Raw genomic sequence first — 72,089 nt, forward strand, 5'->3', positions numbered from 1 at the left:
ATGTTTAGGTATGGGCCTTGAATTCCTGTTCTTTCCAAGACTTTAAGCATGAAAGGATGCTGAATTTTGTCAAATGCTTTTTCAGCATTCAATAAAATGACCATGTGGTTTTTTTCTTTGAGTTTGTTTATGTAGTGGATTGCATTGATGGATTTCCGTATATTGAACCAACCCTGCACTACTGGAATAAAGCCTACTTGATCATGGTGGATGATCGTTTTTTTTGTTTTTTTTGTTTTTTTTTATTTATTGTGTGTGTGTGTGTGTGTGAGAGAGAGAGAGAGAGAGAGAGAGAGAGAGAGAGAGAGAGAGAGAGAGATACAGTTCATGTGTTGAGGTCAGGGGACAACTAGTAGGAATCAATTCTCTCTTTCCACCATGTAGGTTCCTAGGTTTGAACTCAAAGCCTGACAGATTTGTCTACAAGTACCTTTACCCACTGAGCCATCTCAGCAACCCCTGGGACTGTTTCCTCAGTTTTATTTTATCTTTAGAGTTGCTGTGAACCCAGAACTTTGTGTATACTAGGAAAGTGCTCTGCCACTGAGCTATCACCTCTCTGGCTCTCTCAGGTTTGTTTTCAGAGCACTCGTTACCAGTGCATAAACACACACATGGTTTTGGAACGTTGATCTTGTGTTCGGAAACAGTTTATTTTCTCAGTTCTTTTTTTTTTTTATTCGATATAATTTATTTACATTTCAAATGATTTCCCCTTTTCTAGCCCCCCCCCACTCCCCGAAAGTCCCGTAAGCCCCCTTCTCTTCCCCTGTCCTCCCTCCCACCCCTTCCCAGTTCCCCGTTCTGGTTTTGCCAAATACTGTTTCACTGAGTCTTTCCAGAACCAGGGACCACTCCTGCTTTCTTCTTGTATCTCATTTGATGTGTGGATTATGTTTTGGGTATTCCAGTTTTCTAGGTTAATAACCACTTATTAGTGAGTGCATACCATGATTCACCTTTTGAGTCTGGGTTACCTCACTTAGTATGATGTTCTCTAGCTCTATCCATTTGCCTAAGAATTTCATGAATTCATTGTTTCTAATGGCTGAATAGTACTCCATTGTGTAGATATACCACATTTTTTGTATCCACTCTTCTGTTGAGGGATACCTGGGTTCTTTCCAGCATCTGGCAATTATAAATAGGGCTGCTATGAACATAGTAGAGCATGTATCCTTATTACATGGTGGGGAATCCTCTGGGTATATGCCCAGGAGTGGTATAGCAGGATCTTCTGGAAGTGAGGTGCCCAGTTTTCGGAGGAACCGCCAGACTGCTTTCCAGAGTGGTTGTACCAATTTGCAACCCCACCAGCAGTGGAGGAGTGTTCCTCTTTCTCCGCACCCTCTCCAACACCTGCTGTCTCCTGAATTTTTAATCTTAGCCATTCTGACTGGTGTAAGATGAAATCTTAGGGTTGTTCTTGAATTCGTTTGGCAAGAATTTTATTGAGTATTTTGGCATCGCTTTTCATAAGGGAAATTGATCTGAAGTTCTCTTTCTTTGTTGGATCTTTGTGTGGTTTTGGTATCAGCATAATTGTGGCTTCATAGAAGGAATTGGGTAGTGTTCCTTCTGTTTCTATTTTGTGGAATAGTTTGAAGAGTATTGGTGTTAGGTCTTCTTTGAAGGTCTGATCCAGATTTTCAAAGAGCTAATACTAGTACTCCTCAAACTATTCCACAAAATAGAAAAATAAGGAACACTGCTTAATACAGTCTCTGAGGCCACAGTCACCCTCACACATTAACCACACAAAGACACAACAAGGAAAAAGAACTTCAGACTAATACCATTTATGATCATGGATGCTAAAATACTCAATAAAATTCTAGCAAATCGAATCCAAGAACACATCAAACACATCATTCACCACGATGAAGTATGCTTCATCCCAGGGATGGATATAAAAATCCACCAACAAAATTCACTATATAAACAAACTCAAAGGAAAAAGTCACATGATCATTTTATTAGATGTAAAAAAGCCTACAAGAATATCCAACACCCCTTCATATTAAAGTCTTGGAGAGATCAGTAATTCAAGGATTTGAATAAACACATAAACACCATAAAAGTAATATAGAGCAAGCCAGTAACTAACATCAAATTAAATGGGGAGAAACTTGAAACAATCCCACTAAAATCAGCAGCAAGACAAGGCTGCCCACTCTCTTCCTATCTTTTCAATGTAGTACTTGAAGTTCTAGCTAGAATAAGACAACAAAAGAAATCAAGGGGATACAAATTTGGAAAGCAAGAAGTCAAAATATTACTAATCACAGATGATATGGTAGTATACATAAGTGACCCCAAAAATTCTATAAGAGAACTCCTAGAGCTGATACATCACTTCATAAAAGTGGCTGGATATAAAATTAACTCAAATAAATCAGTAGCCCTCCTTTGTATAAATGATAAGCAGGCTGAGTAAGAAATTAGGGAAGCAACACCCTTCACATGAGCCACAAATTTGTGACTCTAACCACTAACTCTAAGAAAGTAAAACACCTATATGACAAGACTTCAAGTCACTGAAGCAAGACATTGAGGAAGACATCAGAAAATGTAAAGAATCCCCATGCTCATAGACAGGTAGGATTAACATAGTGAACATGGTCATCTTATGAAAAGCAATCTACACATTCAAAGCAATCGCCATCAAAATTTCACACAATATTTTACAGACCTTAAAAGATAAATTCTCAATTTCATACTGAAAAACAGAAAGCCCAGGATAGTTAAAACAATTCTGAACAATAAAAGAAGTTCTGGAGGACTAACCATCCCTGACCTCAGAGGACAGAGTACTCTGAACTACAGAGTAAGAGTGATAAAAATTACCTGGTATTAGTACAGAAACAGACATGTTGATTGATTGAACTGAAGACCCAGAAATAAACCCACACACTATGAGTACTTGATTTTTAACAAAGAAGCCAAAATCATACAATGGAAAAGAGAAAGCATCTTCAACAACTAGTGATGGTCTAACTGGGTGTCTGTAAATAGAAGTATGCCAATAGATCCATATTTATCTCCTTGCACAAAACTCAAGTCCAAGCGGATCAAGGACCTCAACATAAACCCAGATAGACTAAATCTCATAGAAGAGAAAGTGGAAAATAGTCTTAAATGCATTGGTACTGGAGACAATTTTCTGAATAGAATACCAATGGCTCAGGCCGCCTAAGATCAATAATTGATAAATCGGACCTCACAAAATTTAAAAAAACTCCTGTAACACAAAGGATACTGTCAACAGATGAAAATAGCAGCCTAGAGATGGGGAAAAATCTCCACTAGCTCTACATCCAACAGAAGGCTAATATCCAAAAAACATAAAGAACTCAAGAAGTTGTATTCCAAAAACCCCACAAATAATCCAATTTTAAAACGGGGTACAGTATTAAGCAGAGAATTCTCAACAGAGGAATCTTGAATGGCTGAGAAGCACTTAAAGAACTCCTGGGCATATACTCAGAGGATTTCCCAGCATGTAATAAGGACACATACTCCACTATGTTCATAGCAGCCATATTTATAATAGCAAGAAGCTGGAAAGAACCCAGATGTCCCTCAACAGAGGAATGGATACAGAAAATGTGGTTTATTTACACTATGGAATACTACTCAGCTATTAAAAAACAATGAATTCATGAAATTCTTAGGCAAATGGGTGGAACTGGAAAATATCATCCTAAGTGAGGTAACCAAATCACAAAAGAACACACATGGTATGCACTCACTGATAAGTGGATATGAGCCCAGACACTCAGAATACCCAGGAAACAATTCACATATCAAATGATGCCCAAGAAGAAGGAAGGAGAAGTCCCTGGTCCTGGAAAGGCTCAATGCAGCAGTGTAGGAGAATACCAGGATAGGAAAGTGGGAAGGGGTTGATGGGGGCACAGGGGGAGGGAAGATGGCTTATGGGACTTTCTGGGAGAGGGGATCCAGGAAAGGGGAAATCATTTGAAATGTAAATAAAGACTATATCTTAATAATAATAAAAAGAAATATTCAATATCCTTAGTCATCAGGGATATGCAAATCAAAATGACCCTGAGTTTGCACCTTTCACTAATCAGAATGACTAAGATCAAAACCTCAAGAGACTGCACATGCTATTGAGGAAAGGGGGACACTGCTCCACTGTTGGTGGGATTGCAAACTTGTACAACCACTCTGGAAATCAATCTTGTGGTTTTTCAGAAAACTGGATATCGTTTTATTTGAAGACCCAGTTGTACTGCTCCTGGCCATATACACAAAAGATGTTCCACACTATCACAATATGACACATGCTTCTCTAATTTCACAACAGCCTTATTTGTAATAGTTAGAAACTGGGAATAGTCCAAATGTTCAACTGACAAATGTCTACAGAAAGTGTGGTTCATTTACATGATTAAATAATGTTATTAAAAACAAGGGCATCATGAGTTTGCAGGCAAATGGATGGAACTGCGTTAGATAATCCAGACCCAAAAGGACATGCATGTTATGTACTCACTGATAAGTGGATGCTAGAATACCCATGATACGTCCCACAGACCCAGAGAAGTTAGACAAGAAGGAAGATCCAAGCAAGGATGGTTGAATCTCACTCAGAAGGGGGAATAAAATAGTCATAGGAGGCAGAGAGAAGGAAGGAACTAGGTGTGAGAGGGGAGAGGGGGTGGGGGTGGGCAGGATCAGGTTTGGGGAGAGATAGGAGAGAGGGCCAAAGGGCCAGGAGAACAAATGGTAATATGCAGCTGCTGGGTGCATATTTCTAGGAATTTCTAGGGAGTGCTAGAGATCTGGGATGGGGGAGTCTCCCAGAAGTCAATGCATTTGTCATGCAAGTCTGGACAAACTGGACACCTGGGTTCAGCAGCCCTTCCTGAAACTGCTCTGGAAGCAAGTCTCCTAAAGAAACAGCATCGGGGCAGCCTAAAGAAGTATCAGGATTCCCGGCATCCCCACGATAGATCCTGTTAGGATTGTTTCCTAGGCTGTCGTTTTCTGTAAACATATAAGCTCCTACAAGTAATATATAGTTCTGTACAAACAATGTATGGAATGTGCAAGGTGCACCACTCAGTTAATGAGGTTTTTTGTTCTTTGTTTGAGCAGGTGAGAGGCATCTGTCTTTATTAAGCTAGTTTGGATCGCAGCCAAATTGTAATATAAAATTTTATCTATGTCATTCAAGAGAACAGCACAATAAGTCATAAAGACTTTTTGGCCAATAAGATTTATTGAGTATATATAGATATTCATGTCTCAGCTGGTCTCAGATGAGGGATCAGCATATACATCACCTGTCTTGTTCATCTTGCCAATCTCTTGCTGTCTGTAGTCAAGATCTTCTGGGAATCTTCCATGGTCAAATCTTATTTCTAATGATTTGGATGGGAAATATTGCTTTTCTTTCTCTGTTGAAAATGTAAAATTTCATCAATGTAACATATCTCTATTTTTCTATTCTAAATTAGAAGTTCTGTAGGTTGATCTAATTTAGCAGTCCTTTCAAAAAGCTTTTTAATAGCTGTGTTACTTGTCTTATAGACTTTTAAATATTTAAAGTCAACAAAGCATCCTTAATCTGCCCCTGGGATATTCCTCATCCCTTATGTTCTGTGAGCATCTTTTTTAAATTTCCACTAGATTTATTCATAACTGTTCGTCCTGTAAGATTATAAGACATATCTGTAACATTTTATATGTCACAATGTCAAAAGGACTGTTGTATTTTAATGGATATATGTATGACGAAGCACCATCAGCCAAAATCTGCCCAGGCATCTCTAAGACAGTCATCACTTCTAATAAATGTGAAATCTCAGAATCATCTTTTTCAGAATTCAAGGCAGAAGCCCATTGGAATTCTGAATATGCATAAGTAAGCATGATCTGGAACTACCTAATTTGGTATTATTGAAGGTTCCACATTAAATTCTCTTGAAGGTTTCCTATTTTGATTCAAAGAATCCTCTAATCTCTGTTCTATGGCCTCTAATATAGCATCTAATTTTTTTGTCTCCCTTTTTAAAAGTTTGTCTTATTTTCACCTCTTTTTAAATGGATATATAAAACTGTAATATTATTGAAAAATAATTATTTTATATTGATAAATATAACAAAATTATACATAATCCAGAGATCTTGCAACATAATGTCTTTTTTATTTTTAACACCCAAAATGTTTATTTTTAACCCTCCTTCCTTCAGAGACTTTACACTTCTGGTTTTTTTTATTCGATATATTTTTTATTTACATTTCAAATGATTTCCCCTTTTCTAGACCTCCACTCCCCGAGAGTCCCATCAGCCCCCTTCCCTCCCCCTGTTTTCCCACCCAACCCTTCCCACTTCACTGTTCTGGTTTTGCCCTATACTGCTTCACTGAGTCTTTCCAGAACAAGGGGCCACTCCTCCATTCTTCTTGTACCTCATTTGATGACTTAAACTTCTATTAATATATATGATATATTAAGATATTATATATATATATATATATATATATATATATAATGAAATGTTATACCCAGTTTAGAAGTTTGGGACATTGAAGTCCTATTGCACCTTTGGAAAGGGTTTCCTTATGTCTTCAGGCTCCTCAGACCAGCAACATGTGTTTCTTGGATGCAGCATCAGGATGGATCCTGTTTCTGCGTCTATTCTTGTTGGTCTGTGCCGTTTTTATTGAGAAATTGATGTTGAGAGATAACAATGAGCCATGTTTGATGATTCTATGCATTTTGTTGAGGTGGTGGTAGTGATGGTGGTGACAGCAGTGATGGTGGCGACGGTGGTAGTGATGGTGGTGGTGTGTGCATGTGTGTGTGTCCATGTCTGTATCTGTTTCACTTTCTTTTATTTGCTTGTCTGGGATTATTCCTTTGTTCTTTGGGGTGTTGTTAATCTCTTTAAATTGGAATTTTCCTTCTAGCTCCTCTGTAGCCCTGGATTTGTAGATAGATATTGTTTTAATTTTGCTATGGCATGTCTTCTGTTCTCCATGTACAGTAACTGAAGATTTTGATGAGCATAGTAGTCAGGCCTTATATCTGTGGTCTCTTAGAATCTACAACACATCTGTCCAGGCCCTTCTGGCTTTTAGAATCTCCATTGAGAAGTCAGGTACAGGTGTTATTCTAACAGGTCTAACTTTATTTGTTACTTAGTATTTTTCTTTTTCAGCTTTCAATATTCTTTCTTTGTTGTACATTTATTAAGTGCCAAGGGGACTTTCTTTTCTGCTCTAGTCTATTTGATGTTCTTTCTGCTTCTTGTACATTGATTGGCATCTTCTTTAGGTTAGGGAAATTTTTAACTGTGGATTTGTTGAAAATATTATCTGTTTCTTTGACCTAGGTTTCTTCTCCATCCTCTTTTCCTATTATTCTTGGATTTGGTCTTTTTGTTGCATCCTATATTTCCTGAATGTGTTCTTCTATCCTGTCATCCATGCTTGAGATTCTCTTCTCCATCTCTATGTTCCTTTGGTGAGTCTTTCCTCTGAGGTCCCTGTTTGTGTTCCTAAATTTTTTATTTCCCAATTTTTCTTGGTTTGTGTTTTCTTTGTTGATTCCATTTCTATTTTCATGTCTTGGACTGTCTTATTCATTTCTTTGTGTTTTCATAGAATTCTTTAAGGAATTTATTAATTTATTTGTGAGGAGCTCTATCTTATTCACAAATACTATTTTACGGTCTTCATATTGTCCTTCAGCTGTGTTGTAACACTCAGGGCATACTTTGGTAGGGTTGCTAGGTCCTAGTAGAGTCCTGGACTTTATTGATTGTGTTTTCACTCTTGTATCTAGGCATCTAGATGCAATATTTGGGTTTAAGAAAACTATAATACTAGGTACTGATATCTGGTCTTGCCTTTGTTGGGTGAGTGTTTTATTCCTTGGTTTCTATTGTGCTCTATAGTTCATACAAGCATATGTGGCTACGTGTTGTCTAGTAGGAAATTCTTCTGCAATCCTGATAGGTTGGCCACTGTGGTTCTGGGTAAAATGTGTTCCTAGGTATTAAGAGTTGGCACTCAGAAAGGGGGGTGGGCTAGAAGGGAGGTCCTAACGGAGACCACAGGAGGAGGAAAGCAAGATGTTCCTCCAGGATTTGCTTAGTTCCCAGAGCATGAGGAGAGACAACAACAGGTAGTCTACAGGTAGCTACAGAGCAAGAGATGAGACTGGAGGATTGTATATGAAGGAGAGGAGGGAGAGTGAAGGTCTGATATTCACCTACCTGTTTCAATGGCCTATTTGCTTCTTGGTCACGTGCGATTGCCAGGTTCCCAGAGAAAACCTGTTGGAGATTTAGGCTGAGGTAAAGCAATTGGAGAGGGGTTGGACGGGAATACCTATGTGATCCACTAGAGGTGAGGATGGGGGAAGGGAGGCTGTAGCAGGTGCTCTTCTACAGCACTGGAGATAAGACTAGGGTATTGGACCTGGAGGAACGGAAGGAAAGGCTACAGTTAGCCTGCCTACCTGCTTCTCTGGCTGGAGTGGCCTCTTGTGTCTTCTAGAAATTCTTAAAAAATAATAAAAAGAGAAGAAATCTTGGCCTCTCTGCTGCTTCTACTCCACCCTGTGCCCACGGCAGACATCACTAGTTGATCATAACTCAGCTGGAGGACTCTTACCATGAAACAGCAGTTTTGACAATGGACTTCAGTTGAAAACTACATTATGTTCCTTGTCCTAGTTAGTTATGTAGTTTGCTGTTTGTTGTCAAGTTGATATAAGCTAGAGCCATCTGGGAAGAGAGAGTGTCAATTGAGAAAAAGCCTACATCAGATTGTGCTGGAACCAAGTCTGTGTGACATTTTTTAAATCAATTACTGATATGGGAGGGCCCAACCCTTTGTGGGTGGTGCTACAAATAGGCAGGTGGTCCTAGATTGTATACAATAGCACAAAAGAAGGGACATCAGTGGAGGAAATGCCTATGTCAGATTGGCCTATAGGCAAGTCTAAAGAGCATTTTCTTGATTAAGGATTAATATGAGAGGCCCCAGCCCACTGAAGGCAGTGTCATTCCTGGGCAGATGGACCTGGGTAATATAAGATGGCTGAGCAAATCATAGGGAGAAAGCCAGTCAGCAGCACACCTCTATATCAGTTCCCTTCAGAGTCCTGGCTTGAGTTCCTATCCTGATTTCCTTCAGTCGTAGAGTGTGATGTTGACATATGACCCAGATAAACCCTTTCCTTTCCAGTACTTTCTATCATGGTGTTTATCACTACAACAGAGACCTAACTAACACACATGAGAGTTATCCTCTCATTTCACAAGTGAGAAAAGTTTAGCCTTTTGAGATTAAATATATGACCCAAAGTTATAGGAACTAAATAATAATAATAATTCTGAACCTCTCTATTAGTTATTTCAACACCATGTTACTCTAAACTTTAATAAATCATGATTTAAAAGGCTTATTATTGTGTTCTAAAACAATAGCAAAGAAAAATGTGTGGAATGAAATATAGGTCAAGCTGACACATAGAAAATTTAATTTCCCTTGCACATCACCAGGAATAGTTCCTTAAATGCATTTCCTATTTAGTTCTGGCAGACATGGTGCTTGAATGCAAGTCTTTTTTAAAATTTTAATACATATATTTACTTTGTCTTAGCTAGTGTTTCTACTGCTGTGAAAAGACACCATGACCAAGGCAACTCTTATAAAGGACAATACTTAATTGGGACTGGCTTACAGGTTCAGAGGTTCAGTCAGTTTTCACCAAGGCAGAAGTGTGACATGGGGCTGGAGGAGCTGAGAATTCTACATCTTGCTCCAGAGGCAGACAGGAGAAGATTGGCTCCCATTTGGTTAGGAGGAAGGTCTAAAATCCCACCCCCACAGTAACATGCTTCTATATTACTTCCAGTGTTACCACACTTTCCAATAGTGCCACTCCCTGGGCCAAGCATATTCAAACCACCACAGAGGGTTTTTTTTCCATTAATTTATCTATTATTCACTTTACATTCTGATTTTGCCCCTTCATCCTCCTGGTGCCTCAACCTAGAATCTCTTCACCCATGCCCCCTCCCCTTCTCTTCTTTGAGGTTAGAAACACCCCTGGGTATCTCCTGACCCTAGCACATCAAATCTCTTCAGGCCTAGGTGTGTGCTCTCTCACTAAAGCTAGGCAAGGCCACCCAGCTAGAAAAACAGATTCCACAGACAAGCAGCAGCATTCGGGATATTCCTCTCTCTCCGTTGAAGACTGAGATGCACATGTGCTACATATGTGCAGAAGGGCCTAGGTCCAGCCTGTGTATGTTCTTTGGTTGGTGGTTTAGTCTCTGGGAGAACCCAAGGGTCTAGGTTAGTTGATTATGTTGGTCTTCCTGTGGAGTTCCTATAATCTGTCTAATGTTTGGCTGTGGGTCTCTGTACCTGTTTCAGTTAGCTACTGGGTGTAGCCTCACAGATGCTAGGCTCCTGTCTGCAAGCAAAATAGAGTCAGAGATTGGTGCTTGCACCTGGGGTATCAAATTGGGCCAGTTATTGGTTGGCCATTCCCTGAGTCTCTGCTCCATTTTGTCCCTGCATTTCTTTTATACAAGACAAATTTTGGGTCAATAGTTTTATGCATAGGTTGTTGTCCTCATCCCTCCCCAGGGGGTCCTGCCTGGCTACAGTTGGTGACCACTTCAAGCTCTATATCTCCACTGCTAGGAATCTCAGCTAAAGTCATAGACTCCTGAGAACCTCCCCCATTGCAGGTCTCTGGCGTGTCTTAGAGATGCCTCCCAACCCTCATCCCACCAACCACCTATTTCCATTACTCGCCTGACCCACTGGTCCTTTCTCTTGTCTACATTTGATCCTGATCCCCCCAATCCCTTCCCCACCCTCTCTCCTACCCAGTTCCCTCTCTCCATCTATCTAATGACTATTTTATTCCCCCTTCTAAGTGAAATTCAACATCTTCACCTGGGCCTTCCTTCTTGTTTAGCTTCTTTGGAACCCAAGCTTACAAGAAGAAAAACAATGAGGTGACTTTGGGCCCGTACTTGGATGTTTTCATGAACTGGAGAATCCCAAACCAGCTGTTATTTATTACCAACTCAGGCAGTGGCACCAAGTCCTTTCAGCTTTCATAAGTCTCCCTGAGAAAGGGCTGCTGCACATCCCCTTGCCTTCATAACCCCTAAATAAATAGTACCAGAACTTTATACAAGACTCAGCAGTAAGTCTCTAATGGAAGTCAATACCTGTGCCTGTATTAATATGAGTTACTACTGGTATCTAAAAAGTAATTAAAATTTACTAGTATCACTATCTATGATGGCTTATCTATCTGTCCCCAGAATCTAAAAAATAGAAAAAGCTCTTATTGCATGAAAGTATTTGTAGGAAGCTAATTATAGGAACCAAGAGACAGGAGAGATTACAAATTTTACTTAAAGCCAATGGATTCTATGACACTGGAGCTAAGAGATTCTCTAAGAGACAATTGAAGAATTCTGATGGCCAATTAAAAAAAGAAGAGGCTGAGGGACCAGTTAAAGGAAATGATAAAGCCCAGACTAGTTACTCACCAGCAAGGAGAACATAGGAGAAGTAAATTCAGAAGCTATTGCTGATGCAGATTTAATGGGCTCTAACAGTAATAGGAGACTGCATAGTTCAATGAGGCTACAAGAGACAGAGGCTTCAATAGCACAATTAGTTGTCCCAAGGAGGTGTAAGGCGCTGTGGAATAGTGTATGGATGCTCCCATTATATCAATGCACCACAGCCTGGTTTCTCAAAACTTTATCATCATTACTGTTCCCAGGAAGAACTAGAGATTACTGGTTAGAGCAAGCTCTAGTCACACTGAAGAGGGTCACTGCGTCTGTTTTCCATCTTAATAATGGTTATGCATACTGACTGGAGGACAAGTCCACAGTCCTCAAAAGTAAATGCCAACAACATAAGGCTCCATTTGCCTGTCAGCTCCTTGTTTGCCTGGAAACGTCAGCTAGGATTTAGAGAAATTTTGCAGTGACAAGACCACAATCAAGTGTCAGAGACAGACAGACAGACAGACATACACACACAGACACACACACACAGACACACACACACACACAGAGAGAGAGAGAGAGAGAGAGAGAATGAATCACTGGAGCTGGAGCTGTGGATCCAACAGTTAACATCGCTTTCTATTCTTCTAGAAGACCCAGGGGTTTGGTTCCCAATACCCACATGGAGGGAAGGAAGGAGGGAGGGACAGAGGGAGGGAGAGAGGGAGGGAGGGAGGGAGGGAGCAAGTGAGAGAGAAGAATTAGCAATAGGTGACAGCTAATGCAGAGACTCATGACAGGCCAAAATGCTGAGAATAAGACAGTTGAGTGTTCAACTGGAAATGTGACGTCTACGCCATCCTCTCCACATCCCAGGAAACATCACAGAAGAAAGACTAGGAAGACAGTAAGTAAGGCTTGGGTGATGGGAAGGAGTGCTGGGAAATGCTGTCTTCTGAACTTGACATGAACACGGCATTCATGACCTCATAGCAGCTGTGGTCACCTGCACAAGATTGAGCCATCAACATTTTATCATGATTGTTGTATCCCCTCTTGAGCAGCTATTCACAGTTATTGGTCACTAAGGAGAAAGGGAGTCATTTTCTTCAGTGTTATACCACAGGCTAATTGTCCATGCTCTTATAAATAGTCCCTTCCCAAGCTCATGTAAGCAACATTAATTGAAGGAAGTGGGGTCACACAAAAAGAGACATAAAAATGGAAGAACACAGTGAGCAGGGAAAGGAATTCAGCAGAAGGGCAGGGAGGATGGGGGACAATGGGGCTAAAATCACCCCCAAAACATCATGTATGCATATGAAATTGTAAAAAAAATTACCATCATTGCTCACTGGGGAGTCTTCATATCCCTGTCATAATTACCAGATTGCAGTTCCATATGCAAAGAGCTTAGGAAAGCCTGGAGACATGGCTCTACAGTAGAATGCTTGCCCATAACAGTGGAGAAAAAAAATCCATTTTGAAACACTATGCAGTAGTCTGTACGTTTTAATATGATCTGCCTTCAGGAGAGCCTTATTAATCAGAACCCAACCTTCCTAGGTTTAATAGAAGCCTGAATGGACTTTAATGGACTTTCCAACTCATCAGCTCAACCCATCTGTCTCTCCATGGAGGAAAGGGAAACCTGGGAAGCAAAATTCAGAAGCACAGACTCACTCAAAGACTAAGACCTAGTAATAGGACTAAGTCTTAGCATAGTGTTCCACCATCAGAGAAGCATTACAAGAATAGTAAAATGCAAACACTAATCAATACTGCAAGTATCTCTTCTCTAGTGGAGCTCTGGGAGCCAATTTATTCTTTTTGTTTCTTTACATAAGACCACTCGACAAATTGCAACAAACAGCAACTAGTAACTAGCAGCAGCAGGAGGAGGAGAAGCCCTCTCATGGGCCTGCTTGGTGATCTAGCATTTATTTATCCTTTCTAGAATCCCCAGAATTCCAAGCATCATACATTTGTAGAGACTATCTGCAGGTGGAAATCACACCTGTGCTAAAGCACAAGGAAAATCACAGTCAGCTGCTGTGGACAATCTAAAGCAGCCCCATATCCCACACCCGGGTCCAAACAAAAGCATTCCTATAACATTTCTGTACTTTATGAAACCACATTCTCAGTACACCCTTCTTGTCACTTGTCACCTTAGGTGTCTCATTCCTTAAACCTCTTTTTTATTCTAAATCCTTTCCCTGTTCCCCATGGCCTGTGAAACACAAGATTCGGTTGTGCTTTAATATGCTGTACCAAGAAACCCAACTTGGTGAGTGATTTTCATAATCACTCACCAAGACACTGTGAGGGAATAGAGGGTTGGCCCTATACTTCAGTCAAAGAGTCTATAAATTTATTTTTGTAAACAATAAAAGTCTTGAATACTTGAGAGTAATCATACCATTCTTTTAGAAAATAAAGTCTACATCCAGGGCACACACACACACACACACACACACACAGAGAGAGAGAGAAAGAGAGAGAGAGAGAGAGAGAGAGAGAGAGAGAGAGACATTTTATGTTTATTGGTGTTTTACCTGCATATGTGCCTCTATGAGGGTGTCAGAAGCCCTAGAACTGGAGTTAAAAACAGGAGCAAGCTGCCACGTGGGTGCTGAGAATTGAACCCGGGTCCTCTGAAAAAGTGGCCAATGCTCTTAACTGATGAACCATCTCTCCAGTTCCCTACAGACAGCTTTGTAAAAAATAAAAATAAAATAATATTCCTTTCTTCTCTACAGAGCTTGTGTCAAAGGATTTAGTAAAATGTATATTTTTGATCTCTCCTACCACATGCAGGCACAAGGTACCTAGAACTCAAAATTGGCAGAGCAGGAGAATGAATAAGGGGATCTCTAAGATGTTCCTTTCTTCATCTGTGGGGAAGCCAGGGCTCAAAAGGAAAAACTGAATAGTCCCAACTAGCTCTGAAAATGTGTGACACGGCAAGACCCAGAACATGGAGCTGCGATGGACAGCTCGGGGATCTGGACCATGATTTGCTTGTTTGAGTATGAGACAAAATAGCATAGGCAGATTCATCAGCAGAGATTGTTGTCAATAGGTGGATGTGTATTGGTTATGATACTTGTACTTCAAGTCATGAAAACACAAACCATGAACACATTTACCAGATCACATAGTTGGGAGTCCTGCTGTGGAAAGTGTTTTGTTTTTGTTTTTGTTTTTTGTCTTTGTTTTTTTTTTTTACAGCCTTGTGCACGCAGATATAGCTTCCATGATGACATTAAAAGCCCTGTTGCTACACATGGAATGCAGTCACTGATAAGTGGATATTAGCTCAGAAACTCTGAATACCCAAGACACAATTCACATATCAAATGGCTCCCAAGAAGAAGGAAGGAGAGGTCCTAGATCCTGAAAAGGCTTGTTCCAGCATTGTAGGGGATTACCAGGACAGAGAAGTAGGAGGGGAATAGGAGAATGGGCGGAGGGAAGAGGGCTTAGGGAACTTATGAGGAGAGGGGAACCGGGAAAGGGAAAATCATTTGGAATGTAAACATAAAATATAGAAAATAAAAAATTATTTTTAAAAAAAGCCCTGTTCCTTCAGGCTCTTCTCTGTGTTTTTGATCTTAAAGTAGGTTACAAATGCCCTCAGTAAGCACCAACTCAACAGAACTGAGGCTGTCTTTTCCTATGCTTTTTTATTACAGGAACACTTGCTGGAGTTTTGAATGGCTTCTCTTTACCTCTCTCCTAAACACAACTAAGTCAGCCATCCTTCTTGAACAGCCACTATCAGAAATTTATTTTTTTATTCGATATAATTTATTTACATTTCAAATGATTTCCCCTTTTCTAGCCCCCCCCACTCCCCGAAAGTCCCGTAAGCCCCCTTCTCTTCCCCTGTCCTCCCTCCCACCCCTTCCCAGTTCCCCGTTCTGGTTTTGCCAAATACTGTTTCACTGAGTCTTTCCAGAACCAGGGACCACTCCTGCTTTCTTCTTGTATCTCATTTGATGTGTGGATTATGTTTTGGGTATTCCAGTTTTCTAGGTTAATAACCACTTATTAGTGAGTGCATACCATGATTCACCTTTTGAGTCTGGGTTACCTCACTTAGTATGATGTTCTCTAGCTCCATCCATTTGCCTAAGAATTTCATGAATTCATTGTTTCTAATGGCTGAATAGTACTCCATTGTGTAGATATACCACATTTTTTGCATCCACTCTTCTGTTGAGGGATATCTGGGTTCTTTCCAGCATCTGGCAATTATAAATAGGGCTGCTATGAACATAGTAGAGCATGTATCCTTATTACATGGTGGGGAATCCTCTGGGTATATGCCCAGGAGTGGTATAGCAGGATCTTCTGGAAGTGAGGTGCCCAGTTTTCGGAGGAACCACCAGACTGATTTCCAGAGTGGTTGTACCAATTTGCAACCCCACCAGCAGTACAACTAAGTCAGCCATCCTTCTTGAACAGCCACTATCAGAAATTTAAAAAAAAAAAAAATAGCAATTCCTCAAAGAACCTCAGGCTATACTTAAACCGAGGCTTACTGGTGTTTTATATAAAAATGCCAGATGTACTCCTGCACCACAAAGGCTTAATTCATTTAAGAAAGAGGAAGAGAGAAGGGTATTGATATAGGTGCTAGACAAATATGCAAGCGTGTCCACGCCAGGATTCTAGGTTGAGACATAAAAAGATGCAGGGACAGATGCTTCTACATGACCCAAAGACATGGATTATGAACAGCATGCGCCACTCCCCTGTGGAAGCAAACATTCACACACAGGCCTTTGCCACAAGTAAGCTCAACACAGTCATTTCAGAAACCATACCAGGTGTGGAGTTTTTGACATTCTGGCATTTTATATATAGGATTTATGTCAAGTCAATTCTTGGGCACATTTCAGTTTCCTTTCCCATGATTTCAGCTCTATAATCAGTTATGAAGCACTTCTTCCTTCTTCTCTCAGCCCAGGAATGACCACAAAGCGATCCTTCCCACCGCCATTTGTGTGCCTGCACCCTGCTCCTGCCCTCGGAGCCCTGCTGCTCCTGCCCTCGGAGGCCTGCTGCTCCTGCCCTCGGAGGCCTGCTGCTCCTGCCCTCGGAGGCCTGCACCGTGCTGGTTCTCCACCCTTTGAGGGTCCCTCCAGCCCGTGTGCCTTCTTCACTCATTCCGTCTCATTTTTTTGTTGCTAATTTCAAACAACCTGTTCCAGCGTGTTCACTCTTCTGTTGAAGCTCTCCGTCCACATTTTTACTTCTCTCATTGTTTTCTTCAGCACCAGAATTTCTTCTCAGTTCTATATTATGGTGAATTATATACATATTCATAGTTTATTCACGTGTGAAGGGTGGGACACGGGATGGGTAGGCTTGTGTGCACTGGTGGAGAGGGAGACATGCATATTTCACGAGTATATTGCATGGTCAATAGTGAACTTTGGGTGTCTTTGTCTTCCTCAGTTGCGCTCCACCATACATTTTGAGGCAGGGTTACTGGACAGGCTGGTGGGCCAGCGAGCGCCACAGGTCCTCAACACTGAGATTACAAGCATGTGCCAACATGAACTGCTTTCAAATTTTTTTATCCGAGAGCTGATAATCAACCACAGACGCCTCACACTTGCTCAGCAAACACCTAAGCAACTGACCTACCTGCTGGCTCTGTTTCTCTCAGAATGAACACTTCCTGTTCATGTATTGGTTTCCTGCCATGGTTCCCTGGTCCACCTGTGTTTTCTCGTATCTCACTGAGCTCTCTTGAGATGGCTGTTTCCATTTATCTTTCAGGAAGTTCCTAGATCACTTCCTTATTGGAGTGGGAACTATAGGTAGTGACCATGCGCTACCTAATTTGGTGGTTTTGATCATTAAACAAGTCATGCATGTATCAGCTCCTCAGGATTTATGTGTCAGGCTACTGGATAATAATATCAACAGCAGATTCACACCTGAAAGCTGAGAACCGGGTAGTAACTTGGTCCTTGGGGCTGATGTTTAGTCAGAGTACCCACAATGACTGTCTGGATGAGCAACAACTGTCTTGGAACAAGGCAGAGTGCCTCAGAAGTCCTAGTCTGGCACTGGAAACCTGGACGGTTCCTGCAGAGCAGCTGGCCCCTGGTCCACCATGAAATCTTGCACATACTGGTTCTGTGCTGTTTTAAAAACAAAATCCAAAATGGTTGATTTTACCAAATGAAGACTCAGGAACCAGGTGCTGTGGTGAAATCCTACTAGCTCAGAGAGGCAGAGAAAGCACCCAGCTGACCTTCCTACTCCGCCGACGTCCCAGAAGAAAAAAAAAGGTTTTCCTCCATACTGTCTTAAAACTCTTCCAATTGAATGAGCATCCTTTCTACTTCCTGTATATCTCTCTGTACATCCTCCTGACTTCCTCTCTCTCTCTCTCTCTGTCTCTGTCTCTCTCTGTCTCTCTCTCTCTCTCTCTCTCTCTCTCTCTCTCTCTCTCTCACACACACACACACACACACACACACACACACATGGTTTGTTTCCTATATTCACTTGAGTCAATTGATTGCTTTCTTGCTTGACCTCTTGACCTATCATTGTCTTTATTCAATCTTGTTTACAACAAACTGAAAGCTCTGGATTAATGATGTGTGCCAGGATTGAGCCACACCCCAACTAGAAACAGGTTTTTCCAGTACATAATCTCACAGTGTTATCAAATACCCTGCAACACTCTTGGATTAAAGGTGTGTGCTAGGGCTGAGGCACACCACAACTAGAGACAGGCTTTTCCAGTATACAATCTCGGGGTTCACAGTGTGATCAAATAACCTGTAACATTTCTTCCTTTTGATGTAAATAAAAGACTTTTTTCTCTAACACCAATAAACTATATACTTTCTGGTAAAAATTACATTCACAATATCCAGTTCTTTTGTATTTAGCAACCTTGGAGAAAGCACTCTAGTGTCTATCCTATCTTGGTATCCAAAGTTCAGTATCTATAACTATCTACCCTTCAACCACATCAGAAACCTGAGAAGGATAAATATCACCTGAGTAAATAGGAAATGCAGAGCAAGAAATTTCTAAAACTATAGAAATGACAGAGACTTCAGACTGCCTGGTCAGTCACCCAAGGTTGCAGGCCTGCAAAGCTGGAGGATCCACCTCTTCAGCCTAGGGGCCCAGAATATCCGACTGACTTTTCTGTGTAGCAGTAATTGTGAAGGGCTTGAATAGCAGTTGACTTTCTTTGTGTCCTGCTTGGACACACTGTCAGCAGTTGAGGGAAGGGCGGAGCAGGGGTGGGGGCTTGCCCTGTGGATACCATTGCCAATTTGAAGCAAACTCCAAATGGAGGTTCTTCAATGTCCATCATCTTCCTTAAAGTAGTATGAAGGTACTGCCAGGAGCTGACGTGTCTCACTATCAAAAGCCTTTTATTATTAAAACATCTTTAGAGGGCATATTGTGTAGATCTCTGAGGTTTTGAAGACTATCTATCTATCTATCACATACCTGAAAAGGCAAATGTTGCTTGTTTTTAGATTTTACTATCTGTTCAGACTTGGAAAAATGTTTCTGTAATAAACTAGACTAGTATCTAAACCAGGAGTTTGATTATCTATTAACTGGCATCTCTTAACTATCCTAAGCAGTTTGTAGTAGCTTTCAAAAGTACTAAAACTTAACACTGAATTTTTTAAATTACATGCTAAATACCTCACAAGGATTTGAAACATATATACAGTATGTTATAACAAAATATAATCTTAATTTTGTATCAATATACAAAAAATTCTATATCAGTGTAACCAAGCATGACACCAATTCTGTATCATTATACAAATATCAATACTACTGTAAGATTTTAGGCTAGTAGTAGTTCTATAGTTTAAGAGTAGACTCAGTAATCTACCCTTTCTTCCTATTGTTCCTATATTCCCTTTTTTGTCTAAACAAAAAGGAAAGATTTTTAACTCTAACACAGTAAAACTATTTACAATAATGAAACTATTTCTGCCAAGCTTTCTACAGTGTTCAACTTGGTTGTATCTGGCACTCTTAAGATTAAGTCGTTCTCATATGAACTCAGAAATTTGAATGTTCTGAGCAGTTTGTATTCCAAAGTTGACCTTTGGGTGCTATTTTTCAGCTTGACAGCAGTTCTGGCTAGGTAGAACACAGCAGCCAACCCAAAGGGGTCCAGTGTTTGCCCAGAAAATGGCAGCAGATGAGGCATGGTACAGTTTTGCTCAGGGATGGTGTTACCTCAGTCCAGGTGGATTCATCATTGCAGGGCCCCACTGTCTTCTTGGAAACCTAATAGGCTACTGTTAGGAATGGTAGAGAGCCTAATTATTTCAAGTGCCATTTCAGTAGATCTCATAAATATTTGAGGAGCACAATAACCTGAAAACATGTGCAGGAAGGTAGATGAGGCTTATTTTTAGAATTATTTAATAGTCTGTATTACTACTAGTATCATGAAGGAACGTTTATACATACCTTATAATCTTACACACTTTGAGATAATATTTATACCTTAAAAAAGTCTCAGAAGTCAAATAAAAACCAAAAGATTATGAGATTAGTTCCATTGGCAACAGGGAAAAAGCCAAGCTAGAACAAGCCTAGGAACCTGATCTCCACCAGCTCTCCTTACCAGGGCCACTTCCGGAATATGCTGTCCACTATCAGGGTGGGTCTTCCCAGGACAACAAAGGTAATCAGGTTTCCTGTTTGGGCAAGTTACCTACTCAAGTGATTCTAGTTTGTGGCAAGTTGACTTGAATGACAACCATTATAATTTATAGCTTATTTATAGGTTTTTTTTTTTGTCAGTTCTTTAATTTTGTAACAAGACAGTCATGTTGGGTCCTGAGGCAAATACCCATCTAGTGCTTCTGACTTACAGGAAAATATCTTCTTGGTCTCTAAGATAAGACAGAAAAACTCTTCAGGAAAACTTAACTCTTGGTTAAGTTTTCTCCAACCTCAAGCTCTTCCCCAGGCTGGGAACAATCCCCACGGTCATAACATGTAGCACAGTATTTTAAAGTTTTTTGTCTACATGTGAGGCTTTGTAAAGGTGAGAATCATAGCATCCCCTTCCTGGTCATCATACCAGTTCTCTCAGCCCATGGTGTTCTTCCCTACCCAGTTCATTCCAGCGCCAGGCCATTTCAGAAAACTTTACAGCACTTACCTGAGCTGACTTCCTTCTGAATTCTTCCCAAACCCTGTCAGACCAAATATACTTGTTTAGTGCCTCCAGTGCATCTTGCAAGAGTATAATTTTCTGGGCCTATGGTCTCCTGAGACATTGGAATTCAGCTTAAACTGAGTCATACCAGTGAGCCAACACTGCTGTGAGCGGTCATAGCTCCCGTTTGTTTCTCTCTGCCTGTGTGCCCTCCTTTTTGCCTGGTACCTCTACCCTACCTTTGAGGACCCTTGTGCAATAGGTCATAGCAGAACTTCTAGCATCCTCTTTGTCCTCAGGAATCCTGGGATCACTGACTTCACCCTTTTTTCAGGTTCTAGGTCCACACTGGGAAGTCTCTAGGGGTCTCAGGATCTCAGGAGCAGCCACAATATTTTTTCTCACCTCAATTCCACACACATACATCCAAATAAGACCATTATGCTTAATACTTTTAAAACAAGATATGTGTATTTTTAAGGGTATGCTTAAATGAGCAGTAAATTATGCATGCGGGTCTATAAGCACAAGGTTTTCACCGCAACACTCTGCAATCAGCATTAGAATCAACCTAAATGTCCACCAAGAGGGGCCTGCTCAAACAGTATACATTTTAACCACACAGTGGAATTTTAAGCAGCCATTAAAATTGATGAGATATTTCTAAATTTGTTGACCCAGAAAGAAGACCATGGCAGAATGTTGAGTGAAAAAGCAGGTTAGCCAGCAGTCACGATGTGATCTCATTTACATAACAGCACGTGTGGGTATTGAGTGTGTGGGTGGAAGTATGCACGTGAGAGTGAATGCGGATGTGTGAGAACCCTGTGTGGGCACATAGGAGTGTGTGTAAGGGTGTGTGTGTCTGTGTGTGTGTGAGAGAGGGGGGAAAGAGGGAGAAAGGGAGAGGGGTGGGAAAAATACACAGGTGTGCTTAGAAATACTGAGGATATCAGAACTTCACAATGACATTATTGGCTCTAGGTAGTGGGAGTTTCAAAGGTTTTTCATGTATATACAGGCTGTGAGCTGTGACTTTATAATGTGCACATATAATTCTACACAGGAGGCAGGGTGCTCTTTCTCAGTTTTGAAACTTTCAAGGGAAGTCGGAAACAGCAACAGTAAAACTGCACCCTCTCAAAAAAGAGTCAGGAGCTGGCTAGCACTGCGTCTTTTTGTGTGTATTTCTTGCCTGCAGCCAACAGTCAGTCAGTCCTTAGGCTTAAAAGAATCTCTAGCAGCAGACCCCTCACCAAGTCGTCAGCCGAACAGAGCCCTCTTTCTGGTCTCCAGTTAGACAGACCCTGCCCTGGTCCCCAGCTAGACAGACACACTACCCCACGCCACCCCAGGATCCTTCTTTGTCTGAACAGAACAAAGATTTTTGAAAAGCATTTGGAGATTTCTAGAAGGATCTGTGGTCAGTTGAGCATGTGACCCATGAATCACTCACCAGACCTCAGCAACTCTTATAAAGGAAAACATTTGTGGCTGTCCTACATTTAGTACATTATCGTCATGACGGAAAGCATGGAGGTGTGCCAGCAGACATGCTGCTGCAGAAAGGGACTGGGAGTTCCACATCTTGAGCCCAGGGCAACAGGAAGTGAACTGGTTTGAGCTTCCAAAACCTCAAAACACGCCCCGTAAAGAAACACACCCTCTAACAAAGCCACGCCCACTCCAACAACACCATACCTCCTAATAGTGCCATTCCCTATGAACCAAGCAAATACATAAGTCTATAGGAGCCGCTCTGTTCTGTTCCTGTTCAAAACAGCACAGCGTGGCACATCTCACTTGCTCACACCTCAGTAGAACAGGAAGTACAAAGAGGATAGCAAGTGGTGTCAAGCTTCCACCAACAGAGCAAGACACCGTCATCACTCGCATTAGAATACGAATTTAAGTGAACTTCTCAAACACACAACCATGTGTGCTTCCTGGTTTGGTTTGGGTCGTGACTCATCCTTTTATAAAAAGTAATTGCCTCACTAGATTAATTTCACTTTGTTAGTGTGTTTCTTTGTGTGACACTAAGAATATCCTTTCCCAACACCAATTATTCCATATTCTCTTGGACACTTCCCAGCTTCCTCTGCGGGGCGGGGGGGGGGGGGGGGCATGTGGCTATTGCCAGCCAATAGACTGTGAGTGTTCACTTAGAGGGGTTGTGGAGTTATTACAAGCTCTCGTCCTTACCCCTTTACACTCTTAATGGGTTCAGGCAGCTCGGTGGCCTCAAGTTCCATCAATGACACGGAGCAGCTGGCTCAATCTGCAAGGCATCTGGGAAATAAGTGGGGGGGAATAAACCTTATTTATTAACTCTGCAGATTTCCTTGGGGAGGAGGCGGTAATTGAGTGCCTGAGCAGCAGGGGTACATCTGCACAGGCACCGGGCAGAGGCAGCGCCGGGTAGAGGCAGCGCCGGGCAGAGGCAGCGCCAGGGCAGAGGCAGCGCCGGGCAGAGGCTGTGCCGGGCAGAGGCAGCGCCAGGGCAGAGACAGCGCCAGGGCAGAGGCAGCTCCAGGGCAGAGGCAGCGCCAGGGCAGAGACAGCGCCAGGGCAGAGACAGCACCAGGGCTAGGCAGGCAGAATTCGGGCTAAAGGTTTCTTTTGTTTTGTTTTGTGTGCCTTGGAGACATAGCATATTTGCTGCTGTCTATTTCTTCATATTCAGTGGCTGGAATTCCTAACTTTTAATTGAAGCTTCTCAGCTTATTGCTCCCTATCTCCTCCTTGGAGAAGCTAATGACCAGTAAACAAATCCACAGGCGCCCAGCCTAGCTTTGGTTTACACAACACTTTCTGAAATGCTGAAAAAGCCCCTCCAGGAAGGATGCAGTTCCTGTGTTTGCCTTGCTGATCCGCTGCTCCCACTGCCGCAGCAGAGGCTTTCCCTTTGCTCTCAACTGTGCTGAAAACCTGGCTACTTGGAACTGCTTAGCGAGAAGGGCTGTTCCAAGCTATCCCCTCCAAGCCCAGATCTCGCTACAAGGAAGGCATTCTAGCAGCCTGCACCCAAAGTCCATTCATCACCATGCACAAACAGTTTAAGCGGCCTCTGTGGAAGCTTTAACCCAGAGACGGGGCTAATTAATTTCAGGTTTAATAAAATTTAATTAGTTTTACGTTTCAAGCCCTTCATGCTTGTCTTTGAGGGGCTGATGCTGGTTTGGTGCTCAGTCTTTTTTCGGAGCAGTTCCAGAAGGGATCAATGGGGTCAAAGAGAGGCGCAGGCACATGGGTAGGGAGACGAGAACCCACCCAGGACCTGAAAAACCTAACTTTTAGCCTCAATCACAGAGCAAGGCAGCCCTTTGCATTCTCTACCACACCAGTGAAAGAAACGGAAGCAAAGTCTCTGGCAGCAAAAGGGCTGAGACGCTCTGGTGGGGTGGGGGGAACACTCAGAAGCTGAGCCTGGGGAGGATTCATTTCAGACTGAGAGCACGCAAAGTGGCTGGCGCTTGAGCTGGATCTGAGCTCAAATCCCAGATCTGCTTCTTACCTCAGTTTCCTCTTCTGTGAAATGGGTGACTTCATCCCCTCTGCATAATGGGAAGGGCTTAGAGATAACCTGTGTGGGATGTCGGTGCTGTTATTAAGCACAGTCCTGTCTTCTCTGCTTCCCTTCCTTTCCTTTTGTCCTCCAAGGTATTTTCAAGTGTCCCAGCTCGAATCTGTCCTGTGATCTACTTCCGGGAAAACACAGACCAGCATCTTCACTATTCTCCCCTCTCCCCCAAGAAACGTTAAAAGATGAATAGATAAGCAAAATGTGATCTTTCCAGTTAGGGAGATTATTTTTTCAGTCATAAAGTAGGAGGAAGAGGACAGAGAGGCAGAGGAGGAGGCCAGGGAGGAGGAGGAAGAGGCCAGGAAGAAGGAGGAAGAGGCCAGGGAGGAGGAGACCAGGGAGGAGGAGAAAGAGGACAGGGAGGAGGAGGAAGAGGACAGGGAGGAGGACGAGGAGGAGGAGGAGGAGGAGGAAGAGGACAGGGAGGAGGAGGAAGAGGACAGGGAGGAGGAGGAAAAGGAGAGGGAGGAGGAGGAAGAGGACAGGGAGGAGGAGGAAAAGGAGAGGGAGGAGGAGGAAGAGGACAGGGAGGAGGAGGAAAAGGAGAGGGAGGAGGAGGAAGAGGACAGGGAGGAAGAGGAAAAGGAGAGGGAGGAGGAGGAAGAGGACAGGAAGGAGGACAGGGAGAAGGAGGAGGAAAGGGAGGGGAAGAGTAAGAAATGGCGGGCACATTGATACAAACTTCAGTGTGAATATCCTTTAAAAGAGTTCAGACACAAAAGGTCACTTATGATACGATTTTATCATATGGTAAGTGTGATCATATCATATCACATGATCATATCACATATCATATGAATATATCATAATGAAAGAAGTGAGTGGTGGATGACTAGAGCTGACAGTCAGGACTAATGTTCACAGATTGTGTTTATTGATCAATAACCTTTAATTGCTATAACAAAAATCTTTGAAATAAACAACTTATAAATAGGCAAGGTTCTAGGCTCACGATTTTAAAGCTTCCTGGCCATGTTGTTCTGGTGGGAGAAGTCATGGCTCATGAGAACTGTTCACCACATGCTGGCCCTGCAGCAAAGAGAGAGGGGGTAGATGAGGCTGGGCTCCAGCATTCCTTCCTACACCTCCAGCGGCCCGACTTCTAAGTCAGCTCCACTTCGTGAAGGCTTTGCAACAGCAGTTCTCAAGGGATTGTCTGTGGGCTCGCTACCCCTTTGGGGGGTTGAATGACCCTTCATAGGGATTGCATATCAGACATCCTGCATACCATATATTTGAATTATAATTCTTAATAGTAAAATTACAGTTATGAAGTAGCAACAAAATAACTATGTGCGTGGGGGTCACCACAACATGAGGGACTGTGTGAAAGAGTCGCAGCGTCAGGAAGGGTGAGAGTCACTAGTGTACACCTCCAGGCAGCACCACACACTGACAGCCAAACCCTCAAACGCAGGTGTCTGGGAACACTCCAGATCCACTGCCTCTATTTCTTTATTGAGTATCTTCAATTCAACAATTCTACTTTTAAATCATTCTTAAAAATAAAAAGAAGGCGCTAAAGACACTTTTTAGTCAGCAAAATGCTTGACATACAAGCATAAAATGTAGCCATCTCCTCAAGATCCAAATAAAAAGTTAGGCATAGCATACACACACACACACACTCTCACACACACACACACAATTTCAATTGTTAACTGTGGGCTTTTCCACCCATGCCCAAGTTCCGTATGTAATAATGACTCTGAGACTGAATTATTTATGAATAGATGCCTAGGCCAAAAATTTTGGCTCATTCATGGATAGTACATAACTTAATTATCCCATTTATTCTATTCTAAGTCCTGCCGCGTGGCTACTTACCTCTCCTCAAATGCATGAAGCCATATTCATCAGAGTTGAGGGCAAATCTCCCATGCCTATCTCTACCTCAGAATCCTCTCTTCCTTCCAGAACACCACCTCCTATTTCCTGCCTAAGCTAATAGGCCAACAGCTTTTATATGCACAGGTGCTCCTTCCATACAGCACACAAGAGATTCTCTCTACATTTCCCCTTTTAGGCCAATAAACAGCTTTTTCTTTAACATCAATAAACTGTATACAATAGAAGCAATTATGGAAACTATCAGGTAAGATTATATATATTATATCCAGTCCATATGCATTTGGCAACCTTTAAGAAAGTACTGTACCCTTTCACCTATCTTGGTGAGTTCAGAGTTCTGTACCTAAATCAGTTTCTATCAAACTTACTAACCTAAAAACATCTTCTTAGACCTTAAAGCATTTTCCTAAACCCTAAACAATTTAAGCTTAAATGTGAGACTATAACTATCTAGTGCACATCAGAGACCAGAGATGGAATAAAGAGTATTTGAGTATGCAGAAAATGTAGGCAATCATTTTCCAAAACTATAGAAGTGACAGAGACGGTTAGATGCCGGGACATTGTCCAAGATTTCTCCATAATGTTGGAGCATCACTCTTCAACTTACTGGCTCAGTATCTGACAGACTTTTTTGTGAAGCAGGAATTATGAAGGACTTACCTTCTTTGTCCTTGAAAACCTCAGCAATTGACTTCCCTGAGTCCCATTTGTCCAGTTTGGACAGCATTTTGTCTGTCCTTGGGGTGGGAAAACTTTCTTACCCAGTGATTAGCTTGCCACTTTTGAAGCAAACTCTACATGGAAGTTCTCTGATGCTTGTATCTTCCAGGAAGTAGAATGGGGTGCCGCCAAGGAGCACACCTGTTTCCTAGTCTAAAAGGCTTTTAAATAATAAAACATCTTTAAGTCTGTGTATCTCTGAGGTTGTTGAAGATCCTCTGTCTATCTATAATATATCTGAATTATTTGTTTTAGGTATTTACTATCCTTCCAAGATGTTTCTGTAATTAACTAAACTAGTACCTAACATGATCATAAGTTTGATTAATTGACTACTAACTTGCATTTCTTAATCAACCTGAACAATGGGTAAAATACTTTTCAAAAAGATTAGAACCTAATATTACATTTTAAAGAATTATATAGGTACAATACCTTAAACAGAATTGACTCACAGTATGTTGTAATTAGCTATAACCTTAAATGTTGTATCAATATACAACGATCTATACCAGTGCAGGAGTTTTGTTTAGTAGTAGTTCTATAGTTTAAGAGTAGATTCTAGAATCTATCCTTTACTTCTATTATTCCTATACCACTTTTTTTTCTTTTCATCCCTTCTCCCCAATTTCCCCTTAACAATATTTAGGAGAGAAAGAAGGATTGAGGAAAGAAAACGAGAAAAAAAATCCCAGAGTCTAACCTCCTATATTTTGTTTCCTCCATGACCAAGCCATTACCCATTACCCATTGACCATTAACAACTTGTAATCAGCAAACATCCATCCTAAAAAGACAACAAATATCTATCATCCTATAAACAACCAAAGCCATCTACCTTACCTCGTGGGAATGGGGCTATCTTAAAATTGCTTCCTTATGATTTCAGGTATCATTTTATATTTTTTTCTCCTCAACCAAAAAGTTGGGGTATTGGTCAGTCTTAAGAAAGGTAGATATAGCATTTTCTATACATTCTCTGCATGCTGAGAAAGTTCAGGGATTAAAGGAAGTCCTGACTAGAAGAGTCAGTGATGGTGGACAAGCTAGCTTGTCATTTAGAAATTGTTCTGCATGCAGCTCTGAGAAAACAGCTTTGGAGGCAGTCTGAGGTAGGATCAGGCAGGATGCTGGAATAAATATGCTCAGTGCCTCAGCATCTTCAAGGCTGTCAATCTTGTCAGGGCTGCACTGACTTCATCAGCGTTATTAAATATATGAACTCTCACAGATAATGTACATTTCTGCAATAACATATCTATGGAATGTGCAATGTGAACAATTCAGTTAAAGATGATTCTCTGCTCTCTGTTCAAGCAAGTAAGGCATCTGTCTTTCTTTATAAGTTAGTTTGGAATGTATAACCAAACTACACACAAGAAATTCTCTTTACACGCAGAGACAGAAACAAGAGAACCTGTGGGGCTCATTGGCCAGGCAGTCTAGCTTAACTGATGATCACCAGGTGCAGTGAGAGCCCTTATCTCGAAAATTAAGGTGAGGAGTAACAGAGAAAGACACACAACATTGAGCCCAGGCCTCTACACAAGCACACACTTGTATGTTTTTACTTGCAACACATGTTCATATGCACATGAACAAATATTTATGCAAGTACAACATATACACAAACAAAAAGGTGCAAGGATGTCTATGGAAAATCAGTGCAAATCTTGAAAAACAGCCTACACATTTATGATTGATGAGTGATTTAACATAATACAAACATTAAAAAATAGATTTAAAAAACCCTGCAGTTATGGGGTGGGGGTGGGGACATCCCCATGGAGACAGGGATGGGGAGGAAGTATGGGATGTGGAACAGTCGGAGAGTGGAGGGGGGGGGCAGAATAAAATATGGAATATAAAAGAATTAATTAATCAACTTAACAGTGCAGTTAGAATACACATAGCAGGTGACCAGGGAGATGGCTCAGTTGGTAAAATCTTTGCAAGGTAAGAATTGAGGACCTCAGTTCAAATGCTCAGTAGCCATGCAAAAAAGAAAAAAATGCAATGTGGCATAGCATGCCTAAAACCCCAGCACTGGGAGGCAGAAACAGGAGGCATGTTATGCCCTTATGTTAGGCAGAGAGCTAGTCCATCCAAATCACTGAGCTTCAGGGTTAGGGGGAAATCCTGTCTCAAGATGCGATACAAGGTCGAGAGCAATTAGGAAAGACACTCAGTGCTGACCTTAGTCACATAGGTGCACATGTACAGAGAGGTGGGAGTCAGAGAGGGAGGGAGGGACAGGGGAAATCATGCACAATGGTTAAAATTTAAACTAGATCTCTATTATCATTTGTAAGGACCTTAAAAACATGCTGTTGTAAGGACCTTAAAAACATGCTGTTTGAGTAAAACAACTTGCAGAAACAGACACACACATGATATGACACCGTTTGTAAGTTATCAATACATTATCTATGGTTGATGAATTAGTTGGGCATTTGAAAAAGCAAACCATCAGCACTGAAGCCAGCCTCATAGAAGTAACACTTCTGATACACAAGAGAGGACCAGAGGAGAGCTCTGATTTGAGTTCTTCAAGGGTAGCTCATTTATTGGGCAGATGGGAAATTTGTAGAAATGAGTCTGAAATGTTTCTACAGACTCACACATTTGAACACTTGACGCTCTGTGGTAGCAGTGCTGAGGGAGCTGTGAGGCCTGACTTCGGGATGCAGGTCACTAGGGAGGTTCGTGGCTTAGAACGTCTGCTTCAATCCCGTGCTCTGCTCCTTGGCCTGCCAGCAAGGAATAGGATGTTGTAGCCTTAAGCTCCTGTGATGATGCTTGCAGCACTACGCTCCATCTGGACAGCCATGATCTTCACAGGACCAGCTGTGCCTGCTTTCCAACGAGTATCCAGCCACTCAGGAAAAGGGGGATAATCAGTTTCCAGTCTGGTTAAGATCTGGCCGAAAATCGCTGCATCTCCGGCCTCTTGGAGTCGCGTGGGCAGGATCAACTTCTCCCTTGCCACTGGAGGGCTCTTCAAACAAAGCTGCATGCCACTGAAGAGGTGAGTGGTTGCCATGGCAACTGTCCAGCAGAGAAGAGAGTGACCAGTGCGATATGGCATGAAGTCCTAGTCCTGTTGCCTACTGGGGAGAAACTTCATCATCCATGCTTTAATTTTTTTATTTATGAGTAAATGTGATAAAAATGTTTGTATTTGGTAATTATATCTTTGAGTGGTTATATAATTCTGTGTTCTTGTCTGTACTTGCTGTTTAATCTTTATTAACTATATTTATAATGTGTATAATTAGCAACACTGTTCCACGTTTCTCTACTAGAAAGAGACCTAAGCAGTGAGTCTTTCTTCCCCTCCCTCAGACCTTGGGAATGTCTAATCATTCTGTATCTATGAATGTCTTAAACACGGGTAACACATGGATGTCTCTTACACAGGTAACACATAGATGTCCTATACACAGGCAACACATAGATGTCCTATACACAGGCAACACATAGATGTCCTATACACAGGCAACACATGGATGTCCTATACACAGGCAACACATAGATGTCCTATACACAGGCAACACATAGATGTCCTATACACAGACAACACATGGATGTCCTATACACAGGCAATACATGGATGTCCTATACACAGGCAACACATGGATGTCCTATACACAGGCAACACATAGATGTCCTATACACAGACAACACATGGATGTCCTATACACAGGCAATACATGGATGTCCTATACACAGGTAACACATGGATGTCCTATACACAGGCAGCACATGGATGTCCTATACACAGACAACACATGGATGTCCTATACACAGGCAACACATGGATGTCCTATACACAGGCAACACATGGATGTCCTATACACAGGCAACACACAGATGTCCTATACACAAGGCAACACATGGATGTCCTATACACAGGCAACACATGGATGTCTTATACACAGGTAACACATGGATGTCCTATACACAGGCAGCACATGGATATCCTATACACAGGCAACACATAGATGTCCTATACACAGGTAACACATGGATGTCTCATACACAGGTAACACATGGATGTCCTATACACAGGCAACACATAGATGTCCTATACACAGGCAACACATGGATGTCCTATACACAGGTGTCACAGGATTTTCCCTGTCCAATTATATTAGTACAGAGAAGGTCTGGGACTGAACAGAGGGAAAAGGGGGCAGAGCTAAGAGTTGGGAACAGAGAGACAGAGACAGAGACAGAGAGACAGAGAGACAGAGACAGAGATACAGAGACAGAGAGACAGAGAGACAGAGAGACAGAGAAACAGACAGCATCCAGAGGGAAGAGGAGGAACCACAGCTGCAGACTTGAACCCGCATGTCAATTTCCAGCCACAATTAGCTGTGATTTCACAACAAGGTTAAAAATATTGGGATAAAGCTCTTATTATCAACTGGCTCTAAACTTATTGTATTGATATCTTGACATTATTGATACATAAATCTGATTGATAATTAAGCATAAAGAGTTTTGATTCTACTGGGTAATTAGGTTATGAGGTGGCAGATCATGGGGTATGTGGGCATTGCGTGGACCCTGAGAGGAACTCAGGGTCCCCTGAGGGAGAGATGGTGGGCAAAGGGACCGCCAAGTGAGACACTCTGGGCAGGAGCATGAGCTCTGCAGCTCTCGGTTGCCTTGCCAACACCAGTGCAGGAACATGCCTCTCTCTCTCTCTCTCTCTCTCTCTCTCTCTCTCTCTCTCTCTCTTTCTTTCTCTTCTCCCTTTGGTGTCCAACAAGGCCATCCTCTGCTGCCAATGTGTTTGGAGCCATGGGTAACTCCATGTATACTCTTTGGCTGATTGTTTAGTCCCTGGGAGCTCTGGGGATACTGGGTGGCTCATATTGGTTTTCCTCCTATAGTGCTGCAAACCCCTTCAGCTCCTTGGGTCCTTTCTCTAGCTCCTCCATTGGGGACTCTGTGCTCAGTTCAATGGCTGGCTGAGAGTGTCCTTTCTGTATTTGTCATGCACTAGGAGAGCCTCCCAGGTGACAGCTATATCCGGCTCCAGTCAGCCAGCACTTGTGGGGACCCACAATAGTGCCTGGGTTTTGTAACTGTATATAAGATGCATCCCTGGGTGGGGTAGTCTCTGGATGGTTTTTCCCTCAGACTCTGCTCAACCTTTTGTCTTTGTATCTCCTTCTGTGGGTATTTTTTTCGTCCTTTCTACAAAGGACCCAAGAATCCATACTTTGTTCTTCCTCCTTTTAGGGAACATTTGATATGTGAATTGTGTCTTGGGCATTCCAAGCTTCTAGGCTAATATCCATTTATCAGTGAGCGCATACTTTAAGTGTTCTTTTGTGCTTGAGTTACCTCACTCAGGATGATGTTCTCCAGTTCCATCCATTTGTCTAAAAATTTCATGAATTCGTTGTTTTTAATGGCTGAATAGTACTCCATTGTGTATATATACCACATTTTCTGTATCCATTCCCTTGTTGAGGGACATCTGGGTTCTTTCCAGCTTCTGGCTATTATAAATAGGGCTGCTATGAACATAGTAGAGCATGTGTCCTCATTACATGCTGGAGAATCCTCTGGGTTTATGCCCAGGATCCAATATATACAAAGAACCGAAGAAGTTAGACTCCAGAGAACCAAATACCCCTATTAAAAATGGGGTACAGAGCTAAACAAAGAATTTTCACCTGAGGAATATCGAATGGCTAAGAAGCACCTAAAGAAATGTTAAACATCCTTAGTCATCAGGGAAATGCAAATCAATACAACCCTGAGATTTCACCTCACACCAGTCAGAATGGCTAAGATCAAAGACTCAGGAGACAGCAGGTGCTGGAGAGGTTGTGGAAAAAGAGGAACACTCCTCCACTGCTGGTGGGATTGCAAGCTGGTATAACCACTCTGGAAATCAGTTTGGAGATTCCTCAGAAAACTGGGCATAATACTACAGCTGGCTCTCTTTTTTAATATTTTCAGCAACACACAAGTAACACATGGATACTTATACACAGGTAACACATGAATGTCTCATACACAGGTAACACATGCATGTCTCATACACAGGTAACACATGCATGTCTCATACACAGGTAACAGGAGTCCTTTTGTTGCTTCATTTCCCTTTGTGCACTGCTCTCCAGTTCATCCATGTTGTCCATCATACTACTACATCACCATGCTTATGGCTTAACAATGCCCTGCATTGTATGCACAATCCAGGTTTTGTTCAACCGTGCCTATTGATGAGCACTCAGGTTCATCCCATATTCTGATCACTGTCTTATTCAGGGTTCCATTTCTGTGAAAAGGCATCATGACCACATCGGCTCATCTAAAGGAAAACATTTCATCAGGGCTGGCTTACAGTTCAGAGCTTTAGTCCATTACCATCATAGTGGGAAGCTTGGCCTCACACAGGCAGACATGGTGCTAAGGAGGAGATGTGAATTCTGCATCTGGATCAGCAAACAGCAGGAAGAGAGAGACCCTGGTCCTGGCTTGAGCTTCTGGGACCACAAAGCCCAGCCCAGAGACAACAAGGCCCTACCTCCTAATAGTGTCACCACTCCCTATGAGCGTATGGGGGCCATCTCATTTCAAACCACTATAACCACTTTAATAATGCTGCAGCAAACATTGGCATATAAGTTACTATTGGTTTCCAGCTCCTTGGCATCACCCTAAGTCTGCGACGGCCAGGTAGCATGACCCGCCACGTTCCATTTCATAAGGAGCTCCTGCCCTGCTTCCCACAGCTTGTGCCCCTTTCGCATTCTTACCAATAACACATGAGGGCTCTCATCTCTCCCCACCTTTATCAACATACATTCTACCCTGCTTTATTAGTTATAATCATTTCAGTAGACATGGAGTGTTACCGGGGCGGTTTATATCTCACTGTGATTGTTTTTATTGCCCTAACAAATATTTTGAGTAAGTTCATTCATGTATTTCCCATTTGTGTATCTTTTGCAAATAAATGCCTATTCAAGCTTTCTCTGTTTTTAAAACTTTTCAAAACTAAAATGTAAGGTCTTTGATTCCTGTAACAGACTCTGTGTCTTGAATAGAACGCTGTCCTTGGCCAGAGAGATTACTCTCTTGACTTTTCTGACAGTCAGGTTTTGTTCAACTTCATCTCCCAGCAAATTCTAGTTTCAACTACATCATTCATTCCCTCAGTCAGCAAATTTGCTGAAAGCTTTGGCAAATCTGCTGGCAACATCGAAAGTGACAAGTAAATCCAGTGTTGGGCAAAGGTCCCAAGCGTCACACTTCAGGAAGCATGGGCAAGGGGATGTCAGGCTGTCCCTCATCCTGGGCTAAGGGGATTGGGAGCTTTCTTCTGTTTTTAAATAGGATATTAGCTTTCCCAAGCCCTAATCACAGAAGAGGGGACGGAGACAGGAGCAGATGTTTTAAATGGGAAAGGTACTGCCTCAAAAAAAAGTAAATAAATAAATAAAAACCTTAAAAGGCATCAACTTTAATGCAAGTCTTGTGACGTTCATGGTGTCTGTACTGTCTAAGGCTGTTCTTCTCCTCTAAACCAAGCCAGCTCCCCTCTGCTGCCTCTGTTGCATGTCCGCCACTCAGTGTCCTAACACCTCACCCTCTAGTTGTAAGTCATTTCTACAGCTCCTCCTGCTTCATCAAGGTCCCAGACACATTCCACGTCCTATTTGATGGTTGATACTTTGAGCTTGGAGTCAGGGATGGAGTGTGAGCTGCAGATTCAGTGACCAGGCAGCAGAATCTGAGCTTTGTCTTTAATACCCTCCTGGCTCCTGCTGCTGCTACCAATGCTGTTAACTTCTCTCCAGTGTCGTCAATGATTTTTGTTGTTTTGTTTGTTTTGTTGTTTTGGGTTTTGTTTGTTTATTTTTTGTTTCTGAGACAGGGTTTCTCCATGTAGCCCTGGCTATGTTGAAACTCAGACTGGCCTAGAATTCAGAGATCTTCCTGTTTCTGCCTCCTGGATGCTCGGATTAAAGGCATGAGCCACCAATGCCCAGTTTCTTTCTGTCCTTAATGTTTTTAAGAACTATTGCCATAAATTACAGCATGAATGTTAGCTCACTTTATAAAAAACAACTGCAAGTTAATGACTTGTAAGCAAATACCTGACCATTGCAACCTAAGGGAGAATGGCTTATTTTGGCTCGCAAAAATCTATTGTGGTGCCTAAATCACAGTAACGCAAGTTTGAAGCAGCATCTGCAGTCAGAAAGCAGAGAGAGGTGGATGCTAGCACTCAGATCGGTGGTGATTGGCACAATGATGCGCTCTGGACTCTTGATGAGGTAAGCCTGTGGGCGTGCCTGTGAGGAAGTTTCCAGACTGTGTTACACTCTGGGCATGTGGGGGGGGGGGGGGAATAGAGATTTCTTGAGAACATTAACTGAGTGGAATGGCGTGCCTTAATGTAGGCACCACTGTTGCACCGGCGTGGGTCTTCCTGGACGAGCTCAGCACAGGACGCTGGCATCGGCTGCCTCTTCACTATGGAGGGAAGAGCAGCAGTCGCCGCAAGCTGCTGCTGCAGTGACTACAGCCAGCTACTGTAAGCCAGAATAAACCCGCCATCCTCTCAAGGTGTGATCGCCGGGACTCTATCACAGCAACAGAAAAAGTAACAAAAATAGCACCTTCCTCCCTGTTATTCAGTCAAGCTGTTAGGGAGAGTCTTTTCACCTCAGTCACGCAAGCTAGAAAATATCTCACAGGCACGCCCAGAGATTCTACATCTAGTCAAAGTTGCAATCCAAATAAACCATCTCAGACACTTGGTCTGGGAAGTCCAGAGCTGTAGTGGGATTCTGAGCTGATTAATTCAACCATTCAACTATGTAATATAAATTTCCCCCTTCTCTTCCGCAGAGAGAGAGGGAGAGGGAGAGGGAGGGGGAGAGAGAGAGGGAGAGGGAGAGAGAGAGGGAGAGGGAGAGAGAAAGGGAGAGAGAGATCCAAAACTTACTTACTAACTTAATTAATTAATAGGTATTCTGTTTTTATAGATAGGGAAACTCAATGTTGTCAAGATGCCAGCATTCCTGACTTGGGGCAGAACCAGCACTACCTCAGTCAACAGCGCATTAATGACTCTGGATACAGTTTCTCAGAGATGCAAAGGCCTAGACACACAATGTTGAAAAACCAGAAACAGAAAGTTGGTACCACCTGACAGTAAGATTTACTAAACTGAAAGTAGAATCGTGGTGACCAGGAGGAGGAGAGAAGGGAGAGAGACAAGAAGGGTCCGTCAGTAGACACTAAATTACAGTAGATAGCACAAGTATGTTGCACTTGGGTTTTGCACAACAGAGTGACTATATACATTATACGATTCAAGAAAACTGAAGGGTCACTGTGTTTCTCAGGGCTGGATACTCAGCTTCATACATGTGAGGCAAGTGCTCAGCCAATGAGGGGCACATGCTCAGCTCAAAAAAAAAAATAGAACGTTAAAAGAAATGATCCTTATTTGAGGAAATAGATATGCTCGACCCAATTTGAACACACAATATACGCATCCATCAGATCATTATATAATAATAATGGTTAAGGGTTACCTCTGTAGCTAAAGTAATTACTTCCATGAATAAAACTCTGAGTTCCATCCCCAGCATACACAAATTGGGCATATAATTGGACTATAATCCCTGCAGCCAGTAGGTGGACTGAGGAGGATCATCTCCAGCTACATAGCAAATTTGAGGTCTGCCTACATTGCATGAGAATCTGTCTTTTAAATAATTATGGCACCTGGTGTGGTGGCGCACGCCTGTAATCCCAGCACTTGGGAGGCAGAGGCAGGCTGATTTCTGAGTTCCGAGGCCAGCCTGGCCTACAGAGTGAGTTCCAGGGCAGCCAGGGCTACACAGAGAAACCCTGTCTCAAAAAAAAATTATGGAATATCCTATTCATGAGACAACCAAATTTTGAAAAAAAAAATGTTATCAAGTTAAAATAATCAAAAGGTTATATTGATGAGAAAAGAGTAGGCAAAAAAAAAAAAAGTCAATAGCATAGATAAAGAACTCAGAAAGAGGACCACATAAATAAAGTCAACTGATTGCCAGGCATGGTGGTCCACACTTGTAACCCTAGCACTCCAGAGGCAGAGGTAAGAGGATTGCACATTCAAGGCCATTCTGAATTAAGTAGTGAATTTCATGCCAGCCTAAACTTCATAGTAAGACCCTGTCTGGAAAACAAGACAAAACAAAAGAAAACAAAACAAAATGATAAACTGCTGTCTAACACAGAAGGAAAATCAATGTAACAGGGAAAGACAGTCTCAACTTTCTTGCAAAGAGTGCTGGGATAACACAGGGTATCAATGTGCCTGAAGAGCTGAGTATTACACATATCTTACAACCACCACAAAAGCAACTCAGGGCAGATCACGGGCCTGATGTAAAAAGCAAAGCTAGAAAAACAATAGAACAACTCAGATGGCCTTGGGTTTCACTGACTTGAAAGACATAACAAAAACATAGTTTCTGACTCTCTTCTCCACCTGTTGTTTAGATCACCTCCATCACCTCCATCCCCTACACCAAGGTGATCCCATGACTAACGTGGCCAGGGCAGCACCTCCCTGGCACTGCTTCATCCATGGGTATCCAAAGCAGCACATGCACCACTGAATCCAACTGTTTTCTGAAAGCAAATTTTAGAGCCCTTTATTTACCTTTGTACCCCAAGAAATAATAGTGCACTATTTTCAAATTATTTGTGCATATATGTGATACATGTATATATGTGGGGTGCAGCATGAAGGTATACATATGTCCGTTGCAGCAAGAGGCCATTATTCAGGGTCATCCACAAATGCTATCACTCTTGCTTTTGTTTTTATTCATTTGGGTTTTTTTTTTTTTTTTGGTGTTTTTGTTGATTCATTGGTTGGTTGGTTGGTTGGTTGGTTGGTTGGTTGGTTGGTTGGTTAGATGGTTGGTTGGTTAATTGATAGGTTGGTTGGTTGATTGGTTGGTTGGTTGGTTGATTGGTTGGTTAAACCAGAGTCTTTCACTGATTCAGGATCCCTCTGTCTCTGGCCCCAAAGTGCTAGGGTTAAAGAAGCACACTGAAGTATTTGACATCCTATACAGGTGCTGTGGTACCAGACGCAGGTACTCACCCTTGTGCAGCAAGCACTTTGCCTACTGAACCATCTCCACTGACCACTTCACACTATTTTCAAGTTAAACCAAAGTGAATTGAACTTCTGTTGCTGTCAACCAAAGGAACTCTAACTGAGGTGAATGAATAAGAGCTCACATCACAGAAGGTGTAAGACTCGGGAGCCGGAGACCCCCTGAGTGAACAACGTGGAGATGGGAATCAATGCAAAAAGCAAGAGGAATTTTGTTTAATCCAGCATGCTGGGGTCGCCCTGCACGTGGGGAGAGAACGACCACGTGCAGTGGGCTGCATGGGCACATACAGTTCTCAGAGTGGCTGCCATTAGGCACAATGTGATTGGCAGAACAATGTTACCTTTAAACTAATTGATTGTTAGGGAATGAGGTAGGTGGCCAACAGTCTCTGGGCCTCCCCCTAGCTGCAGGGACCTCCCTGTGGTCTGAGGAATGTAATTTAGCCTCTCCCTTCTGGGAGGGGCAAGTGTTCCATGACCTTTCCAAAGTTCCTAAACTAACCCTTCCAAAGGTAAGAGTGGCAGGTTGAAAGCTAGGAACCTATAAAAGTTTGGAATTGTTGGAGTTTAGAATGGGAGTAAAGAACCCTAGGGAAGTAACAGGAAAACCAGGTCCTAGGGCCTTCATGTGGCTAACATAGGTGAGACAGGTGTACTAAGTCCTCCTTTCTGAAGTTACTATGATCCAGCATGATTAATGAGGCTCTGCCTGTAAGGAGAGTATGCTCACACCTCAGAATTCCTACCTAGAAGCTTATGTAAACTCAGTGTTCCAGCCTGGCTGTTGATGCTGCTGCTTTCCTTGTTTGATTTTGGTTTTTTGTCCTGGCTAGTATTGATTTTTAAAGAAATTCCTTGTCACAAAGACTTCCCTGGATCCTCTGAAAGCAAGGGGTGAACTTGAAAGAAACTGGATGAAATCAGAATCCCCTGGGCATCTCCAGAGCATGTCTTCCAGCTGCACACACACACACACACAGGCACGCACATACACACATACATCATGCACGAATTCAACAAGAGTGGCTCAAGGGAAAAGCAGCCCATACCCTCAGGCATGTCCCTTTCTCCGCAGTGAAGATGGGACTCTAGACTCCTAGGCTACATTAGAGGATGATAATTTGGGGGATGTGGGGACAAGATGTATCTCTCATCTACTGAAACTATGAAGACTTGAGATCTAACCACCCCAGGATCCTCAATCCCACAAGTATCAGCCTGAAGGAAGGACAGATACAGTTTGTCAAGGGAACAAAGAAAATGGGAGAAGCCACGTCGTGGCCTGAGCCTTGCCTCTCAGACTCTAAAGGGATCCCTCGTCCTAGCTTCAGGACAAACCCTTCACACAGTCAGACCCCAGGGTCCGTGTGAACCATGATTTGATGAGCCACGTGTAATTATAGTGTGATAAAGCCCAAATGCAAATATAACAGAAAAGACAGAATCCGTCCTTCTCAGCTCCTCCCTCCCCTGGTGGTCCTGAACATTAGTCCTTGGCAATGCAATGATATTTACACATTTGGAATCAAATTACAGCATCTCTTTAGCACAGATTGGAAGGCAACTGTGGATGACAGCAGTGATTGAGCCCAGTTTCCAACACAGACATCAGAGTGCCATCTTGTGGTTACATGTAATGATGAGGTGGGAGCACTCCAAGGACCCCACCTGTGCAAGAAGCAAATACCTTAAAACTTCTCACTACACTTATCTAGCCCAGAGTCCCAGCAGCTCACACGGTGACCTGAAACCATGGAGAGCTCAGGAAACCCTTTCCATGAGCTTAGCAAAATTGGAGACAAGGTCTGTTGATTTTGACCCAGATTCATTTCAATCTTTTTTTATTCTTTGAAATTTTAATACAATATATTTTGATATTATTTACTTCCTATTTAATACAACATATTTTGATATTTACTTCCTAACTACCACCATTGAAACTCCCCTGGTAACTCACAGTGTGTCCCTTCTCAGTTTTGTTATTGTTGCTGTTGTTGTTGGCATCCTGAGAACAAATAGTAATGACCGTATATACATGGGTGTGAGGCCATTTACTGAGACACAGACTTTTTATTCCAAAATTGAAATTTATTAGTCAGGATCTACCAATGCCTAGACTCTTCCTTCTAGCATTACAGCCATTCTATGGTAACAGAAAGTATATGGTGAACAAAAACTTCTGAGGCACAGATTTTGGATAATTACCTTTCCCATCCTGCACATGTCACTTTAGGGCACTTTGTACTTCCCTCGTGTGTTTCAGGAGCTAACCTTGGGGGAAAAAAATCTCTCAAGGTCAAAGACCATTCCTCTTTCAAATATGGACCCACACCTGCTCCGGGTTCAAGCTTCTTCTTCCAGTGTCTCAGCTAGAATAAGGAGCAGAGGTTGTGGCTAAGAAAACAGGAAAGAAAGACAGGTGTTCACCTCATTGGGTTGTTAAATAGTTCTCTCTAAGTGAAGTTCTTAGAAGCATTCTTACAAGAGCTTTGCATGAGCACTGCTACCACTTTGGTTCCACTATTGCTCCACAAATCTTAGCACTGACACCAGGGATCCCAGGCCTTCCAGAGCCTGAATATACAACAAGCTATGCTTAATGCTTGGGAGTCTCAGCAACTGCCACTAAGGATGGACTGATGATGGTGGCCACAGTGTCATATCCCTTTAATCCCAACATTGGGAGGCAGAACATGAGGATCCCTGTGAATTTGAGACTAGCCTGCTCTAAATTTTGAGTTCCAAGTCTAATAGGGCTATATAGACAGACCCTCTTTCTCTTTCCATCCATCTCTTTCCAAGAGCATGTCCCATGTAGCAGTTTCTTTCAAAATAAAGCTCCATCTTGGAGAGAAGCTCTTAAGATACAAGAGGTATCTAAGGGGAAATAAAAGATTATTCCATCCTGCTGGGAAGTATGCTTAGTTCAGGAAGTAACCAACTGAGAAGCTTCAGGAAGTCCCTGAAACTCATCATTTCACTCTATTCATATATATATGTATGTATATATGTGTATATATATATATATGAATATTATATATGATATTATTATATATTATATATTATATATAATTCATATATAATATTATATATTATACATATATTATATATGGATATTATATGAGTATATCATATGTATGAATATTCATATATATATATGCAAAAGGACTTGCACAGAAACATTCTCAGACAAGGTGAGGAAGGTGAGGTGCCTAGAAGACGCTCAGACCACCTGAGCTGGCTGAAAGAGCTTTCATGAACTGCTACCAACAATGGGCTTTGGTGATGTATCTGCCTTTGAGTCATTTCCTCCCTGTAAATAAACCCTCACTCAAATTCCTGTAAATAACCCCAATAAAACTCCATGGTTCACAAGCTGGGCTTTGGTGCAAACTTTGCTTTGATCTGTTATCAGTTCTTTATGTGGGTGGGAAAATGTTTACTTGTGTCAAATAATTTATTTCAACAAAATTTTATTATTATTGTTGTTGTTGTTAAAGTATAACACAACATGAAAAATTAATTTGCAGCAGAAATCAGTGCCACAGTTGTCTCTTAGAGGAGAACCTCTAGGGTATGAGAGATCTTTCTAGATGTTGAACATGCTCAGTGTCTTAATAGAAATTTGGGAGACAGGGCCATGAACATTTACTGCGTTCATTGGGCCTCTGCACTTACATGTGTGTTGTACTCTGCAACCACAGCCGTTAAAATTCATATAAGTCAATATCTGAGCTTGGAAAAAGAATAAGAGCTATACAGAGGAGCAAAGGGAAGATCTTTCCAGGGCAAACACAGTAGGCATTTTACAAAATGTGTTTTGGGAAAGACACATCCTTGGGAATACAGCTAACAACCCCCACCTCCCACGGGGACTGGGGAGGCGGGTCAGTGGGCCAAGGGCCTGCCAAGCACACATGGGGCCTGATGCTGGATCCCTAGCATTCACCATAAAAAGTCAGGCATGGCAGCTCATTTTGTAATATCAGGACTAGGAGGTGAGGACAGGAGGTTTCCCCAGAGCTAGTTAGCCAGCTGGTCTAGCTAATGAGTGAGCTCCAAGTTCAGTGAAAGATCCTGTATCAAAAAAGGAAAAGAAAAGAAAAAGCTGGAACAGATAGAGAAAGACACCTAACGTGGATGTCTCCCCACACAGGCACAGGTCTGCATACCCACAATGTCACACTGAACATACACACGTGCACACACATACAGACACACACACATATACAAACACGTGCACACATACACACACATGTGCACACACAGACACACACACATACACGCACGTGCACACATAAATACACATGTGCACACATGTGCACACACATGTGCATACACATACACACGTGCACACATACATATACGTGCATACACGCGTGTGCGCGCACACACGTGCACACATACACACACTGCACATGCACATACCATACATTCACATACAGAAAAAAAGAAAGAAAGAAAAAGAAAAGTTCTTCCTCGTTAGAAGTCTGAATTCTGAGAAGCAAGCACACAGCGCTATCTCAGGAGCGACCAGGAAGCCTGAGAACGCAGGGTGGAGAGCAAGTAGGCCAGCAGGGAGTGGCATGCATACAGCAAGCTCCAGGCCAACTCAGGAGGACTACCGTGCTCCCCCTCAGACAGGAGGACTACCGTGCTCTCCCTCAGACAGACGCTCTTCGTCATCCCTCTGTGCTTTCTCTTGTGATTATTGTAAATATTTGCCTGAACTAACTCCACAGCTGGATTTGTCACGCCCTTGTCCTATCAGGTGCATTCAGTCATCCTTGGCTAATCCTAATGCCATCTTCATTAAGACCTGAGTTCAACAGAAGTAAAAGCTCACAATCGCCAAGGGCCTACTAGGATCTATGGTGCTGAGTACTCAGTGGGCATGAATCCATGTCATCTTGCTCCACACCCAGAGTAGTTATCAGCACAGAGCTCCTAATTTATAGATGATAGGCCCTGGGGTGTGGAGTTCAAAACTTACCCAAAGTTACCAAGCAGGAAAGGAGAAGCAAGAGTGAAAGCCAGGCCCGGGGCCAAGGGGTGGTGACTAACCACAGACCCTCCCACGTGGCCGTAGCCCAGGCAGTAGGAAACACAGAGACCCTGGAACCGGAACCTCTGGGTAAAGCAGTTGTGCCCAGTGAGGAAGGCGACGGCTTTACTGTCACAAAAGCTGCACAGATGACAACAGCGCCACAGTGCTGGAGAGATGCTGTGAAGACAAGGAGGAGCTGAGTGTCCGTCATCAGCATCCATATAAAAAACTAGCCGCCGTGGCGCACCGGTGACCCCAGCACTGACACAGAAGGCGGAGAAGAGTGGGGGAAGACATGTCAGCGCACACACAGACTCATCAGCGGGCAGGCACTGATGACCTCACCTCTTGTGAATTCGACATCATTTCTGCTTTCATAGCTCAAAGGGAATCATATGTTGGTGTCTTTTTTTTTTTACTCTTAGTAAGTCTGCATGTGTGTGTATCCATGTGCATCTGTGTGTATCTGTGTGTGTTCTGTTGTGTGTATACACACAAGCCCATACAGGCACACATCTGGGGGGGTACTTATGCACAAGTCAGATGTCAACCTTCGGTGCTATTTCTCAGGAACCACTGTGTGTGTCTGTGTGTGTGTGTGCACGCGTGTGCATGTGCGTGCGTGTGTGCATGTGTGTGTGTATGCACGCACGCATGCATGTGCATGTGTGTCTGTATGTATCTGTACATATGTGCCTCTGTGTGTGTTCCGCTGTGTGTGTGCACACACACCCATGCAGGCACACCTCTGTGGAGTACATATGCACTAGTCAGATGTGTGTGTGTGTGTGTGCATGTGTGTGCATGTGTGTCTGTATGTATCTGTACGTGTGTGTATATGTCTGTGTGTGTCTGTATATGCCTCTGTGTGTGTTCCGCTGTGTGTGTGCACACACACCCATGCAGGCACACCTCTGTGGAGTACATATGCACTAGTCAGATGTGTGTGTGTATATGCATGTGTATGCATGTGTGTCTGTATGTATCTGTACATGTGTGTATATGTCTGTGTGTATCTGTATGTGCCTCTGTGTGTGTTCCGCTCTGTGTGTGCACACACACCCATGCAGGCACACCTCTGTGGAGTACATATGCACTAGTCAGATGTGTGTGTGTACATGTGTGTGCACATATGTCTGTATGTATCTGTACGTGTGTGTATATGTCTGTGTGTGTGTGCACACACACCCATGCAGGCACACCTCTGTGGAGTACATATGCACTAGTCAGATGTGTGTGTGTGTGCACGTGTGTGCATGTGTGGCTGTATGTATCTCTACGTGTGTGTGTGCACGCGTGTGCATGTGCGTGTGTGTGTGTGTGTGTGTGCATGTGTGTGTGTATGCACGCACGCATGCATGCATGTGCATGTGTGTCTGTATGTATCTGTACATATGTGCCTCTGTGTGTGTTCCGCTGTGTGTGTGCACACACACCCATGCAGGCACACCTCTGTGGAGTACATATGCACTAGTCAGATGTGTGTGTGTGTGTGTGTGTGCATGTGTGTGCATGTGTGTCTGTATGTATCTGTACGTGTGTGTATAAGTCTGTGTGTGTCTGTATATGCCTCTGTGTGTGTTCCGCTGTGTGTGTGCACACACACCCATGCAGGCACACCTCTGTGGAGTACATATGCACTAGTCAGATGTGTGTGTGTATATGCATGTGTGTGCATGTGTGTCTGTATGTATCTGTACATGTGTGTATATGTCTGTGTGTATCTGTATGTGCCTCTGTGTGTGTTCCGCTCTGTGTGTGCACACACACCCATGCAGGCACACCTCTGTGGAGTACATATGCACTAGTCAGATGTGTGTGTGTACGTGTGTGTGCACATATGTCTGTATGTATCTGTACGTGTGTGTATATGTCTGTGTGTGTGTGCACACACACCCATGCAGGCACACCTCTGTGGAGTACATATGCACTAGTCAGATGTGTGTGTGTATGCACGTGTGTGCATGTGTGGCTGTATGTATCTGTATGTGTGTGTATATGTCTGTGTGCCGCTGTGTGTGTGCACATACACCCATGCAGGCACACCTCTGTGGAGTACATATGCACTAGTCAGATGTGTGTGCATGTGTGTACATGTGTGTCTGTATGTATCTGTATGTGTGTGTATATGTCTGTGTGTGTTTCGCTGTGTGTGTGCACACACCCATGCAGGCACACCTCTGTGGAGTACATATGCACTAGTCAGATGTGTGTGTGTGTACATGTGTGTGCATGTGTGTCTGTATGTATCTGTACGTGTGTGTGTATGTCTGTGTATGTGCACACACACCCATGCAGGCACACCTCTGTGGAGTACATATGCACTAGTCAGGTGTGTGTGTGTGTGCATGTATGTGCATGTGTATTTGTATGTATCTGTACGTGTGTGTATATGTCTGTGTGTGTGCACACGCACCCATGCAGGCACACCTCTGTGGAGTACATATGCACTAGTCAGATGTGTGTGTGTGCATGTGTGTGCATGTGTGTCTGTATGTATCTGTACGTGTATGTATATATATGTCTGTGTGTGTTCCGCTGTGTGTGTGCACACACACCCATGCAGGCACACCTCTGTGGAGTACATATGCACTATTCAGATGTGTGTGTGTGTGTGTATGTGTGTCTGTATGTATCTGTACGTGTGTGTGTATATGTCTGTGTGTGTCTGTATGTGCCTCTTGCAGAGGACCCAGCACTCACGCCAGTGATCTTACAACTGCCTGTAACTCCAGCTCCAGAGGCCCTGAAGCCCTCTTCTGGCCTCCATGGACACCTGCTGTCATGTACACAATGCACACACACACACACACACACACACATGTTTAAATTCTAAAACCTCAAATGGAGTGTTTATGCAACATGTATTTTCTAAGTCTAGGAACTCAAATGTGCATACACGTTTGCCTGTGCATACACAAAATAATATCAGGAGCAGCCTCGGGGGAATTCAAGAAAAAGCAGAGTTCGCAGACCTGCTCAGGAGGCCACCTCCACTCCTGCAGTTTCATCTGGCTTGATGATTACCTTGTAATGTAGGAACTGACCATCCATCAATGTTTCCCAAGCAACGATCTTAGAATAATATATCAGGACAGGGATTCTCAGCAACAAAGCTGCAGGAGGCTGCTGGGACATTAACATTGACCGTGACTGAGACACTGTTCTCTTGGGCTAGCGGGGAACACAGGATGGATGACAGCAGGATGCAAAAGCCAATATTACAGGAAGAGCAGGCTGATGAGACCATACAATAATACCAAATAGATGCCACAGAACAGCATCAGAGACCAGAAAAGGAAGCAGGGTCAAGCGGGCACTAGTGTGCACGCACACACCAGGGCACACATGTGGAAGCCTAAGAAAACTTTGTGGGACTCTGATCTCCCCTCCACTATGTAAGTCCCTGAGATTGAACTCAACTTATCAGGCTCAAGAGCAAATGCCGGCACCCACTGCGGCATCTCACTGGTCTGATGCTATCTGGTCCGACGTGACTTGCACATCCCAAATTCTAGTGCCCGTGTTGGGGGTGGGAGTGGAGGCTTGGAACCAGTGTTCAAAGATACTAGGAGATGATTTCAGTTCATACAATGATAAGTTCATAAAGTTATCAATAAATATATGTGAAATTATCGTGTAAACTGGCACAAAAATCCTGGCATTTGGGGTTGAGATGTGCTTCTCCACCTGAAATTCTGACCCACTTGAGAAGCATGAGATCGGACGCATCAGAACACAGGCACGTGGCAGCTTGGCCTTGTCTCTGCCTGACCAAGGTTTCTGACTCTTCTTACCTTTGCCTACGCAGAAGTGTCGGACTCTGTCAGGAGCCATAGCAGGAGGAGAGGAAAGGCAACGAGCCCGGCAGCGAGGACAAAGAAGCTGACTGCACACATGAGGAAGAAGCACCATCCCATCACTCTTGGCAGCCAGGTAAAGCTCTTCCATCTCTGCCCCAGGGCAACAGCTGAGCAACAGCCGATAAGGAACCAATATTTTCCCCAGAATGTTTTCAAAGGGTTCAAAAGCATTGGAAAAAATTACAATTTTCCAGTGAATTGACCAGCCCTATTGATTTTTCTCTGTTCATTTCTGTAAAGATTTTCCTTATTGTATGAGTAGTTTTGCCTGCATGTATGCATGTGCACCAGATCCACATGTAACTGTAGTTACAGATAGTTGTGGACTGCCATTTGGTTGCTGGGAACCAAAACCTCGGGCACTTTTTAATAGAAGTAAGTACCCTTGACTGATGAGCCAGCAACCTCTCCAAACTACAACCCACTTCATTTTTTACTCTTGCTATCTCTCATGATAGAAGCCAAATAGTTGACTTCCAAGACTCTCTCTCTCTCTCTTTCAGCTAGGGGTAGAAATGAAACACAGTACAGAAAATAGAAGAATGTTGAGTAGATATTCTGAGAGCAGTCTTATTTCAGTGATCAAAAGGCATAAAAACAGGCAGCCTTCATACAGATAATATTATAGGGAGAGAGTCACCTTGTGATCATAAAGGCGAGAGAATAGCAAACATGTAACTCTGACTGGCTTGAAGCACCAAATCACACCAGTAACCACTCCCCAGAGACAATTAAAGATGTGTGAGTCCCATTCTCTTTCTCCTTCCAGTTCAAGTTTTCAACAAGTGGAAAATAAATATGAATTCTAATAAATGGGGTTTTCTTTCTTTTTAAATTAATTAATTTGTTTATTTATTTTTAATTAATTTATTTGTTTACACTCCATATTTTATTCCCCCATCCACCCTCCGACTATTCCACATTCCATACTTTCTCCCACCCACCCCCTGTCTTCATGTTGATGTCCACACCCACCACCCCACCTGACCTCTAAACTCCCTGAGGCCTCCAATCTATTGAGGGTTAGCTGCATCATCTCTGAATAAACACAGACCCAGCAGTCCTCTACTACATGTGTGTTGGGGGCCTTATGTCAGCTGGTGTATGCTGCCTGTTTGGTGGTCCAGTGTTTGAGGCATCTCATGGGTCCAGGTTAACTGAGCCTCCTACAGGGTTGCCCTTCTTTCAGCCTTCCCTAATTCAACAACAGGAGTCAGCTGCTTCCGTCCCATGGGCTGTGTGCAAATATCTGCATCTGACTCTTTCAGCTGCTTCTTGGATCTTCCAGAGTGCAGTCATGATAGGTTGCTTTTTGTGAATGCTTTTTGTGAATGCCTCAGTAATAGTGTCAGGCCTTGGGACCTCCCCTTGAGCTGGATCCCACTTTGGGCCTATCACAGGACCTTCTTTTTTTCCAGCTCCTCTCCATTTCCATCCCTGTAATTCTTTCAGACAGGAACAATTATGGGTCAGAGTTGTGACTGTGGAATGGTCCCCCTCTCCCTCCTTTGATGCCCTGTCTTCCTGTTGGACGTGGGCTCTAGAAGTTCCCTCTCCCTACTGTCAGGCATTTCCTCTAAGGTTCCTCCCTTTGAGTCCTGAGAGTCTCTCACCTCCCAGGTCTCTGATTCCTTCTGGAGACACCACCTCCCAACCTCCTATCTTCCCTTCTTTCTGCTGGCCCACAGGACTTCAGTCCTTTTCCCTCACCCAGTACCAGGTTCCCCACTCCCCTCCACTCCCCCACCCTTCTACTTCCCCTCACAGATCCTTCCCTCCCTCCCTCCCCACTTGTGACTTCTTTCTTCTCCCTCCCAAGTGGGACTGAGGCATCCTCACTTGGACACTTCCGTTTGTTGACCTTTCTGAGTTCTGTGGCTTATATCCACTTATTAGTGAATACATACCATACATGTCTTTTTGGGTCTGAGTTACCTCACTCAGGATGATATTTTTCTAGTTCCATCCATTTGCCTGCAAAACTCAGGGTGTCCTCATTTTTAATAGCTGTATAGTATTCCTTTATATAAATGAACCACATTTTCTGTCGTGGGGCATCTGGATTGTTTCCAGTTTCTGGCTATGACATATAAGGCCACTATCAACATAGTGGAACACGTGCCCCTGTGATATGGTGGGACGTCTTTTGGGTATATTCCCAAGAGTAATATTGCTGGGTCTTCAGGTAGATCTATTTCCAATTTTCTGAGGAACCTCCAGATTGTTTTCCAGAGTGGTTGTACCAGTTTGCAATCCCACCAGCATTGGAGGAGTGTTCCTCTTTCTCCACATCTTCTCCAACATGTGTTGTCACCTGAGGTTTTGATCTTAGCCATTCTGATTGGTATAAGGTGGAATCTCAAGGCCGTTTTGATTTGCATTTCTCTGATCACTAAGGACTTTGAACATTTCTTTAGGTGCTTCTTGGCCATTCAAAATTCCTTAGTTGTGAAATCTTGGTTTAGTTCTACACCCCATTTCTTGATTGGGTTATTTGGTTTTTTGGAGATTAGTTTGTTGAGTTCTTTATAAATTTTGGATATTAGCCCTCTATCTGATGTGGGGTTAGTGAAGTTTTTTTCCCAATCTGTAGGCTGCAAATTTGTCTTATTATGTCCTTTGCCTTATAGAAGCTTTCCGGTTTCATGAGGTCCCATTTATCAATTCTTTACCTTAAAGTCTGAGCCGTTTGAGTTCTGTTTAGGAAATTTCCCCCAGTGCCAATGAGCTCAAAACTCTTTCCCACTTTCTCTTCTAGTAGATTCAGTGTATTCAGTTTTATATTGAGGTCCTTGATCTACTTGGACATGAGCTTTGTGCAAGGTGACAAATATGGGTCTATTTTCATTTTTCTACATACAGACAGCCAGTTAGACCAGCACCATTTATTGAAGAAAAAACAATATATTATATTTAAGCCCTAAGTTTGCCTGATATCCCTGTTGAGATTTAAATAGGCTTTTTTTGAGATATAGTCAGACCACTAGTTCTCTGAACTTAAAAGGCTCAAAAGGCTTACTATTTCATAAAGGTATCTTTAGAGGAAGTTGGGAGAGGATGTCTGTGTCTCCAAACAATACTACACCCCATGCTATGTTCAGCCTGTGTGTCCCTAATATTTTTACTTAAATGAGTCCTAAACTGAGGTTTATTTAAGATTAAATTGGCTATAATCAGTTTTTACCCTTCTTTATCATTCCAACTTCAGGCACTGGTGTACCAAAATTATTCACCTCTTAAGTTGTTCTGCTTTTCTTTTGTGTTAGCATTACCCTTGCATCATAACAATCTTCAAGTGTATGATAGTTTAATAGGTCCTTACAATTCACTATCTTCACTATATTGGGTGTATCTCCAGCACTATCTGGCCCACTGGGGCAGGTAGAATACCCTTTCCCATCCCAGAAATCAGGCTTGACCTATGACCCGTCTTAGTCAATAAAACTGAACCTCGGTGACAATTTGCAGGCTCCTATAAGAAGCCCTGATGAGCATGAGGTAGTTTTTGCTTACTCTGTTATACATCTGCACTCACAAAGAGAAAAACATGACCCAGGATTAGGTCCAGGTACCCAATGGTCCAAAACCATGAAGCACACAAAATAAACCTAAACTCAAACCCTTTCTTAACAAACCAAGTTTTGATTATGACTCTGTTCCAGCCTTTCTGTCATTCACTGCAACGCAATATAGACAATTCACAAATCATCACTATGTGCCCAAGCCACAAGATACGAGGCACAATTCTCTAGACGTTCCCTGCCCAGACACCATCAGCGTCTGGAAACCTGATTCTGAAATTATCATTTCATCTCTCAGCCAAATTGATGCTTAGGCTGGGAATGTAACTCAGTGGTGTAATGCTTGCCCAGCACAGTAAGGCTCTGGGTATAATCCACAGCATTACACACACACACACACACACACACACACACCACAGATAAGTGTGGTATTCATTTATGATTCAACAGACCTGCACTGACCACATTGTATATACTAGGCAGGGGGAACAGAGCAAGGCAGATTAGTCCCCACCTTCATGGAGCTGACAGTCTAGTCTGTGTGCTTAGAAGTGAGGAAGAAGCACTAAGTATATGAACAAATACAATAAATGTAAAAACATATCTATGCTCTGCAGAAAAGCCAAGGACAAAAAAGCATTAGAGGATCAGGAAGCACCGCCGGGCTTGGCCATGGGCCCCTCCCTTCCAACAAGCAGATATTAGAGCAAAGAACAAGTGGACATCGAAGCAAAGAGCCATGAGTGTCTAGGAGGAAAATGTTTAAGTAGAACACTCAGGGCAAAGGCTTAAGGAACATTAAGGTCTTTGGAGCCAGAATTAAAGAAAGGGGAAAGTGGTGGAAGGGGAGGCTGGGGCTGAAGGGGGGGGGGGCACTCGATACAGGCCTGGTGGGAACTGGCACGAGCCTGGACATACACACCCTTCAGCTGTCGGTGTGGCGCAGATAGTCTTTGTCGGCACTGTGTAAGCTACTCTCTCTGTATACTTCCCCTCACACAAATTGTGGGCTGAGATGGCTGTCCCACAAGGCACCTCCCCAGCAGCTTGATCTCGAGACCCAAGATGAGCCAGGTGTGGTGGTCATCTGTCATCCCAGCGAGGATGAGGTGGGAAGCAGAGGAAGGCAGAGCTCTGGCAGACCAGCATGAAGATGGTGAAGGCCACTGAGAGACGTCTCAAATAAAACGCTGGACTGACACGGGGATGCCCTCTGGCCTCCGCACATGCCCCGTGTATGCACACACTTGCATCCAAACAAGCAGGTACATATGATTCAAAACTGAATGGGTAAACAGACCCCAGCTGCTCACTGTGTGTCAAGTATAATCAGAGTTTCTAGAAACCAAGGCCCATTTTACATTCTAAATTGACAGCCATGTGGGAGGGGGGTATGTATTTAAATCTCTGACCTTTCTTTCTTAGTTCAAGATGAAATAAATTCCTGATTGCATGTGAAGCACACGGAGACTGTGTAAACAGCACATTAAGCTCAATCACTCTCACAGGGACCTGTTTTCTATTCTACCTGGGAGGTTGAAAAATACAACTTTTAATTTCTAAAATGGTATCTCACACGATCATCGCAATTATCATGCTATTCAACTCAGGGGTAATTTAAACCATAGGTCAGTTCTCCAGCAAACAATCTATTTGTAATATGCAATTTGGGCTTGGATTGCAAGGATAAATATTATCCTCCAAACAAATTCAAGTTAAAAGTAATTTACAAATAATGGTGTTGAAAGAACATAAACAGTGTGCAGACAATGTAATTGAAAAAAGAAAATTCTTTGAAGATGAGAATCAATAATAGTTCTAAAAGATGGTGAATTGAAAGGAGAGGAGGCTCAGTGGCTGAGAGCACTTACTGCTCTAACAGAGCTTCTGGGTTTGGCTCCTAGGACTCATACTCAGCACTCCAGGAGCATCCAATACTCCCTTCCGGCCACTGAGGACACCACATACACTTGATACACAAACAAATCAAAAGATTTGAATCTAAACAAAAGATTGCAAAACATAAAACACATATCCAGATGTGGCATATATGACCTAGAACATATGAAAACATGTGCTTGTGTGTTTCCAGGATGCATGTGGTGGGAGGGATGTCTAAGAACAAGCATCACCAAAATGTTTGGGTTTGACATGAAAGAACAATAGATGCTTAAACACAGAAATAACAATGTCTATGGATATGCTCCTCCCCCAAACATGGCCTCTATCTATAAATGCCAGATGTTAAGACAAGTGATTCACAGATTTTGAACTTGAAGCACATAAGATGGATTACTTCTCCAACTTACAAATGTGGCTGGATGTAGTAACACACATTTTCTGATCCCTACACTCAGGAGGCAGAGACAGGTGGATCTCTGTGAGTTCAAGACCAGCCTGGTCTGCAGAATGAGTTCTAGGCCAACCATGGTAGGTAGCATAGTGAGACCCTGTCTCTAAAATATGTTTCTTATGTATTTATATTATGTATACACACATATTATAAATATTATATAAAGAGAGAGGAGGAAAGAGAGAAACTGAATTGTAGAGGAAAGGGTAGCTTTCTCATGATGAAGTCAGTGTGAGGTTATCAACCCTAGGGTCTGCCTTGTGCCCATGCCTGGCTGATACCCTTTCCCTGGCCCATCCTCTTCAGATGGAATCGAGTTTTGCAATGCTTTGTCTGAGATTCTCAGTCTCCCTGCTGGGTTTATTTCAAGCTCCTCATTCACACCCAGTAGAAATGGAAGCCAGACTACAGGGGGCCTACCCTTGTCGAAATAAATAACTAGTCTACAGGGGGTACATTCCCAAGTTTATTTTCATCTTGAGAACAGATGAAATAGTCTTTAGAAAAAAGAAAGGAAAATGCTGTGTTTCAGATCTGTACTCTTTTTTAAAACTATACTATTTATTAATATTGGTGAGTGGGGTGTGTACACACCATGGTGTACATGTGGAAGCCAGAAGACAACTTTGTGGGATCACATTTATACCCTCAGACTTTCACAGGAAATACTTCTATATGCTGAGCCATCTCACCTGCTGGCCCTTGTGTGTGTTCCTGAAATTGAGACAGATAACATAGGGATGAAAGAAAACAGATCGATCTCTTTCCCATGCGAACATTCATGCAAATACTCCTAAGTAAAATTCCAGCAACACAGAATCCCCCAGGGCCCACACGCTGTGGCCACAGTGAGTTTCCCACCATGGTTCCCAAAGCACACTATTGATGTTGTGTAAATGAAATGTCCGCTACCGGCTCCCTACTCCATGGCCACAGCAGACTGAACCTTGCACTGTGCCTTTCTTCCTTAAGTCTTTTTTGTCAACATCAGAAAAGCCTGCCCTCAGCTGTGGTCAACGTGATCCTCATTACAGTCATCTTACGTGGTCTTCTCAGCATCATCTACTTATCTGTGTCTATTTCCCTTTGACACAGAGTAACAACTTTTGTTCATTTCTTCTTGTCTCATGTCATCAGCCACATTTATTGACCTATGTTAAACAACAGTGGGGACAGCAGATGCTCTGCTTGGGGTCAGGGCAGGAAATGGAGCAGACACTTTAGTGCAGGAGCATGTACTACTGCTGCTAATCACAGGAGGACAGGGCGGCAGGTAAGAACACTGATCTTGACCCTGTGTGCTCTGTCCTTCTTGGTTGACTTCCCAACCGATGTCTTCTGTTGGAAAATTTTAACCTTAAAGCCGGTGGTGGTGCTTGCTGGAGACACGGGGCGTAGGAAGGAGGCAGAAGGTTAATAGAGTCAGTAGGAGGGATAGTAAGACTCTAAGAGGGTAGGCCACAGCAGACAACCTCTGTCAAACATCATGACTTTCTAGGACGCAATATGAAATGCTGTATCACAATAAGGAAGCATTTACTTCTACAAATAATTTTTGTTCTAAAGATAAAAATGAACTAGGGGCGGCAGGAACTTAAAGCACCTCGGTCCATGGGAAGCCACACCCATAATGGGCCTACCTGCCCACCTGAATTAACACTAAGATGGGCCCCTAGGCTCTCCCAAAGGCCCATCTCCCAGATGATCCTAGATTCTGCCATGTGGACTTAACCTTAGTTAACTATAATTAACTTTGGTGCAGACCCTCACAAGGAGGAAAAGTAAACTCAGTTCCAAACACAGGACAGGGAGGAAGATGGACAACGAGCAGGGAGGGGCTGCAAAGGGAGGGGGGGGGAAGCCAAGGAGCTCGGCAGTTAGGAATTAGGGTGGAGGAGTCTTGTCAGAATGCCCACAGCACTGGCCTCCACAGGCTAGGTGACTCACCAAGGGCAAGACTCAGTGGAGCTGAGGGACCAGAGGGAGGGAGTCTTTGCCTGCAGATGCAATTTGCATATCTGAAAACTCCAAGCTTTCTAAATCAACTAGAGAAAAATATTACAAATGAGAGAGTGAAAAACAACTCCCTAGAAGTGTAAGTTTAATGGGCCCAGACTCAGATCTTCCTTTTATAGACAAACCCTTACTACTGGCCAGAGCCAGTTAAAGATGCTGTCTTGCTGTCTGCTGCATAAATAAAGTTTCATTGAAGTACAGCTATGTCCATTTGTTTAACAATGGTCTGTGTCTGTTTTGCCCTGCAACAGCAGAGCTGGATAGTTGCAACAGAAACTATATCATCACTATCACCCTGACTGTGATTTCATTGAAGTTGAATCCAGCCTATCTAGTGGTCATCATAGTAAATCCATAAGCTGGGCACACTTACAAAACCCAAGCTTTCCTATTCCACACTGTCCTGCCTGGTGTTTATTCCAAGACCTCTCCTATGGTTTGAAGGTCTTCAGCATGTTCCTGCTGTCCCTCAGGACAGTGACAAAGACTTTCTGCATCTGCACTGCACAGCGCATCAAGGAGGAAGGATAGAGCAGCAAGCCCTGCTCGCTGACACACAGTGAACACACCTGACAGTCTGGCTTCATCCCAGCTGGAGAGAGCACAGGACTAGATCATGTCTAGTAGGCATGTTCCATGTGACTTCTGAGTCTACTAGAAAGAGCTGTTTGGGAAAAGCACCCTCTCAACCCTCCTGCTGTCAATGGGCAAATGTAATGAATGGCCAGTGGTCTGGGAGCAGTCTTGCGCTCAGTATGATTTTAAGAAAGGAAGCCATGGGGTGAGCCTGGCAACTTGAAGAAATGAAGTCCCAAGCAATTGAGAACTGTGTGTTACTGCCACACCCTGTGCTCTCTCTCTCTCTCTCTCTCTCTCTCTCTCTCTCGCTCGCTCGCTCTCTCTCCCTCCCTGCCTATGAATGTGTTTGTATGCCTATGTGTATGTGTACCTGATGAGCAGTAGCCCTGCACGTTCTGCACCTAAGTCCTCATTGCAGGAGCCCTAGCCTCTTCTCCAAACATTATTATTCAAATTTGTTCATACTTTATATTGTGGTTATGTTCCTGCCTCTCCTAGAGTCTGTTAATGAACTGAAGGTTTTACAGAAGGAGAGAAGAGGAACTTGCCTAAGGAAAGGGAGGAGGATAGGGAGGAGGATGAAGGAGAGCAGAAGGAGGAGCCAGCAGGGCAAGGTAGCTCACACCTGAAATCCCAGGCCCCCAGAGGCCGGGGAGGCTGCAGCAGGCAGATCCAGAGTTTGAGGTCGGCCTGAGCTGCATGGTGGGATCCAGTCTTAAAGTAGCAGGAGTTGCGGATGCAGCTCACTGGTGGGACACTCTGCTAGCTCGCAGGAGGCTCTGGGTTCAATCCCCACTAAAAACGTCTGGTTCTCTCTCCCCATCGGCCGTCTCTATGAGATAATTCTGCGGGGAGCTATAAGTTTTCTCCTCATACTCGTTGCCAACTGGGAAACTCATGGCACACAGAAGCAATCCCAAAGCCGTGATGTCAGACAGAGTGGGAGCACTCCTGAAGCCTTGTTGTGAAGAAAAATAGTTGTCAAGTTGCGCTTTGAAGGAGAAGAATAATGATACAAGTGAGCAAGGCTAAGAGAACGGAAACGGATTATCCTCCTGAAATGGGATGATTAAATATGCTAACACACTTGAGACGCTGTTCTCTGGCCCGAGGCCTCTGTGCTTCATGATTTGTTCTTTGTTTGAGAAAACGTACACTTGTTTGGCAGTGTTTTAAATAATTAAGAATCAGAGATACAGGCCTGCAGAGGAGAGGGATCAGCCATCATATTTTATTGCAAATCAGGCCTGACTTAAAAGTCAGACCAAGCTTCTAATCAAAACATGAACTAGGGAGTGAGCTTAGAAATGATATTAATCATTAATAGGGAGTACTTAAGGTTATGAATTCTTCAAGCCTTCAGCAGAACTTCTGGAAATTCTAAGGTCACAGTAAAAGACTGAATATTTTATTTATTGAGGGGTGTGTGTGTGTGTGTGTGTGAGAGAGAGAGAGAGAGAGAGAGAGTCAGAGTCTGTGGACACACACATGCTGCTGTGCACAAGTGTGGAAGGAGAGGGGACAATCTTCAGGAGTCAATTGTCAATTCTCTCCTTTTACTATGTGAGCTGTGGGGATCAAACTCAGCCATCAGGCTTAGCAGCAAGCACCTCTACTTGCTAAGCCATCTTGCCAGCCCCATCAAGTCCTTTTAAATAAATATTTAAAATGCCATCACAGTCAAGATGTTGTAAAGGAATTTAGTGGAGTCCTCTGTGAACAACTCCAGAAAACAAGGCACATGACAGGTCACTTGTTTTGCATAGGGCAGTGACCTATAACCTGTGGCTTTGGTCACTGCCAAGTCACTGGAGGCTGCAGCACTGAGGCTGAAGTTTACTTTCACGGTGTTTGAGTCTGCTTAGAGGCTGTCTTCTCTAGTGAGGGACCACGGCCATAGTCCCAGAGCAGCTTAATTCTCAAGTCCAGATCTGGCTTTAGCACATCTCAACAGGTTTTAAAATCTGAATCAAGTTTACATCTACACTGGCTAGTTTTATGTTGACTTGACACACACTAGAGTCATCAGGGAGGAGGGCCCCATCTGAGAAAATGCCTCCCTAACACTTAACTGTAGGCCAGCCTGTAAGGCATTTTCTTAAGTAGTTACTGGGTGTGGAGGATCCAGTCCACTGTGGGTGATGCTATCCCTGAGCAGGTAGTCCTGGGTTCTAGAAGAAGGAAGGCTGAGAAAGCCATGAAGAGCAAGCCAGAAAGCAGCACCCCTCCATGGCCTCTCAATCAGCTCCTGTTCCCATGTTCCTGCCCTGTTTGAGTTCCTGTCCTGACTCTCTTTGATAATGAACAGTGATACAAAAGTTTAAGCCAAATAAACCCTTTCATCTACAAGTTGCTTTGATCATAGTTTTTCATCACAGCAATAGTAACCCCAGCTATTCCGAGTCAATATGATGTAAACCTCCAAAGAAGAATCGCCACTTCCCCATGGGGTAGCTGAGACCACAGCTTCAGCTAGCCGGGCTTCTGCCTATGGTGACTACATCAGCTCAGTGTCTGGGTCTTTATCAGCACTCTTCAGGAAAAGTTGCTCAAACCAAATGACAGATGCTTCTTGTGTGCTGTGTACCACAGGGAAGCGAATGAGAACACAAGTGAGCTTGTGAAGAGGCAAAATCGTTACTATTCCTACTTCATAAGCAGAGTCACTGATTGGCCATGACAGCCAAACAAGGACTCAAGAAGCCTGTTCCTTCTGGCAGCCTTGAGAAGGGGCTGACCCTAAAACCTGCAAGCATCTGAACCAAGTTACAGTTACAATTTTCACCAATCAGAATTTAGGGATTAGGGATTTTCCCAAGTGTTCCATTATTGTCAACTAACACTGAATGTGTTTTTGTTCAACCAATCAAATTCACTTGTTCTTTCTGTTGTTAGGAACAGGCATGTTGTTTAGAGTAATCATTGTTGCTTAGAGAGGGGTTGGTAATAGGTATGTTTGGAGGAAGTAGTGTTGCTTACAGAGGGAGTAGGTCAGCTTAGGTAAAATGGAGTCTGAAGTTAAAATGGTCTTATGTCAACTTGACATACAAACTAAAGTTATCTAAAAAAAAGAAAACCTTAATTAAGAAGACATCTCCATAAGATCCAGTTGTAAGTCATTTTCTTAATTACTAATTAATGGGGAGAGCCCAGACCATTGTGGGTGGGGCCATCCCTGGGCTGGTGGTCCTGGGTTCTATATGAAAGCAGGCCGAGCAAGCCAGGGAAAGAACACCTATCAGCAGTTCCCCTCTGTAGCCTCTACATCTGCTCCTGCCTCTAGGTTCCTGCGCATATGAGTTCTCCCCAGACTTCCTTCAATGATGAACAAAATGGAAGTGTAAGACAAATAAATCCTCTCCTCTCCAACTTACTTTTTTGGTCATGGTGTCTCACTGCAGCAACAGTAACCCGAAGACAGGAGACAATATGTATTCAGCTCACAGTTTCAGAGGGTTCCATCCATCCTGACCAGGAGGGCATGGCAGACCAGAGAAGCTCACACCATGGTATCCAGAAAGCAGAAAGAATAGGCCACCTTATAGCAGATAGGTCACAGATAGTAACAAGGCCAGAGCAAGACAGAGCTCCCCCAATGACACACCCTGGGGACTTCACCCTTATTAAACTCTATTCACATTTTGAATCTATCAGTGTATTAATCCACTACACTGAGTGATGTCAGAACCCTCCTGGTCTGTTAAAGATACTCCCAGGGTTGTGCTAGAAACTGACAGCTGACACTGACATCAGACTACACACATTTGAAAATGCACTACTCTACCATAAGGCTGGCTGTCTAGACTGTCTAAAATAGAGGAAAAGTCCTCTACAAAGCTGAAAAGAACATGGAAATGAAACAAACATTGACCGACAGTCATAGAGGCAAAAGGTAGGTGATAATTCTAAGCATCATGGCATCAAGGCCATGAAGTAGAACACAGACTACATTCTCAGAAACACTGGGTAAGACCAAATACAATAAGGAATTTGATTAACTTTATCTTGACAAAATCAATTGCTTCATTTGTGCAGATGCACCTTGGGAATGGAAGATTTTGGTGATAGGGAAACTAGATGTGGGACATGCTAAAACTCTGCACTTTCTCTGTGACATTTCTGCCAATCTAAAACAGCTGTAAAATGAAAGCTTGTTAAAAAATAGCTATTGGGGGCTGCCTGGGTCCATTGGTAAAGCACTTGCTCGGCAAGTGGGAGGACCTGAGTTCAATTCCCAAACCCACATTAAAAAAAAAACAAAAATAGCACAGAGGTCCAGGCTGGTATCCTCAGCATCGTAGGCAGAAGCAGTAGGATCCTTGGGATTTGCTGGCCAGTCTAGAGCAGTAGCTCTCAGCCTTCTTACTGCAATCACCCTTTAACACACTCCTCATCCTGTGGTGACCTCCAATCATAAAATTGTTTTCATTGTTACTTCACAACTGTAATTTTGCTACTGTTGTGAATCTGTAATCTAATATCTGATTTGCAGGATGTCTGGTTTGTAATCTTGTGAAAGGGTTGTTTGAACTTCAAAGGAGTTGCAACCCAAAGGTTGAGAGCTACTGGTCTAGATTAATTAATTAGCAAGCTTCAAATTCACTGAGAACCTGTGTCAAAACCTAAGGTAGAGAGAGACTGGGGAAGACACAGGATGCCTTTCTCCAGTCTGGAGAGAGAGAGAGAGAGAGAGAGAGAGAGAGAGAGAGAGAGAGAGAGAGAGAGAGAGAGAGAGAGAGAGAGAGAGAAGAGGCAAATGTACCGCCTAATTTTCCCGGCGGTGTCATTACTGAAGATAACCCGTTACTAAGGTGCTCAGCATCTAAGAACCAACAAAGAGCAGCTGTGCCGTGCACTGCTTCATGTTGACCTGAAGATAACTTGTCTCCTACCCCATCCGTGCCCTTCATTACACAGATCAGGACAGCCATGGAGCAGAAAGAACTCATTCATTAGCGACAGGGAGCAGAGCAACCTAAGGAATACAGTAGGTGTCATAGTTCTGCACACACCTGCACATGAGTGCACACACACACACTCACACACACACACACACACACACACTTTTCTCTCTCAGAGCAGAGGACTGCAGCTGCTCTTCCACACTGCTATGGCTAGATTTTCCTGGTTCCAACCTAGATTTACTGTCACCGTCTCACAAGTAACAGCTGCTTGCAATTCTTCTCCTCCACCGCCTCTCGAATGTCAGGGCTCTGAGCTGCCTGTGCTTGTGTTAGGTATGAGGGGAGGGTTTTTGCACAGTATCATCTGTTCAGCTGCCCATCTTTCCTTCAGCTTTTCTTGTCTTGGGACACATAGGAGCATGAATCCACTGCATCACCTAGCCAGGGTCAAGTCACTTACTTTGCATCTGATGGTCTGTAATTTTGATTCTGGGAGCACTTGCCCTTGTCCCTTTACTTATGGCCCCTGGCCTCATTTTGTGGTATATGTAGATTTGGGAATTAGTGTGTCTGGATTTGCTGTCCTTTTGGAGCCCAGCTAGGAAAGACACAGATATCAGTCTAGAGGCAGGCTTCCCTTCCTGAGCACGTTCTACATCTTGCCTTTGTTCCTCAGTTGTAATCTTTCCTGGGTAGACATGCCAAATAAGTTCAATGCCCACCGGGACATATTCAGCACTGAGAGGTGACAGCCAAAGCACCACTGCCGGGAGAAAGAAGAGCTTGGGCTTCTGTCCCTCAGAGCAGCAGCAGTAACAACCTTGGGGAGTTCACTCTAGGAGTGTATGACAGAGACAAGGGTCACAACAGACACCAGGTCTTGTTTTCTGCTGCTACTTTTGGTTTTTGTTTTGTTTTGACATATCTGTTTTTCCTGTGTGGCCTTAAAGCAAAATTGTATACTCAGAGTAGACACTGATGTATTTCTGGATCATTAACCATGATCCCTAGGTGCCAGCAAGATGGCTCAGTGGATGAAATCATGTGCTGCCAAATCTAACAGCCTGAGTTCAGTCCCCAGCACTCACACTGAAGCATGAGAGACCCACCAAGGCCCTGCGGTTACCTACTGACTGTGCACATGCACCACACACACACACACACACACACACACACACACACACACAGGGATGACAGAAGCTGTCTGTATGTGCCTACCTACTCAGCAAGCAGTTTCTTTCTGAGCAAAGGGTTAGACTCAGGATTTGGCCCTGGCATTTCCATCTTTCTTTAATGTAATTTTTCTAAGCAAAATATTGTTTTCTGACTTTTATGACCCTTCCTGCCAGAAACTCAGCTCCATGCAGCTGAGGAACAACCCAGCAGCTGTCCTAAGTCAGGCCCCGAGGGCATCCCTACTGACAGCCAGTGTGGAGTGCTGCTGCAGCAAGCCATTATGCCAAGTGATCTTCATGCGGTAAGCAAGCACTCCCTCTACTCTAACTTCTCTAAAAGGTTGTGATTACTCTGGGTTCCATGGTAAACGTGAAAACACTGAAGCCCTGGGTGAGGAACCAGCACAGAGCTGCTAATGACTGACAGGGATTCCAGGCAGCCCACACACATGTCCTCAGGATGTCTGTGCTGAGTTTCAGTATATGAGGAGCCCCCAGCTAGGGCTTCAACCAAGATGAGGTCAAGGAAGGTAAATCTTTCACACAGGCCACAAAGAAAACATATGAACCTCTGTGCAAAGCAAGCTTCAGACAGAGACGCAAACTGATGGCCCAAACAAGCTTGCTGGTGGTCTTTTCTATCAGTGTAACAAGGGGTGGGCATTGCCAACCTACAGCTCTTGCTGCTGAGTGCACCTTCAACCTGCTGACCGCTGGACTTCTGGCCACCTACAACAAGCTGTGATGTTTAATCCACTATTAGCTGTGTGTAGCCAAAGGCTTACTTACTGAGAAATCTAGCAGTAGAACTTCTGAGGTCTTTCAAGAGTAACCCAAGAATATTATTCAAAGGTTATTTATACCCTGGATTGTACGAGCAAAGGCTTGAACTGCCAGTGGATGTCGCCTGTCTCCCCAGCATCATGTAAAGAGTGTCTCTAGAGTCATGTAGGAAAGAATGGGGAACTGACAAGAGGACTCTGAAGCTACTGTAATTTTCAGCTTATTAAAAAAAAAAGTATAAGGCTGTAGCTATAGATCAGTTGGTAGAGTGTGCCCAGCATACACAAAGGCCTGAGTTCCAACCCCAGCACCACATAAACTGAGCGCAGTGGCAGCGCACAATCCCAGCACTTGGGAGATAGAAGCAGTATGATCAGACGTTTGAAGTAATCCTCGGATCTACCTTGTCTCAAAAACATAAACAAATAAAACTAAAGAAAAGGGGAGAGGAAAAGGGTGAATGAGAGGTGGAGGGGGAGGGGGAAGAGGGAAGAGAGAAGGGGAAGGGGAACGGGGAGGAGGGAAGACAGGAGGGGAGGGGAAGAGGTGGAGGGGAGAGAGAAGGGGGAGGAGGAGCAGTGTTAATATTTTGTAAATATTACCAATCTTTCATATTGATAGTTGCTATCAGTATGAAAGATGAATTCTTGGGGTAGCCCCACCCTCCTTTCTGCCTATTTACTGTCTGTCTTCCCTCCCTTAAGTATGAGCTTCAATTTGCTTCAACCAGAAGGGTATGGCAAGGTGATGGTATGTTCCCAGTCGGATGGGTACAGTACACAAGACCTTGGCAACAATTTTGCTGACATCTGTCTGCCCTTGGCTTATATATCCTTTGAAGACAGAAGAGACAGTCTGGAAATCCTGGGTTGGAAGGAGCTTCAAGTGAGTAAAATGGGAATCTAGGGCTGGAAGGATGGCTCAGCAGTTAAGAGGCCTGGCTACTTAAACATAAGAGCAGATTGTAGCACTCTGGTCACAAGCCCAGTCCCACAAACAGCTGCTCTGATGCCCTCTTCTGGGCACTGTGTGTACCTGTGTCTGTCTATGTGCACATAACCTTAATTTAAAATAATTCTTTTTTTAAAGGGAGGAAAAGAAAAGGTGACTTGTCCTTAATTCTTTTAGTATTTTAGACAGTCCCCTGGAAATCACAGAGATCCGCCTGCCTCTGCTTCCCAAGTACTGGGATTAAAGGCATTTCCCATCATGTCTCCCTGCCTTGTCCCATTAACTATTAGCAACCAGTTGTCCAGCCAAAACCATAAAATAAGCTATCTTCCCATTTTTCAAGAGTAACTTGCCTTCTCAGTGTTTCCACCACAAATGATACTTTTGATTGCTAAGGAGAAGTTCTATGCTAACCAGACTCCTAACTACCTAGGATGGATGGTGTTGGGTTAAGAGGCTGCAGAGGAAATCTTGCCCAATGGATCCTAACCAAGGTGCTCATAAAACCAACACCAGGATCTAATTTGCTGAGACCTGAGGGGATGCATCTCTGGAGAAACGAGGGAGAGAGGGAGCGCCCATCTTGCAGCTGCTGCGGAACCAAGCGCAGCCGTAACTGCAGAGATTAACAGCTTCTCACAGCCATAAATACTTTTTTTTTCTCTTCAATGAGTGCTGGGGGATGAGAATCTGGTTATAATTGGATGTGTTGCAATATTGCTTTTCATTTACAATTACAGCACGGAGGAAATGAAAAGGAATGGCGTAAGGCTTGAGAGTAGCAATTAGGCATGGTGCTCATCGCAGCTGCTCCTCCCCCTCCTGCCGCCCCTCGCCGACCCCACCGCACCCCTCACCAGGTACCTGCAATGCAGGAACTGGGTGCCCTGGGAAAGGGAGGGCTCTGTGGCATTGGCACTATGGTCCTTCCTCTGGCTGACTTTCAAAACAGAGCAGAATCATTCAGCTTCTAGCCCGGGTTTTATCCATCCCCAACAGTTTTTCACATAATTACCCACACTCTGAAGTGGAGAGGGAAAATGATAATTGAGTGGTAGGACGCTTGCACAGCGTGCACAAAGCCCTGGGTTTGATCCCTAGCTCTGCATAGAATGAGACAAGGTGGTGCACACCTGTAATCCCACACAGGAGGTGGGAAGGACAATCAGAAATTCAAGGTCGTGCTCTACTACTTAGGAGCTCTAGCCAGCCTGGTGGGATCCAGTCTCAGAACAAAAACTTTGCAATAGGAGGCATGAACTGAAATCCCAGCTCAGGGGTGCATGGAAGAGGCAGGAAACTGGTTTGTTCAATTCCAGCTTGAGATACACAGCAAGAAATTGTCTCAAATATGTGTGTGTGTGTGTGTGTGTGTGTATTTTATAGACTATATATTGTCATATATACACATTTATACATACATATTTATATATTTTATAGACTATATATTGTCATACATATATATTGCACATAAAATTACATTTAGAACGTAATGTTTAATAGAGACAGTAGCTTACTGTCCTGCTGACTTGTGTGTGCTAGGTTTGCTTCATGAGGTGCTAATCCTGTAGGTTCATGGGTCACTCCTCAGGACTCAAACTTGAAGTTGACAAGCTAAGGACACTGGCATGCTGGGTAAAAGCTCCAGTTCGATGTCTTCAAAATTAAAGCTCTCTGCTACCTTGATTGAAGAGAAGCATTCAGGAAATGAGGGGAAATTGGCTTCTTGGTATGAAAGCCTGGAAGTGAAGTTTCCCAATCTCTGTGGGTCTTCACGCCACCCGTACTTTCGTGACTCCACACTGCTGTCTCCAGAATCCAGCCTGTTCTAAGTCACTGCTACTGTGATTATAAATTTAACATAGGTTTTCCTCTCATGCTATAATTGTCTTTAGAAGGGAATTCAAAATCAATATATCACATTCTTGTACTTTATTGGTTAGGACTGAAATAAATGTGTTTATGCTGCTCCACACTGATTGCATTTTCAATAATATGTTTTAATGACAGTTTCCCTTTTGCACCCAACACATTTTAAGGCCATAAAGTGTTGGACAAATAATAGCCCCTGCAATGAGCTATTGCAGCAGACAGCACATACAACTACTGGAAACAGACTAGAGCCATGCAGAGTGTGGTTTTACGAACTCACAGGAAGACACTTGTCTACACTGAGCCCTCTCTGGACTGTCGCATACATTTGAATACACACCAAGTTAAGAGTTCTGGTGAATGAATGAAATTCTGCCCACAGTAAGAAAAAGAAGGAAGAGGCTGGTAAGATGGCTCAGCGGTTAAGAGCACCAACTGCTCTTCTAAAGACCCTGAGTTCAAATCCCAGCAACCACATGGTGGCTCAAACTATCCATAATGAGATCTGACACCCTCTTCTGGAGTGTCTGAAGACAGCTACAGCTTACATATGAAAAATAAATAAATCAAAAAAAAAAGAAAGAAAGAGAGAGGAGGGGAAAAAAAGAAAGAAAGAAAGAAAGAAAGAAAGAAAGAAAGAAAGAAAGAAAGAAAGAAAGAAAGAAAGAAAGAAAGAAAGAAAGACAGGCCTAGAAGTACATGCTTGCAAACCACAGGAGGCTGAGGCAAGAGGATCTCAAGGTAGGGGCCAGCCTGGGCAACATGATGAGACTGTCTTAAAAAAAAAAAAAAAAAACTAAAAAGAGTGTTGTTCCCAGCAGCCAGGTTAAAATCAGGCTGGGGACATTGCCTACCTGTAATCTCAACTTTGAAAGAAGCAGAGACAGTGAGTCCCCAAAACAAGCTGGCTAGCCAGGCTTGCCAAATGATGAGCTCTTGGTTTATCGAGGATTGGTGCCTCAATATTTAACCATTCTCAACCCAGGGCCTCCATACTTTCGTAGAGACAAATGCAAAGATTCCTGTACACACATACAAATGCAAATATGCATGCACACCCCCACCACACACACACACACACACACACACACTCCTGTCTCAGAATAATATGTTATGGTATCTACAAGAGGCAAGGAAGAGCCATCACCTTCATCGAGGTGGTATGGCCTCTAAACACCTGCAATTCAGGCAGTGAGGTAGCTGAGGGAGGCAGCTGCCACCAAGATCCCGGGCAGCCACAAGTGCTATACCCTACTAGGGCAGTGACAATTTTCAGCTGTCTTTACTACATACAACAAATGCCTGGCTTTGATATCACTATCTTAATGCTGCTGTTTAACTGGTCCTTAATAAAATCTCTGGCTTCCCACATTAATTACAATAGTGATTAGCAACTACTGGCCTACCAGCTCATCGTGGTTTAAATAGAAAAAAGCACACAAACAACAAAACCCACCAAGTTTCTGCATTGTTTAGGAACTGTACTCAGCACTGACTGGCAAATCCCTGAAAGATTGCACAAGCTTAAATGAACAGGCATTGTTTCCAGTCTGTCAAAAAGACAGGCCAAGGCTACAAGTAGAGAAGTCCTATCATATCCTTTCTTAGGATACAGCTTCTATCCACAGGACTGCCTTATGGTGACAGAATGGCTGCTAGGGACCAGGGAGCACATCCATGTCCAGGCAGGACAAACAGGTATACTTCTCAACTGATTCGGTTCAGGTCTTTCACAAATAGAACTCATTTTGCCTTTACTGTCATTGTGGGTGTTATGTTGACATTGTGCTGTTATTTTGGCATGGCAGATAAAGCTATCTTGTGTATTGTCACTGTCCATGTCTCACAGTCTCATTAACCAGCACATATATGTGGTCTGTGTGTCTGTCTACTCTGACACTCTGCTCTTCATCCTAACCCCTCACCACATAGCAGGCAGGTCCTGTACCACACTTTCATGGTGGTCAGTGAAAGGCTGGATCAGCTGCAGAGCAAACACTTGTATGAGAGAGAAGAGTCTCAAGTCCTACGGGAAGGAGTTCCTTCTGGCCATGGCAAGAAGTCATTAGAGACACCAACTCCTTACACCAACATAGCAAAATCTTTCATGCCCATCTTGCTCGCCTTCAGTCGATGCCCTGGTTAATTTTTGTCTACTTGAAACAAACTAGAATCACCTGGATGAAATAAAAATAAATGCCACCATCAGATTGCCTGGAGGCAAATCTTATGAATGATTGATGTGGGATGGTTCAGCCCACTGTGATACCACCCCTGGGCAAGTGGCCAGGAGGTGTTTGAAAGCAAACTGAGCAAGCCATGATGAGCATTCAGTGCCTGCCTCAAGGTTCCTGCACACACACACACACACACACACACACACACACCTCCTCAATGTTATTTCATGAGTGTGGTAACTGTTCTTGGTTGTCAATTGACTCAATCTGAAATTATCTAAAACCTAAGTGACTAGGCAACCCTGTGAGGGTTTTTCTAATTAAATCATTTGAAGCAGGATGACTCACTTTTAATTCAGATCTTTTGAGATGGGAAGATCCACCTTTAATTGGGCCATACTTTCTGCTGGCAGCCTATATAAAAGACATGGAAAATGGAAGCTCTCTTTTGGCTGCTTGGTCTTGCTCTCTCTGGCAAGTCCATTCCTTCCCTGGCATTAGAGCCAACTTCTTTGGAATTTTGATGAATACTGAAGATAAGTTGAGACACCCAGTATAGTGGACTCAATAACTACCAGATTCTTTAACCTTCCACTGTTGGACTAGTTAGATCACTGTCTGTAAGCCATTCCAATTAATCCCTTTTATCTATTTTTCTCTATCATCTATCTATTTATCTATCTATCCATAGAGATTCAATTTATCAGTTTTATTCCTATAGATAAAACTGACTAATGGAGTAACATGACCAGATAAAGGAGCAGTTCTTGGTCCCAGTTAATTCTGGGAGTCAATCCATGTAGGGACCCAGATTTCTGAAGGAGGCCTGGCCTAGCTAAGATGTGATACCCCTGGTTTTTAGCTTTCTAATTTCTGCATGGGATAGATGATGTGAGTAAGAACTCCAGCAGCCACACTGAACCCTGAGAGATTTGGCTCAGAAAGCCTACATCTCAAAAGGAAAACAAGAAGCCTGAGCCTTCAATAATCTCGAAGTCGCTGTACCATTTCTAAACTCCTATCTTGGACTTCTACTAGGTTAAAAAAATTAAAACCATTATTATTTTATTTTCTTTTATACACTACAGAACTTTATTGCAGCCAACCGAATAACCCTTAGCTTAGAGATTCAGTTTTGCAGATATGTTGATAAACTGACTTGGTAGTTCTCAACCCTAGCATGTAAACATCACCTGGAAGGTCCTTCACAGTGTAGATCTTTGCAGCCCATCTACAGGGAGACTGACATCCCCTATGCTCCTGGGCACCTCCCTGGGAATCATTTGCATAATATTCTTCAGGCCTGAAGTTAAGGAGCCAGGAACTGAGTTATTCTCTGTTTTCTTTTTTATGAAGCCAAAGTTCTACTCCCAAGCACCTCCAAATGTGCCTTCTGCCTGATTTTTCTTCTAATTTCCTGGCAGTGTGCCCTTCCACATCTGCCACATAAGAGCCATTGCTAAGTTGCTAATGTAGACTTTCCACCCTGGCTGCGAGCCATGCAATGCACACAAACCCAGCACAGAAGGCTCTTCACCTTGTCCATGTTTCCCCTTGGCCGTCATTGCCAGAATTTCCTCAGACTGTGCTCAAAATCACACTGTGCAGGTTCTGGGGGTGTGAGTGGATGCTTATGACTTTGGTTTTTCTGCATCTGAAGGACACACAGAGCTTCTCCCTGCACTGCTATCACTGGACTCCTTATCTCTACAGATCAGTCCACATCAAGCCAACCATCAAGTCTTTCCCTTCAGTGCCAATCAGACCATATATTTTCCTCTTCTGGGAGGCACACAGCAATCTAACGTCGCTGGACAGCGGCTGTTCTTACAGCAGCATCCTTTCACCTTTGCTGTGACTACAGTGAAACTCCCCGGATCTGACTTAAAAATAGCTTTCTCTCTTCAGCTTCCAGTTGTACATTTTTCTTGTGGTATTATCAAATATGAGAAAGAACACAAATGTGTGTGTGTGGGGGGGGTGTTGTTTGAGTATCACCATGTTGAAGTTTCCTCTGAAGTAAAACATTCCTTCCTGGAGGGAAGCTCACTAAGAGGATGTTCTAAGGAAGGCTTCTTAAGAATCAGGAAGCAGATATGGCTGCAATATCCGTGTGGCACAAGAAGGTAGCTAATCACCCAGTGGCGAAGAGAAGACAGTCAGCACAGGTGAGACCTGCCCTGCCTCTCAGAGGATCACGTCCCAAAATGTCGCCGAAGCCCTCTGGTTTCTGTCTCCGGCTTGGGGCCATCCTCTGCCACAGCGCATCATGCCCAAGTGGCACAGGGAGGTAGCTAACCACCCAGGAGTGGGGAGAGGTCTAACAACACAGATAGAACCACCCCCGCAGCTCAGAGGATCAAGTCCAGAAACCTCTGGCAGAAGCCCTCTGGTTTCTGTCTCCAGATTGGGAGCATCCTCTGCCACAGTGTGTCATACCCAAGTGGCACACACATAGCTAACCATTCAGGAATGCAGAGAGGACAGTCAGCACAGGTGGGACCCTGAGAACACAAGAACCTAAGAGCAGCCTGGGACAGAAGTCTTCTAATTTCTACCCGCACCCAGAACTGAGTGGGGCCACAGAGCTACATACCCAAAAACAATCACAAGAGAGTAGATTCCACAGGAGTAACTATATACCTATGTACACAGAGAGAACTGGTCTCCCAGGAGCACATATACAGAGGCTTGCATGACAGACAAGCCAACATCAGAGACAGCAACACCAGCTAACACCAGAGATAACCAGATGGCTAAAGGCAAACAGAAGAACATTACCAGCAGAAACCAAGGCAACATGCCACCATCTGAACCAAGTTCTCCCACAACAGCAAGTCCTGGATGCCCCAACACACCAGAAAAGCAAGATCTAGATTTAAAATAACATCTCATAATGCTGATAGAGGATTTCAAGAAGGACATAAAAAAACTCCCTTAAAGAAATACAGGAGAACATGAGTCAACAGGCAGAACCCCTTTAAAAAAAAGAAACACAAAAATCTCTTAAAGAAATACAGGAGAACATGGGTCAACAGGTAGAAGCCCTTAAAGAGGAAACACAAAAGTCCCTTAAAGAATTACAGGAAGATACAAACAAACAAGTGGAGGAACTGAAAAAACCATCCAGGATCTAAAAATGGAAGTAGAAACAACAAAGAAATCACAAAAGGAGACAACATTCGAGATAGAAAACCTTGGAAAGAAATCAGGAGTCATAGATGCAAACATCAACACAGAATACAAGAGATAGAAGAAAGAATCTCAGGTGCTGAAGATACCATAGAAAGCATTAACTCTACAGTCAAAGAAAATGCAAAATACAAAAAGCTTGTAACCAAGACCATCCAGGAAATACAGGATAAAATGAAAAGACCAAACCTAAGGATTATAGGTTCTTTTATAGAAGAGAGTGAAGATTTACAACTTAAAGGGCCAGTAAATATCTTCAAAAAATTATAGAAGAAAACTTCCCTAACCTAAAGAGAGAGATGCCCATGAACATACAAGAAGCCTACAGAACTCCAAACAGACTGGGCCAGAACAGAAATTCCTCCCATCACATAATAATCAAAACCCCAAATGTAATAAACAAAGAAAGAATAGTAAAAGCAGTAAGGGAAAAAAGCCAAGTAACATATAAAGGAAGACCTATCAGAATTACACCAGACTTCTCACCAGAAACCATGAAAGCAAGAAGATCCTGGGCAGATTTCAAACAGACCCTAAGAGAACACAAATGCCAGCCCAGGCTACTATACCCAGCAAAACTCTCAGTCACCATGGATGGGGAAACCAAGATATTCCATGATAAAACCAAATTTACACAATATCTTTCCACAAGTCCAGCCCTACAAACGATAATAGATGGAAAACACCAACACAGGGAGGGCAACTAGACCCTAGAAAAATCAAGAAAGTAATCTTCTTTCAACAAACCCAAAAGAAGATAACCACACAAACATAAAAATAGCATCAAAAATAAAAGGAAGCAACAATCACTATTCCTTAATATCTCTTAATATCATTGTACTCAATTCCCCAATAAAAAGACAGAGATTAACAGACTGGATACGTAAACAGGACCCAGCATTTTGCTGCATACAGGAAATGCACCTCAGTGTCAAAGACAAATGCTACCTCAGTGTAAAATTCTGGAAAACAATATTCCAAGCAAATGGTTCCAGGAAACAAGCTGGAGTAGCCATTCTAATATTAGATAAAACTGACTCTCAACCAAAAGTCACCAAAAAGACATGGAAGGACACTTCATCTAATCAAAGGAAAAATCTACCAAGAAGAACTTTCAATTCTGAACATCTATGCTCCAAATACAAGGGCACCCTCATTCATAAAAGAAACTTTACTAAAGCTCAAAGCACACATTGCACCTCACACAATAATTGTGGGTGACTTCAATACCCTACTCTCATCAATGGACAGATCCAGGAAGCACAAAATAAACAGAGAAACAATAAAACTAACAAGACTTATGAACCAAATGGATTTAACAGACATCTATAGAACATTTTATCCTAAAACAAAAGAATATACCTTCTTCTCAGCACCTCACAGTACCTTCTCCAAAATTGATCATATAATTGGTCACAAAACAGACCTCAACAGATATGAGAGATTGAACCAATCCCATTCCTCTTATCAGATCACTATGGAGTAAGGGTGGTCTTCAATAGCAACAAAAACAAAAGAAAGCCCACATACACATGGAAGTTGAACAATGCTCTACTCAATGATACCTTGGTCAAGGAAGAAATAAGGAAAGAAAT

The sequence above is a fragment of the Apodemus sylvaticus genome, chromosome 10 (assembly GCF_947179515.1).
Source record: "Apodemus sylvaticus chromosome 10, mApoSyl1.1, whole genome shotgun sequence".
Classification (NCBI taxonomy): domain Eukaryota; kingdom Metazoa; phylum Chordata; class Mammalia; order Rodentia; family Muridae; genus Apodemus; species Apodemus sylvaticus.